Source organism: Panicum hallii, chromosome 4 (genome assembly GCF_002211085.1).
Source record: "Panicum hallii strain FIL2 chromosome 4, PHallii_v3.1, whole genome shotgun sequence".
NCBI lineage: Eukaryota > Viridiplantae > Streptophyta > Magnoliopsida > Poales > Poaceae > Panicum > Panicum hallii.
In genome coordinates this window covers 51350643-51419253 of record NC_038045.1, presented here as the reverse complement: position 1 = coordinate 51419253, position 68611 = coordinate 51350643, and the positions used below count along the sequence as shown (strand labels likewise).

Sequence of the window (68611 nt, the reverse complement as noted above, 5' to 3'; positions counted from 1 at the left end):
TGAAATTGTGGGTGCAGGAGCAGAAGAGGGAGTGCATTGGGAGCTCAAGACGTGCTTTAAGTCAATAGAGAGGGCACAGTGGGCGAGAGATAGTGTTGGGGGTCAACGGCGCGCATGGCGGCCACAGATGGAGTTCGGGCAGAGGCGGGGCGGGGAGGGGGGGTAGCGTGGCGCGTGTGGAAGAAGGCAGCGGGGAGACAAAGGCGGCGGCGGACCGGGGAGCGACGCGTGGCCTGGTGCAGAGCAGCGCGGGGGCGGTAGGAGCGCTGCACATGGCCGACAGGAGCGGCGCGGCGCGTCGGGCAGAGGAGCAGAGGAGGGAGAGGGAAGATAGACGAAGGAGGACCGGGTTGTAAATTTTAGAAAAGATAGGGACCCCACTGTAATGTCTTGGTAACTTCCAAACCAGAGCTCAAATGGAAATGGTCCCAAAAGCAAAAGTGTAGGGTTTATCTAAATCTACAACTTTGCTTTAAGGTTCATTAGCATGAGAGTTAAGGATTTGGAATTAATATCAAACTTAGCAAAGTTTCTAAACTTTATATAAATCCTATTTAAAAACTACACTACATTTACATCCTAGGTGTAGTTTTACCTATATTTACGGTTTAAATGCAAGTTTTTGACTTTTGCAAAACAACCCTCTTATATTTAAATTCTACCTTCCATACTTACCCATTTAACACTAAAAGACCTTTTTTAGTTTATAATTATATAAACAACCCTTTTTCCTTATTATTTAAATTTTTAAACACACTTTCACCACATTTTGCACACAATTTCATACTAAAATCTAGTATGTAACAATACTAAGTACCTGAGTGTCACAGGCGAAAGGGAATTTCTCGCACGAATGGAAGCAGCGGTGGAAGGGGTGGTTGGACCGAGCTCATATTTTTTTTATTTCAGGATGACCCCACGATCTTTACTGCGTCGATGCCTGTACATTGCAGCGCAAAGTGAAATCAAGCCTCGTCAGTGAAATGACATTCCAAACCCCACCAACACTGCGAGTGCCCTTAAGGGCTTCGCGCTGTCCGGCTGCACCGCCGCTCTCGCCCGTGCGGATCCCCGGTGAGGGCAGGCAGCCGCAGTCTCTCATTAGCCATCGTGCTTGCCAGGGGTAGGTGACGGCGGTCGTGCTATCGCGAGTGCAGATCAGCTGGGCACCGCCGCGCTTGCCAGGGGCAAGTACGACCGCCTTCATGGAGCCACTGCGCGACATCGGTCGCTCCGATCAGCTGAGCACCACTGCAACAAGAAATTATTTAATTTGTGATGTATTTTATTATTTAACTTGTGATATATTTTTATGATGTTTTTGGAGAATGTCGTGGATTCGCAGGTATGGATATCAAGCTTAAAAAATTATGATGTTTTATCAATTTCGTCACGATCCGGCCCAAAACACTGTGACATTTAAACAAATTTGTCACGAACAACAAACTAAAAATCGTCATGTCCCGTATGGAAAAAATAGAAGAATATGGAAAAATAAAAAAAATTTAAAAAGTTGCGGAGGCTAAGATTCATCCTTGGAATCTATTAACTTTCCATTGAGCTATGAGACTTGGTTTGCTCTTCTTCCCGGTATTTAGTCTTTTTATACGTTCTCTTCCCTGTTCCAGCGTCAAGTCACCGGCCAGGATGCCACGTCACAAAATGATAAAAAAAAATGAGAGATTTGTCCGTGGGACACTAGAAAACCGTGGTTTTGTCTGCAGGACACTGCAATCAAGCTGTATTCGTGCGGCACACTACAAAACTGCGGCACCTTGTCTGCAACACACCGCAACTCATTTTTGGCAAGGATGGTGAGTCGAAAGACAATTTTGCCCTTCCTTCGTTGCCTTTTTACCGTGGCCTGACCGCTCCGTTTGGCTCAGAACGGATCTCGCCGGCTGCCTCTTCTTCTCTCCGCGAATGCAAGATCTCGTTGGCTACCTCATCTCCTCCACCTCGACAACGGATCTCGCCGGCGGCCTCATCTCTTCCACGTCGAGAACCACCTGGCTGGCGGCCTGAATCGTCTCCTCTCCATTAGGAAGTACCCCACTGCGGGCTCCCTCGTCTCCATCGACAGCGCACGGCCTTGTCTCTTCCACGTCAAGAACCACTTGGCTGGTGGGCTGAATCGTCTCCTCTCCGTCAGGGAGTACCCCACTGCGGGCTCCCTCATCTCCATAGACGGTGCAAATGACGGAGGCCACTTGTTGGGCTACCTCGTCTCACTAGAGCAGGTCGGCTACGAGCGTTCAGATCCCCCACTTGCCATTGATTCAGTGCCCACACCACCCTAATCTGAGGGTAGTTGCGCGCACCTCAAACACAGCCAACAACCTAGGCCGAAGGTTCTACCGGTGCTCCAAGGATGCGAGGGTACGATGCTTGAGTACTCATGAAGTTTTGGTTCATGTTTTTAGATGTCGATCCTTATGTTCTAGTTTCTGTTCTAATACGAGTTTTGTTTCCTCCACTTTGTAGTTGCCAACAGAGTGTAAGTTCTTCATGTGGGAAGAGGAATACATGGAGTATTTGGGTGATAATGGTTTCCTGGCAGATTTCGACATTGGCCATCGTCACCATGATCCGGGTTGGCATAGAGACAGAGATGAAGGTTAATCAGCTGCAAGAAGAGGTTAATGATTTGAGACAACAGATTGCTGTAATGAACCAACAAGCTTTCAATGTACTTTTGTTTGTTTTAGCTGTGATAGTGGCACTGGTGTTGTGGAAGTGAAATGTATGTTATGTTGTCATTGCTGGTTGAATGGAATGAAATGGATGAGAAGATTGTTAAGTTATGTCTGTCTGAAAATAGGTTGAATGAACAATGTTCTGACCCATAGATAGCAAAGATAACATAGTCATGACACACAGTCATCACAATACATAGTCATCACACGCATAGATAGCATAGGTAAATTTTCTGACCCTCAGATAACAAAGTGTAACACGCTGTGATAGTTCTGAACCTAGAGAACGTTGTTCCGAACCATAGATAGCAAAGTACATAGAAATAACACAAGTCTTTAACCAAGATCACAGGATGGGTAAACTAATTGCTTCCATCTTTCTTTTGGTTCCCTCTCTTGCATTTCTTGTCCTTGTGCACTGCTATATTTTGGTGTCCACTGGAATTGGTTGGTGCAGGGCTGCCCTCCTCCATAAGTGCTCTTTTCTGACTATTACAATTGTTAAAGGACAAGAATATGTAGTATGTAATGAAGTATGTAATAAAGAACAGACTAGACAGAATATTACTTACCCTCTTGTTAGTGCACCAGGACTGTTGAAAGAAGGGGAGGGTGGTGGTGGTGCTTCTAGCATCAAAAGTTGACGAAATGGTTCTGCTGTCACTACCTCTTTTTTCTTGTTGCTGACCCTTTTAGGCTTTGGAGGAGCTGGTGGTGGTGCATCAGAGTCATACACTGGTTCATTACAAGTTCTCTGTTGGTGTCCAAATTGACCACACCTCTTGCATTTGTGCATCTTCTTTCCTGTACCACCTTCCTCAAACCCCTTGAACCTTCTTGTCCTTGGTCTACCAGCAGATCTGTTAAGCATTGGGGGGCACAACTTGTAACCAACATCAACCTATTCCCACTCGCTTTTATCTGTCATTGTAGGTATGTTCCCAGCATAAGCAGCTTTGAATTTTTCCACAGAATAAAATTTGTCCACAAAATCAGCAATCTCTAAATTCGTGTAACCACCTATAGCACAGAGTGCATGAGTGCAAGGCAAACCAGTTAATGACTATTTGTTGCAGCTGCACTCCTTCTTAGCTAAATCAACATTGTGTTTCCATGGAGTGAGGTTCTTGTGCACACCACTAATCTCTGCTGTGAGTTGTGTACCCTTGTGGACAACATAGCCAACAAGTCCCCTACTATCTGCATGTAGTTGTTTCATAATAGATTTAACTTGTCAGCAAGCTTCCTTTTGACATAAAACTTGTCAAAAATCTTCAGCCTGATGGCATCTAGTAACTCAATTGGTGGCAGAGACTTGAGATCTTTAATCCAATTATTAAAAACCTCTGCTATATTATTACTGACTGTTTATTAGTGACTGTCGGTACATACAGACAAGGGTACCTCCTACTAGTGTATCCAGCCTGAGGGGTGCGAGGTTATCCGTAACCTCGCACTAAGCTTCTGGGCGACAGTGCGTAAGGCCCGGGCCTGGCAATTGGGGGCACGGTCTCCGAACCTCCCCCCGCGTATTAGCAGGTCCGGTGCCTCCACGTGCCCGCAAGGACGAAGTGCTCAAGAACAGCTATCACGGGCCCGGACCATCGCGGGATGGTCTTGGGCCCCCACGTGTGGAAGCCGGATCCCCAGGGGGCCTGAGCGCCTGGGCCAGCCAGGGGGGCCCGGACCTCCCATCCCACCAGGGAGGAGGTCCGGTGCCGCCACGTGCCCCTGAGGAAGCGGCCGCTAAACCAACACTGCCACGTGTCCGAAGGTTTCCAGCCTTCTGCGAGAAGCCAGCCCAGCTACCGCATTAAATGCGGGTGGTTGGGGTGCGCGCACCCAGGACAGGGCATGGGCTGCCCTCTGACATGTTGGGCAGGTATGGGTGATATCACGGTAAGCCCGCCAGTTACCGAGGCGGCGCGTCACATCACAGCGCCGCGTGCGTGGGCGAGGGACGTATGGTCACATCACAGCGCCGCACGCGTGGGCGAAGAGTTATTATGACCTGCTGCAGGAAGGCCACAACATGCGCTGCTACAGTGCGCAAAGGCTACAGCACGGCAGGTCAGTATAGTCCCTTCGCCTATTAGCGGGAGCTGACTCTACATCGACAGCACGACTCCCTCTACGCATGTCAGCGGCAGCAAACCCTATGCTAACAAGACGGCACAAGACCATATCCAGACGGAGGATACGCGTGGAGGCTGATGAGGAAATCTCCGGATCTGAGGCATTTAAGGCTCCAATATGTACGTTATTTAATATATCGCTGGGTCCACCTGTCGGGGCCCCGCTCAGTGTACGCGCTCCCCTTGAGCCTATAAAAGGGAGAGCGCGCACGTTAGAACGGACGGACATAGAAGTTTTACAGACACACAAGAGTTCATACTCACGCAGGGTCAGGAGTTCCTCCCCCAAAACTTATAAGCAATACATCACACAGTGGACGTAGGGTATTACGCTCAGGCGGCCCGAACCACTCTAAACTTGTGTGTGCTACTCGTGTTCATACGCCTCTAGATCAAGCATTCCTTGACTACCCCCAAACTCATCCTAAGCTAGGATTAGGCGGGTGCACTCCGCCACCTGGCTGGAGAAATCCTCCGACAGTGACATAATCACACTTGCTTGTTGTTGAGAAATAGCATCTGGCCCACACATGCTTGTGAGTGTCTTCAATCCACTTTATTGCTACAGGACATGCTGCTTTCATTTCATTGTAATGCCTCAGATGAACTGTCTTTCTATATGCCCTTGAAGCGGGCCAAAGGTTTCTCTGAAACACTTCTCCGCGGAATCTGCACTGGAAATTCTTCCACAAATGCCTCATGCATTTCCGGTGCTCAACCCCATTGCTGAATACATTAGTAACTGCATGGTCGATACCTTTCCCAGCATCAATTGAGATGACTAAACCAGGAGGAGAGCCTATAGCCTTGTGCAGGTTTTCCATGAACCACTTCCAGCTGTGTTTGGTTTCAGACTCAAACAATCCATATGCTACAGGATACATCCAATTGTGTCCATCAATTGCCACTGCACAAGCTAGTTGAACCTTCTATGTGCCTGTCAGTACTGTTGAGTCAATCCTAAGATACGGTCTGCAACCTGTCAAGAATCCATCAATGCAAGCCTTGAAAGCAACAAAAAACTTTGAGAACCTCATCTTAGAACCAATCAACTCTGTCTGAATTTCAATTACACTCCCAGGAGATTTTTTCTCTAATTCAGCCTTATAAGCAAATGCATGAGCAAATGCATCATCCCATTTCCCATTCAACTCATCAAGTGCTAGTTTTCTTCCATTCCAAACTATATTGTAAGAAACCTTGATCAGATACTTCTTTTCTAGCTCCTTAAGGAGGGCGGCAGCACCTAGTGTGGGAGTCTCTACTAGCAACGGCAAAACCTGATCTCTAACCCAGAACTGATTTGCCATGCAATTTTTCTCCAATTTGCCTGTACTACTGCAGTAGTGCTTCCCCATGTTCTTTATCTGCATTCAAGTGTCAATATGAGTATGATTACAAGAATAGTACTAGAATAAAAAAAACATAACCACACACAAATAAAATACCTGCCAAGTTCTTCCATCTGGCAATTGTGATGCATGTATCTTCCAGAGGCACTTATTTGCCTTGCAAGACCCTCTGTACCTAGTTGATTCACTATAATGAGATTCAATTTGTACCTCATGTAAAATACCATACTGCCTAATAGCCTTCTTAAATATTGCTCCACTCTCAATTTTAACACCCACAGCAATTTTTGGATTATCTAAGTCAGTTACAATGACAAGAACATCACCCTCAGGTTTTTCATGAGCTCCAACACAATCATCATGGTCCTCCTCATCTGAATCAGGAATGAACTTAGAATCACTCTGCTCATCATCTGACAACATGGCCTTGTACATTTTCTGCTCATCATTTGCACCAACATACTCCACTTCATCGTCCTCTCCCCACATATTTTTTGGCTCTGAGTTAGCACTCGATGGTTCAGGTTCTTTGTGAGACTGTTCATCAGGTTGCTCTGGCAGATTGTTAGCGCTTTGGTCCACTTCAGTGTTAGCACTCAATGGTTCAGGTTGTTTGGCAGGTTCTACGACACTGCAACAGGGAGGTAGCCTCCTAATATCCCAATACATGTCAAATGCAGACATTAAAGTTGAATCTGACTCTATTTTCTTGTACACCCTTTCATTCTTGTCCCAATAAGTGATGGATACCTTCTGATCGGCACGAACCTTAACTTCCTCACACAAATCAGAATAGAAATCAATCCAACATACAACGTCAGTGTCCCGAATCCATAGAATATCTCTGGTTGCATTCCAATCGGCACCCTCTCCACCCCAAAAACCAGGAACCCGAATTAAAACTCTGCAAGCAGTGCTAGAATCCATTCTAATCCCAATGGAAAAGGGAATTCAAGTCAGATTATGCGAGAAAACGCCACATCTACTGTAACAGTGAATCATGCTTACCCGTCAGGAACCCATGACAGATCTAGCTTCGATGGGAAGCCCAGGCTTGTAAGACGACCACCGGAGTTGCCCCCTACCCGCAGCTTCGACAGGGACCCGAAGCTTGACAAGCGAGCACCGAAGTTGCCCCCTTCCTCCGCCATTGCCCACAGTGCAAGGAAAGAAGGGGGCGGGATGGGTGGAGTCGCTGGGTGCGGCGATGGAGAAGGGGAGGCGGAATAGATGGAGAAGGGTGGCGGCAGACGCGAGTTGACGATGGGTGGCACTGGAGTGAGCGGGCTAGGGCTGCCGCGTACCGGACCCCGTTCGTTGCAACGGACCAAGTGGGTCGACCAAGGCCATGACGGTGATTTACGAAAACTTCTCTCACCATCCTTGCCAAAAATGCCTTGCGGTGTGTTGCAGACAAGGTGCCGCAGTTTTGTAGTGTGCCGCACGAATACAGTTTGATTGCAGTGTCCTGCAGATAAAACCATAGTTTTCTAGTGTCCCACGGATAAATCTCTCTAAAAAAAATACGGCAGAGTCAGATTTCGAACCCGACCGGTGTGGCTTAGAGTTGAGCACGTCTATCACCAAACCACCTCCTCGTTTGTGGTAGACTTTATTATGTAATTTTACTTAAACATATCCACAAGCCTTTTGCTATCTTACTTTTCTTCCTAAGGAAGACGTAGCCCAGCTCGACTTAAAAAAAAGGGTAATTTTACTTAAACATATCCACAAGCCTTTTGCTATCTTACTTTTTTTCCTAAGGAAGCCTTTTGCTATCTTACTTTTCTTCCTAAGGAAGACGCAGCCCAGCTCGACTTAAAAAAAAGGGTAATTTTACTTAAACATATCCACAAGCCTTTTGCTATCTTACTTTTCCTCCTAAGAAAGCCTTTTGCTATCTTACTTTTCTTCCTAGGGAAGACGCAGCCCAGCTCGAGCTATCTTACTTTTCTTCCTAAGGAAGCCTTTTGCTATCTTACTTTTCTTCCTAAGTAAGACGCAGCCCAGCTCGAGCTATCTTACTTTTCTTCCTAAGGAAGCCTTTTGCTATCTTACTTTTCTTCCTAGGGAAGACGCAGCCCAGCTCGAGCTATCTTACTTTTCTTCCTAAAAAAGCTTTTTGCTATCTTACTTTTCTTCCTAAGGAAGACGCAGCCCAGCTCGACTTAAAAAAAAGGGATGTAGTTAGAGGGGTTCGAACTTGAGAACTTGGAGTGCACTCCAGTGTGCTTACCACTAGGATACGTTCATGGCTGTGTTTTAGTTTTCTTCCTAAGGAAAACGTAGCCCAGCTCGACTTAAAAAAAAGGGTAATTTTACTTAAACATATTCACAAGCCTTTTACTATCTTACTTTTCTTCCTAAGGAAGTCTTTTGCTATCTTACTTTTCTTCCTAAGGAAGACGCAGCCCAGCTCGACTTAAAAAAAAGGGTAATTTTACTTAAACATATCCACAAGCCTTTTGCTATCTTACTTTTCTTCCTAAGGAAGCCTTTTGCTATCTTACTTTTCTTCCTAGGGAAGACGCAGCCCAGCTCGAGCTATCTTACTTTTCTTCCTAAGGAAGCCTTTTGCTATCTTACTTTTCTTCCTAGGGAAGACGCAGCCCAGCTCGACTTACTTTTCTTCCTAGGGAAGACGCAGCCCAGCTCGAGCTATCTTACTTTTCTTCCTAAGGAAGCCTTTTGCTATCTTACTTTTCTTCCTAAGGAAGACGCAGCCCAGCTTTCCTAAGGAAGCCTTTTGCTATCTTACTTTTCTTCCTAGGGAAGACGCAGCCCAGCTCGACTTACTTTTCTTCCTAGGGAAGACGCAGCCCAGCTCGAGCTATCTTACTTTTCTTCCTAAGGAAGCCTTTTGCTATTTTACTTTTCTTCCTAAGGAAGACGCAGCCCAGCTCGACTTAAAAAAAAAAGACGCAGCCCAGTTAGAGGGGTTCGAACTTGAGAACTTGGAGTGCACTCCAGTGTGCTTACCACTAGGATACGTTCATGGCTGTGTTTTAGTCAGGCATTTTTGCTATTTGTATATTAAAAGTAGACTGTCTTACCTAGACCGATGCAGCCCAGCTTATCTCAATTGCACCCATAGCGCCACACCCCCTCTCCTCTCTCTCATTGATGCACGAGAGGTAAAATAAAAAAAAATTACACATCTGGTAAAGCAAGATTCAAACTTGAGACCTTCCACTCACCTAGGTTGGCACTAACCACTGAGTTACAGCCACATTTTCTATCTCTAAACGGAAGCATTATATATATATATATATACGATTGAAGCATTACTTAAAACATTCTACAAAATCAACAGGCCCATAAATTCTTCACTACCACACAGACAAAATGAGCACACAGCGCCGCGGGGCTGTGGCGTGAAAAAAGACCGTCACACTTTTGTGAAGGAAACTGTGGCGGGAGGAGCCCGTGGACGTGGCGAGCTAGAGTCAGAGCGTTTTGGTATAACTTCTTGAACAGTTTTGAAAAGAGCTTCATAGTTATTTTTCTAGTAGATTTATTCATGAAGCATCTAGTGAAATATTTCCGGTTTACACTGGGGATAAGAAGCTGGAAATAGTAGTTTCATCCAACTTCTCCCGCAGACCCATGTTTCGCCGAACGATTTTGAAAACACGTTTAACTTCACCAGAAAAGCTGCTTCAGAAGCTGTTTTAGAAAAAGTTGAAGCTATATTAAACAGAGCCTTAATCTTCAACCAAACCCCAGCCAAAATACATGTGGCACGCCTAACATTAGGTGTGGCAACATGTGGCTGGTATCCAAACATCCCATAATCTACATGGCAAGCTTCCGTGATGTTTATTTTCATCATTAATATTGGGCTTGGACTGGGCTGCGTGGGCATAAGAAAGTTTTGTGATGGTTAATAAACGTTATAGATTGTGCTGGTATGTAACGATTACGAAGAAACCATCGATCCGTTTAATTCGTGACGTTTAATACATAACGTTATCTGAAATTGTCACGGATGATGTTTTATCACTGTTTTTCAACAATTTATGATGAATTTTTTCCATGACAGATTAAATAGGTTCTGTTGTGCACGCACGCCGTCGTCCCATAGAAGCCGCCCTCCAAGCCGCCACCTTCGCTCTCGTCGCGCCGAGGCGCCGCCCTCCCGTCGAGCGCCATCCTCGTCCAGTCGGACCACTAGGAGACGGCCACGCTGTCGATCAATTACATTTCATGCATATGGATTAGTTGCATTTGAAAAACTTAAAAAGAATAGTTTCAAAATATTTCTAAATGGCTAACTGGTCGTGAAAGGCAAACTTTTATTTGACTTAGCCAAAAATAAAATCGTTCGAGGAGTTTTGGTTTGGATAGTCCGAAGTTATATTTTGAGATTTATTCACATACAATGTCATCTCTTAGTTGTGCTGGAAGTTACGAGCATTCGTCCTTTTCTCTTGGATGAAATTATAAAAAAGAAAGTGGGAGGACAAGATTACCGTGCTTGACATCCCGGAGGCGAGGTCGGGGGTGCTAGTCAATCCAAAGCTTAGTATTACTCTGTTGGCCTACTCCCTACTTGCGGAGGTCTAGATTACCGTGTCATGCTATTCTTAAAATTAAATGGTCGAAGTGGTTTTGCTACAACGTGACTTCAAAATCCATATATTATCTTTGAAAGTTTCAAGTGCTACTGGTTTGATTGTTTGAATGTTGAGATATGGTACGTTTAAAGGGAAATATAATTGAAGCCGAGTTGAAAGTCACTTCCAATCAAAAGTCAATTCTAATATAATATGTGCACAACGAAACAAGTGTGAACCGTGTTCAAATGCAGTATAAAAGATGTTCGCCAAGCACGAAAGGTATAAACACTTCACTCTTGAATTAGTCCATTCAATATTAAAAAAGAATTAATTCGTTCAATATTTTTTGTGTGAATGTCATTGATACCAAAGGGCAAGGGACTGTTTCGAGTTTATGATGATGCAACCAAATATTGTTATGTAAATGTCTCTAGAATTAGAAGATGAAGCACTTCATTATTTTGAAATCAATCAAAAACGGAAAATAGCTGGAGACATGAAATAATCAAATAAATAATGGTTTGGTTGTGGCCTTGTGGGGCTATAATATATTTCCATGTATTTTTACAGAGTAGTCCAATGGCACCGTTAATGAGACCTCGCTATATTGACTCAGATTAAAACGATACAACTGAGACAAAAAACCCGAATCCAACTAACTCGTTCAAGGATAAACACCATGTTACTATATTAGGGAGTTGTATGGCTGAGGCACAGGGATGCAACTCACATAATGATATTGGAAAGCAAGTGGCGATACTTTTTTTTCTCGAATATGTAGAAGAGCTGCGTATCTTTATATTAAAAAGAAAGAAATGGTCCAATAACAAAAAAAAAATCAATCCTCCACCTTGAACCAGAATGGGGATGGTGAAAAAACAAAACTGTAAAAGACTCTTAAAAAAGGTTGGGAACAGGAACCCGACCACTAACTGGCGCCCAACTGGTGCCTAAACCACCTGACCTAAGCCTAGGGCCCTAAGCCCCTTAGCACCTGCAGCTTGCCAGAGGTGCAGTTCATCATACAGGGCATACTGGAGTTTAGGAGCAGATTCTTCAAAGATACAAGACAAAGCATTCCGATGTTTCCATAGGATCCAAGCTCCAAGAATGACCAGCGAATTATAACCTTTTTTGTGCCGCTTAGGAATTTTCCTCCAGGACCTCTTCCACCAATCAGCAAAGGAGATTCCGATGTTTCCATAGGATCCAAGCTCCAAAAATGACCAGCGAATTATAACCTTTTTTGTGCCGCTTAGGAATTTTCCTCCAGGACCTCTTCCACCAATCAGCAAAGGAGATGGTTCTTCGGCTAGGAACCAGCGTGACCAGGTTCAGGGACTGCAGGATAGCAAACCAGAATTGTCTGGCAAACACACAAGAGGTGAGGATGTGTTGTACTGTTTCTTGTGCTTGGTCACAAAGGAGGCACCGGTCTGGGTGAGGAAGTCCTCTTTACTTGGCAGAGGACATGATGACACCTCTGGAAATGATCCAGAACTTAAGCACAAGTCTAGAATAGCATTCAGGGGAGCAACAACAATATTCAGATACAAGAGCTAAAGCCAGTTATATCCCTAAACAATACAGTTTCTTCTGGTCAAAATGTGACAACTTTGCATTCTGCGCTGAAGCTCGAACAATATATTGCTAATATTTCCGCAGATGCCACAACAAAAGCCAAACATTTTACAGGGCACAAACACATGCTGGCAGGTGAAATGCAAGAGGGTTATGCTATTTGTCACTAGTCAGTTCCTCCAGTAAGTTCGTCTGGCGATAAATCAGCCGATTCAGCTTTCCTGTAATCAAGCATTTCTGGGCAGTACCGCCTCGCAAGCACTTCCACTTGCTCGATAAAAGGCTTCTCTCTGTGGCCACCGATCATGCGGACCATCTGGTTCCACCGCTGACGGCAAAGCTCCCCAGATCTAAGTAAATGAAATAACCCATTATTGTAGCTGAAGTGGACAAATACCAGTTGTTTTAATAAATATGGACCATTTATGAAAACTACTAGATGATACCAACAGACTGTTGAAGCAAAGTCAGCAATCAGAAGTCACCTGTGATCAAGAAGTCTCTCCCAGTCAACATCTTCAACACAAACAGCATCCACCTTTCGAAGCCTGGTTTGTTGTTAAGAAAATTCAGTACAGGCTATATATATAATGTATCATGATAACATATATCTAAAAGAACAAAATTCTACCAGGAAAAATGGAGTAGGTGACAACAGGAGGAATTTGCATATAATCTGAACATACCATCCACACATTGTTTGAACAAGATAGCAGCATATTGTTCAGGTACACATATGGACCAAACCCCCTTCCCTCTAAAAAACCTTGTACTTCACTCTATTCATTAAGAGTTCATGAAATAAAAAGAGCAAGCTACATGGAAGGGTCATGAAATCACCCGTATGAAGTATTAGACTCATTTGGAATTGGTATGAAAGTAGAGAGGATTATTTGCCCGGTTCTAGAGTATATGAGCAAGTTGGACTAAATCAAAACAGAGAGAGCAAATACAGCCTTTTTCCTTACTCAAATAATATATTTATATTTCGTAGGCACTTTAGGTCAGATCATAATCATAATAAAAATGTCTTGCAGATGATATGTAACATTTAATTATGACATTGAATTCAATATATAACCTATATAACTTACGCTTCCATCAACAGATAATCATCAGTATCTGCCCAGATTCCTTCTTTAACCAGTGGCGATGCTAATTGCTGGTACCTGGTATGCATAAGTTTCATTTAGTGACTATGTGTGATGATAACTAATTCATATATAAGCTGAAAAATTAGGACAGACAAAACAAAATTAGCAGTACCAAGGATTGGGTTCCATTAGTAAACGTATGTCAAGCCGACACTATCAGAAAACCCCAAACATTTTGATTTAATAAGCATTTCACAAAAGTGTCAATACAAAGCATGCTAGCTGAAAAATGTGGAAGATAATTCATATGCAATTCTAATAATTCAATTCCTGGCAGAATCTGTACCGGTGCCAGGTTCCAGCCCTAGCCTCGCTGGAAAATGTCTAACAATCAAATACACCGAAGAGATACTCAACATCGCACTAAATAGTGTGTTCAAACTTGTACAAACAGAAGTGATGCAATGCATGGACATTCAGCTCTGAAGATGTCTCAATCAGTTTGAAGAAGACAAACACAGACCAATATAAAAGAAAATGCAGAAAACCTGAAATATACTCAGCCTCGTTTTAAATGTATGACATCAGGACAACTTAATCAGTTTCTTTAACATCATATATTTAAAACCAGAGGGGTTACAAAATTAGGCACAGATTCAAAGAGGAAATTATGTTATGCGTTAAATGGATAGCAAACTAACCACTTCAAGCAGCAGTCCTTGTTACTACGGGTGGTTAATTTTTCACTGATGGCCTCCCAGGAAATGTTATCTCTCAGCTGTCACAAAAGTAAATAAATCACTTGATTGTAGGAATGAAACAATATGAAAGAGCACTGGTGGAAGATTGTAAACATGAAATCTGGTGTCAAAGGCATATTATGGACAAAGATAAAGAATCACACACCTGGCGATGACTAGGAGCGATCTTTTGGTGAGCTTTCACACGCAAGTCCAAATTTACCAGATCAAACAAGTTTTGGTATTCATCCTGAGTCCAAGACCCTGAATATTTATCAGTTAAAGAGGGCACCATGATGGACAAGTTGGTAAACAAATTCTAACTCTCATATTATATAATGAAACTTCCTCCACAGTAGAAAAAACATAGAACCCATATTTTGCATTGTGAAGCCCTGTTTACTCAAAATCTAATTGTTAGATCCCTTGAAATTTATGACTTATCTTTCCATTTGATTAACAAAACACCTTTTAACTTAAGATACAAATCCACATGAAGTCTAACCATGTCATACAAAAGAACCTATGGTTTAACATTTTCTCCAAAAACATGCCTGCGATTTCAAAGTTACATGACCCAAAATCCAAAGTTACATGGCCATGCCTATACTTTTTAACAGTATACACTCCAATCAACCATATCCACCGGAAATAAGGGATATCTACTCCAAAGATGCAGGTGCAACTATGAGAACCCTTGTTCACACTATGTTTTAAATGATAAACTACAAACCATAAGCACATTCTATGAAATTATCTCTTCTAATGAAACATGAAATATAACAAAATAAACTGAAGTAAAAAAGTTGCTCTACAACAAAATCCCAGAATCTTGTTTTTTACTAAACCAATTTCCTGAGTGCCACAGAAATAATGCAAGTTCCAGTAGAGTGTACAGCAAATAGAATAATGAAGAGATTTATAGTTGTAATAATGAAAATAAACATTTATAAGTTAAAGAATCAAGTTTGGTGAAAACAGATGAATCAGCTAAATTATGATAAGCTTATAAGTCATAGCAGCGACAAACACCTTTTTTTAAATTTTTGGGTTTCATTCGTCTCCAAGTATCTTTTACATGGATTTCACTCTTTCCAAGGTCTGTTGCCAGTTCCTTCCAAGTTGTGCCATTCTTTTCAACGAACCTGTGTCATGCATGCCAATCTTAGTCATATGAAGCCAGTCAGAAACAAGATCTTAAGGCTACTCCAGGTCCCAATACAAGAATGACACGAAGTTTTGTTTCAGAAAGTCCCAATGCAATTAATCGTCGGATGATGTTGTCTATGACAATGGATCCAAAACAAGTATCGAGGAAATAACTCCACCCAGTGCTACCGTGCAGTTTCCAATAGTTGAATTTGAGGACTTCATGCTTAAGCTGTATCTCCACAAAGATGCAACTTTCCTCACTCTCATCAATTTACTACCAAGTCAGCAAAAATCCTACATGGCAGATAATTTAATGCGCATGATACTATACATTGGAGTAGCCTAGCATTATTTCTCAAGATAAATACCAAGAAAGTATACTGGGGTAAGGAGGTGTGCAACAGCTAGGATCTATATTACGCAGGATGTACATGACAATGGTACCAAGAGATAAAATAGCATATCCAAGTAAAAGCATCAGTTACAAAGAAAACTCAACTTCTCAAAGCAAATTACTAATGTTATACAGAAAGTACCAAAGTAATAACTCAAGGCTATAGATAGGGAAGTCACAGAGCTATGTAGTGTATTACCATACATGCCAATATGCCATTGTAGTTAATTTGACTTCAAAAATGCAGTGATGCTAGTAGTTATCTCATCATCTCTTAGCACAATTTTGAATAGTAAAGAATAAGGATAGAATTAAGGACTAACATTCATGCAGTCTGACACACAAAGATATAGAAACTCAGGCAAACCACATTGGAGAATAATATCAATCTTTCTCAACATCAAATAAATAATGCTAGCATGAAAATGGACAAAATAAAATCAAGTTTATCTGATCTCAGAAGGAGAATTTTTACGGTACCGTCGAACTATCTCGTACTCCTCTTGAGTCCATTTACGTTCGGCACTCCTATAAAGTAAAATTCGTGCTCGTTTGTATACGGCCATTTGTGGTCGATGAGGTAATGATGTTGCTGCAACATAAGTCATTAATAAGCCATCTGCTACCCAGATCAGGAAAACGTACACTTTGACTAACGAGATTCAAGCAATGTTACATTATTCACTAGCTGATTTCCCAAAGTATATGCAAATTACATATTTTGTGAGAACGAAGTTTGCAGTCAAAGAATATGAACCTAACCAGTTGCAGATTTACATGTGTAACTGATGTGATCATAAAAGGGAAGACAACATAAGAGGGAATGTAAAAGAGATAGCACTAGATGTTTTTGGCTTACCTATTTCAGCCCAACAACCCCTGAGCTCTGGATGTTTCATGCTAGCCCGAATCATCTCTAACCCTTTCTCTCCCAATTGCTTCATCTATACCAAGAAAGAAATTAACAGAATTGAAGTTTGGACCATGCTGAGCATGTGAAGTCACTCATTTATTTATTTGATAAATAGAAGAAAGTAGGAATAATGATATAACATCAAGATCCAAAATAATTAACACATGCAACAAAGGTTACTATCCAAATATGGAACACAAATTACCTAAAAGGTACAGGTCCCAAACTCCAGCATGGAAGGTAACACAAAAATTAAAGGAGATATATACGCATAACAAAAGCTCGATTACATGAATGTTGAATGGTGAGTTGAAGTTTCTTATACAAAATAGTACACACAAATATAAGTGCAACACGAAAAGTTCACTTCATGAATATGTTTAACATTTCAACAAATAATTGACAGTAGTCTCGTAGTAAATAAATTGACTTGGACAAAGAATTGTCAGAATCCATCTATGTAAGTTAAAGAACAACGTCACTGAGTAACAAACAATAGTAAGCGCTGTCTCCTACTTCCATGTCTACATCATAGTTTTCAGTCAATTAAGTATGCTAATAGCCTAATACATGATCATACACTGATTAGCAAGCAAAAGCACTATCCAGAAACACGCATGACCTATGAAACGAACAATGCAGACTATAAAGCAAGAGAAGATACCTCTGCATATTTTTCGATGGCTTCCATTAGTTTCGCATCTTCCTCAGGGGTAAACCGTTTGCCATGCACCAGTCCAGAATCACCACTCCCATCACCCTCTTCATCAGCACCACCACCATCTATATTAAACACCTCCACATCATCAGTGAAGCTCACTCGTTTACCTTTGTCCTTTCGACGTGCCATGTTAACTTTTCTGCTTTTGCCACCATCATTGTCATCCTTACTCGTTTTTTTCTCTTCATTGCAATTCTTGCCATCTCCAGCTGGTGTATTCTGACTTAGGTCTACAGCAATATTATCTCTCTCCTTTCTCCTCTTTTTCTTGCCCTCTGTGTTTTGCCCCATCTTTGACACGTCAACGTCATTGCCCTCTTCCAAGGTAACTGAAGGTTCCTTCCGTTTCCTCTTCTTATCACCCCCTGAAACAATTTGATCACAAGAACCATTTGAGGATGTTTCGCCATCCCGGTGCTTCCGTTTGCCCTTCTTTGACGTACTATCATGTTCTCCTTCTCCTTTGTTCATTTCTACATACTCTGACCCAACACTTCCATCATTAGCATCAGGTATCTGCTTCTGGCTGATAGTATCAACCTCCTTATTTCTCTTCTTTTTCTTCCTGTCTTTCTTCGCATCCCTTTTGCTCATAATGACCTCTGCATGCTCCGAGCACAGTTTTTCAGCCATCTTGGCTGACACTTCAGCATGCTCCATCTCAACACTATGATTCTTGTCATTAGATTCAATTGATCTATCGCCATCGCCTCCATGACCCTTGGCCTTGTCTTTCTTCCTCTTTCTCTGCCCCTTGTCTTTCTTGCTCCTCTGGCCTTTTTTCTCCTCGTTGCTGCCTATCACAGCCTTTACCTCACTGTACTCTGCAGCAGAACCCCTTTCCATGCCTATTGATGCTGGCCCAGAAATTCAAGAAATGAACCGATATTAGTATTCAGTGAGGTCATGCAAGTCCACTATCTACTATTATAATCTAAGTTACATGGATACGGAAACGCGTATCAGTATCGAGGCTGATACAGATACGCGGATAAGGCATTTTTTTCCCAAAAACCTCCGATATGTGGATACGTTTCAGAATTTTTTTAAAAATAAATAAAAACAATGCATAGCAAAGTTCACAACAATAAGAAATAGGTCAAAAGAATCTCGTCCCACATCCCACATTCTTGTCTCTCCTGTCTTGTATGCATCTGTTTTTTCTTGACATATGTCTCAGATTTCAGTGCACAAAGACCAAATCATCATGTTCAATGAGTTTATCCATTTGAATTTTATATCAATCGTGGCTGCAGATCCTACACTACCACTAGCACTTGCGCTAGCACCAGCAGTAGCAGTAGCAGTAGCAGTAGCACTAGCACTAGCACTACTCGATGTAGCCATCTACAGAAGAAAGCAAGAAGCCAAGAACAGGTCACTAGATCAGAAAGACAGATACGTGAATCGGGGAGGAAATTATAGAAGAAAAGAAACGGAAGGAAGAAAACAATCTAGAAGACGACAAGAACGGGAAACTCACCGGAGATTGCATCCAGCCCTCCTCCTTGCCAGCGGGTGGCGGCTCGTCGCCGGCGACGGCGAGCGGCGGCGCTCGTGCGGGCGGCGCCTGCGTGAGTGCATCCGCGTGCGAGCGTGCTGTGCGTGGGGGCTTGTCGATCCTTGGACCGGACCGTAATCTACTTATTCACACAAAAAGGACAAATCACAAGCAAGGAGGAGTAACTTAGGAAGACGAGCGGCATACCTCGAGTGGCCGCTCGCTGCCTGCTCTTAGCTCTGCAGCCGCAGCCGCCTGGACGGTCGCGGGCTGCCCTAGCCGAATCGGCGGATGTGACGCCGCCTGCACTCCCCCAACCCCCTCGCGAGCGCCTTCGTCCGGCCGCGGCGGAAGGGATATGCTGTGAATGAGGAGGTTGGAGGGGTCGAGGGCAGGAGGAGACGAGCGGCTTGATCGGAGGCGGCGCGGCCGGCGGTGTGAGGGATTGGGAGAGGAGGCGCGGTCGGCGGTGTGGGCGATTGGGAGAGGCAGCGTCGGAGTGAGCGGAGCGACTGGGGGAGGAGAGGACAGCGTCGCATCCGACGGAGTGGCGACGGAGAGGACGCGTATCAGTAACAGTGGCGACGGAGTGGCGACTGATAGCAATACAATAAGATTTGTATGCAGCAATCCTTTGATTAGATGAATTCAAGAAAGATATGGCAGTTCTGAATGCTTCAACATAAGGTTTCAAACGCTTCAAACCAGATTTAACAATCAAGTTTATAATATGACATGCACATCTTTGATGCAAGAAAACAGAACCAATATATCCAGAGAATTTAGGAGTCAAAGAAGTCATGGCATTAGCATTAGCAGATGCATTGTCAAGAGTAAAATAGAAGATCTTATCAGTCAACTTCCACTCATCAAGCACAAAACCAATTCGCTCAGCAATATTAGGCCCTGAATGAGAACAATCTATAAGACGCAAGCCAAGCAACATCTTCTCTAGTTCCCAATTAGAATTAACAAAATGAGCAACCACACTAAGATAATCCTCCTTAGCATTACCATTCCAAATATCAGATGTAATTGCAATAGAAGAACATGCATTTAAACAGTCCATAAGCAAAGTACGAGATTGATTGAAAAGCTTAGCAACATCTCTAGTGATTGTCTGCCTAGAAACAGGGGCAAACCTAGGATTATGAGCACGTTTGATATAATCAACGAAAGCATTATATGCACCAATGCCAAGAGGCAGATCTAACCTAGCAATCATACGACATAATTCAGTACGAGCAAACTCAGCATTGTACTCCCAATTTCCAAGAGAACCATCAGAACTAAACTGAAGCACAGATTGAGACCTTGCAAAACGATCAGCCTTCTTACTACATGAAGCAAGATGCCTAATTAAATGACCAGTACCATTAGTAGAAACACCAATAAGAACTTTCTTGCAGAGGGTGCATTTAGCACCAGAACATACCCTCTTACCATTCACTTCCTCAGAGATCTCCTCGAAGTTGTTCCAAACGTGCGAGGTGCGTGCCCTTCTCCTGCCCTTGTTCCCCCACCCCGCTGCACTGCCATGCCGGAGGTCACCGTAGCAGACGGTGCCGTCGGTGACGGCGTCGACGTGGACGACGGGGTCGATGTGGACAAGGGCACTAAGGTCGGCGAACTCGGAGGGGATCCATCGGCAAGGTCGTGGTCGATGTCGGACGGATCGTTGTCGGCATTGGCATCGACAAGCGTCATCCGCGGCGGCCGGAACCGGGGTACAGGAGGAGGTGGAGGATGACCCCCGGGCTCGGGTTGGCCCGCGACCTCGATGAAGAAGCCATCTAGGTCCAGGATAGGCTGCGGCCTACGGGCACCGGGTGGGGGAGAGATCAGAGACGGAGTGGCGGGAGTCGGGGGCGTGGGGCGACGAGACGCGGGCGACGGGGCGGGGCCGCCGGGGCCGGGGGCGCGGGGCGACGGGGCGGGGCCGCCGGTGCCGGGGGCGACGGGGCGGGGCCGCCGGTGCCGGGGGCGCGGGGCGACGGGGTGAGGCCGCCGGTGCCGGGGTCGGGGGACGGGGGTGCGGGAGCGGGACTGCGGGCGGCCGGGCGTGCGGCTACGCCAGCGCCGCTGCGGGGTGCGGGCTAGGGGGCGGGGTGCCGGGGTGAGGGCTGAGGGGGGGCGGGATTAGGTTAGGGTTAGGGTTCTGGGGGGGCGCCGGCTTATATACGCGACGTGGCCACTGGGTTGGGCCGCATGTTATGGGCCGTGCTTTTTAATGGGCCGTGCCGCCCATCGGGCTGTGACGGGCCGCAATTAACCGGGCCATGTCGTGCCGCCCATCGGGCTGTCTTCTCGGCCCATGGCACGGCCCAGCCTTTTCTCGGGCCTGGCCCGGCCCATCATCTATCGTGCCAGGCCTCTTTTGGGCAGGGCCAAAATCACCGGGCTACGTGCCGGCCCATTTAGCCCGGCCCAAATGTACAGCTATAGGTGGATGTCCTCCTCTGCGCGCTGTCGCGTGATGGTTTAATCGGGCCGTGGCGCAGTATTCTGATTTCTGACGGACTGTGTTGGGCCGTGCGACACTTGTGCTTGCGAGCGCACAGAGGATATATAGGACCTCCCACTGAATACTGATCCTTACATAGCTTTTTCCAAAAGAAAAGGTACCCGGAGATGTCATAAGGATTATTTAAGGAAAATTGAAAGAAAAATAATGCGTCTGATTATTTAATTTCATCCACTTGTTGGGCCAACTTTACAATGGGTGTGTTAGTAGGTCCCCAAACTTTCAAAATGCATTTGGATTTTTAAAATGTGTAAAGGGGTCCATCATAGTTCTTAGGTCCCAAACGTGCAACGTGAGCATCCAATGCTGACATGGAGTGCCATGTTGGCGAACATATACAAAATAAATGACCCCTCCCCAATTTCTATCGTCTTCTTTTTTTAGTCCACTTATCCTCTCCCGAAAGCCTCTCTCTCGCTCATCCTCTCCCTTTTGATGCCGACCTCTCCTCCTCCTCCGCCGCGCCTCTAATGCCCTTGTGCCAGCGCCCACTTCTGGCCCCTCCGCGCCGCCCCCAACCGCCACGCTCCTCTACCAGCAGCACTGCCACCACCAACGCCACCTTGTTGCGAAGGCCTCGACGGCGGCTCCCGCCATTGCCAGCCGGGGAGCTATGCCGGCCTCCATCCCCTATCTAGCTGAGGGCGGCAGGTTCACCGGGGCAAGGTCGGCAGGGGGCCTCCTCCCGAGATCCCCCTCCTGCCCCTCTCTGGAGTGGCGACCCCAGCCACGGACGAGAAGAAGCAGGCGGCCCAATTTGTAGAAGCTAGAAAGCAGCATCCTGATGTTATTTTATTCCTTCGCGCAGTTCCTCGAGCTCGAACTAGAACAGCTGCATATCAAAATCTAGCCAACTCCAGGCATCTCCCTCCAATCCCTCGCATCCATAGCACCTCCATCTTGTTAGCTTCCACCTTTACCGCACCAATCCCTGCGCCAGCCGCTCCCTCGCCGGGGATTTCAAATCTTGCTGCCACCATTACCCTTATTGCTCGGAGCTTCGTCCTCACCGCCGACCTCCACTTTCCCAGCCTCGTTCTCCCTAACAAACTAGCAAAATCGGTCGTTGGTGAGCTCCTAAAGCTCGTGCTCTTGCGTTTTCTCCGCGTTTGCCTCCGTATCGGCCGGAACGTGGACGTGCCGCAATGGTCAGGCTGCCCTGGCGTCACCGGTCATCACCGATGGTGCTCTGTCCAGGTCTCACTACATCACCTTGTCCTAAATGTGCACCTCGCGTTGCTGGTGCCCTTGGTCGTGTCCTCGTCGGCGTTCCTGAGCTCGTCGCCCTCCACAGCACGGGAGGAGCGACAGCTGTGGCGATCCTGCAAGCAATGGGGAGCAGTCGACGGCCACCTACTCATGGCCGCGGACCTGGCAGCCGAGAGCTAGGCCTCAGTGCGGGACGCCGTGGCGACGATGGCGCGTGACTCCAAGGGGCTTGGCAGCGGCGGCTTGGCCACGCGGGACACATTGGAGGGTGGAGGCGTGCGGGATCCTATATGGGGCCCACGCTGTGGCTAATGGGCGGGTATGCGGCGGCGCATTGTAGGCGCCGCGCGCATGCCGCTGTCGCGCCCAGGGCAGCCCGAGATCGGGTGGCTGTCGAAGAGGTTGGAGCAGTAGGTGCAGGGGCGCGCCAAGCAACTAGGAGAGGGAAGGAGGGGAGGAGTGGCCTGAAAAGTAAAATATGATAAAAATTGAGGATCTTTTTTTATAGGTTCGCCAATGTGGCATGCCACGTCAGTATCAAATGCTTGCGTGGCATGTCTGGAACCTGCGATAGATCTCTTTTACACAGTTTAGAGATCTAAATATGCATTAGGAGGGTTTGAGGACCTAAAGGCCTGTTTGGAGCTCTGCCTAAGCCGCCACCGCCTAACCTTAGGCGTGCCACGCAATGTTAGGCAGGTGTTTGGAGGGCATACTAACGTTAGCGCGCCACAGTTTTCTTAGGCACGCCAGAACCGCTCGCCACACAAAATCGCGCCACAGGTGCGGCGCTCGATTTGGCCGCCGCACCCAAAAATCACGCCACACCCTCTCCTCCTTCCTCCCGTCCGCGCCAGCGCAGGTACCCCGCCGCCCCTCCTCCCCGCCGCCCCCTCCTCCCGGCCCGCCGCCGGGCCGCCGCCCGCCGCGCCCCCTCCCCCCGGGATCCACCGGCGGGATCCGCCCGCCGAGCCTCGCGCTCCCCCCCACCCCCGCGGGATCCACCACCGGGGCAGATCCCGCCCCGCCGCCCCCTCCCCGGGGCGGATCCTGCCCCCGCCGCCCCCTCCCCCGCGGGAGCAGGGGCCGCCGCCCGCCGCCCCCCCACCCCATGGGAGCAGAGCCCCCCGCCGCCCACCCCGCGGGAGCAGCGCCGCCGGCCGCCGCCGCCTCCCCCGCGCGAGCACGGCTTGCCCCCTCCTGCTCATTGCACGCGACGGCACTCATCGCCCTCTCGCTAGCACGCGATTCCACGCCAGTGGCCCCCACCAACGCAGTTTCCTAAGCGAGCGGCAGAGAACCGAGTCAGAGCGCGGGCGAAGCCGAGCCGGTCTCGTGGCATCCGGCACGGGCGAGCTCACCGCTACGGTCTTCGGAGTGGCGCGCTTCGCCGGCACGCGCGGCCACCGCCGCGGGCGAGGTGCCGCGCGACGCCGAGCGTGGGCACTGACACGCGGGGCCGCTGCCACGAGCAAGGCTGCCGCTCGGCGGCGGGTGGAAGCGAGGCTGAGGGACGGAGCGGGCGGGCGGGGCGCCGCGCGGCGCTGAGCGTGGGTGCCGGCACTCAGGGTCACCGCCATTGGCGGAGGATGCGACAAAATCAAGGTATTGCCGAGACAACGAGCTAAGAAAATATCATTTCATTTTTACTGCCTTTTTGTCAAACACCACAATTCCTTTTGCTAATATGTAGCCAAATGCACTATTGGTCCTCGAAGTTCAGATCCAATGATTCAATTTGAAATTTGGATATAACCGGAAAAATCAAACTATCGTTTCATTCTTTGAAACAATGCCTGTATAAGTCTAAGTACCTTATTTAATAAACTTTATGATGTTGGGGAGATAAAAGCTTGAGAATAAATTATATCTTCTCAAGCAAAACTTAATTTTTAACTGATCCAAGAAAAAAGACTATATTCTCAGTTTTTGGGAGCACTTACGTATTGCATAGACAGGCAGATGCACTTTATAAACAAATGTAAAGATCTTAGTTGGAAGCACAATGCGGCATCACACACACCTGCAGCCACCGCCGCCTCTGCGAGTCTGCGTGCAGCCGCTCGCCCAGCAGCCCGTCAAGCGCCTCCCCTTGGCTGACCTTCCTCGCGGGTCGCGGCCACCAGCGGGAACTGGAAGTACCCCGACAGCGACGGCTCCTGCTCGGTGTCCGGCCAGCACCGCGCGTTCCGCCGGCCGGAAACAATCTCCAGAGTCCGGGTCGGCGGGTCCTCGAGGTCCACGGGCGCGGGCGTGCCACCGGGCACCGGCGGGCGGCGGCTTCGTAGGCCCGGCCTCCGCCGGCGGCGTTGCTCCGGAGCCTCCGCGCCTCCGCCGGTCCTTGATCGCCTTGTAGACAGCGCCGGCGGCGGCGTGCGAGCCTGCGAGGTCGGGACGGGAGCACGCGAGCAGGGAGCCACGGTGGGGATTGGGGAATTGGATAGGGTTACTTTTTTTTTTTTTAGTTGGGCTGGGCCGAGCCGCGGTATTGCCCGGGCAATACCGGGCCCTCCGCCACTGGTCACCGCCGAGCGACGGTGGATGTGAGGCGGAGGCGCAGATCGAGCGGCTCGGCGCTTGGGCGGGACGGAGCGCGACGCCGAGCATGGTCGCTGGACGCGAACTGCCGCCGCCAAGCTGGTGTGGAGGGGGTCGTGAGTGGCCATCGCATGTGGGGGCGGAGCCCGGCGGCCGTCTCACGTGGGGGCGGAGGCTAGTACCCAGGAGCCCAGGATGCGCGGGGAAGTGCTGGTGCCGGACCGCCGGGATGGGCGAGCGAACTGGTGACAAGAGAGGTCAGATTTTGGGGAAGAAAGAGAAAGCTGGGATTAAAAATTGTAACACGTGGGACCCATGATTACTGTCGTTATAGCAAATCTGTTGGACGAGTACGTTTACTGTAGCTGGGGTGAGATATTGTTGCGGGTGCCCTCAGTTCTCCTTCCTCGCATCGCATCCCACACCGCACCTCCATCGCGGGCAAGCAAGGCACCTCCGGCCAACCCTGCTTCATGAGTTTCTCCTCCGCTGCCGTCGGGGATGAGGCTGCGGAGGCCCACAAGCGGCGCGCGTCTCCTCCGTGGACGTCTAATTGGGGAACGGCGCCGGAGCCGCAACTTGTTGCAGGTGGCGCGCCTTTGTTGGGCGCGACCGTGTGGAGACCTGGCGCTTGGCCGGCCGGACGGCCGCTGCCATCCTCCCGTTCTTCGTTTGTCGCGGCCCACGAAGCCGCGATCACAGGAACACCTGGCCGCCTGCTGCCCGCAGCCGCTCCCGAGGCGCCTAGCGGCTCTTCGGGCACCGCTGGGGATTGGAATCGGGAGAAGAGCGGGGAGATCAGAGATGGAGCGCTCGGCTCGACCTGAGTTAAATGGGCCATGTGTGCTGTCGGGGTGGGGTACTGTATTTTTAGGCTGAATTAGAGATTGGAAGGCCTTTGTGTCGTGCTATTTTCAATTTTTTGAATTAAATGTACGTAGGATGCAGTTTATATATAACTTTTTTGCCAAAAAATAGGTATTCAACTGAATACCTTCAAAATTGAAGTGGGACCGTTCTTGCTCTCGGCCAATGACGTGAACTGGAGGAGCGCGACCTGTGCACCTCTATCCTTGAACCTCAGTCATTGGAGCCCCGGCATGGCCAGCAATAAGTACCGCCGCCGCCCTAGATTGTCCGCCATGGATTTGGAAATGTTTGCAAAATAGTCTCCGAGAAAAATCTAAAATAAAATCCTGTAGTATGTATCTCGGTTGTTTTACAAAACCTCCGGTAAAAATATACAACCTTGAGATCCAGCCTAACAAAGACCTTTTGCAACTAACCTAAATTTTTCCCAATTCGTGAGTGCTATTCAATTTGTCCTGCGAAAACCCCCTGCTAACCTCCATAGATATATTTAAACCTCTTAATTTAATTTCTTTTACTCCGTTGTAGTCCATTCGTGTTGATCAAAGCTTGGCATTTATCATAATACATGTTTTTGAAATTTAATTTAAAGATTAATTTAATTAATACTTAATTTAATGAATTTTCGAAGCAAAATTTAATTAGATTTTTTAATTATTACGTGTACATCTATGCTAGTATACTGATCGAAAATAATTAAAAATATTTCTCACCTATATTACGTGTCTGTCAAAAATATTTTTTTCCACCATCCCGCACATTGCCCGCCCGCGTACCCTGAACTGAACTGGACCAGCTCCAGCCTCGCGGCGCGGCTCCGCGTTCCCGCCCGTGTCGCTTCCCTGCAGCCGCCGACCTCGCGGGCGACCTCGCTGCGGAGGGGAAGCGGATACGGAGGCGGCGGCGGCGGCTTCCGCTGCAGCTCGCGTCTCCTCGCTCAGTTGCTCCGCAGCGCTCGACCGCATGGCCGACGATACGTGGGCGCTCGGCCTCGCGGCGTGGGAGGTGACCGCCATCTTCGCGGGTCCCCCTGGGCGCTGCTTGTTTCTCGACGGCCGACTGCGCCGGCGCGAGCGGCAGCTCCGAGGGCAGCGGGCCCTGCTGGGCGCGTGCGACGCCGGCAAGGAGGAGGAGGAAACCGACAAGCAGAAGCAGCACGGGGAGGCGCAGGGCGACGGACGAGAGTGCCTCCTCTCCGTGCGAATCTCAAGAACTAGCTGGGCGACCCAATGGGCAAGGGCTGGCAGGACGAAGGCAAGCGGCGGGACGGATCCGCCTCCTGCCAAATAAGTTTTAATAGTGCCTCCTCTCCGTGCGAATCTCAAGAGCACTTCCAATAAAATGTCCTATCAAATTGTATGTTTAATAATTTTAACTCTTATTGTTCCAACAATTATCTTTAGATAAGATAAAATGTATTACAAGACTGCAAATAAGTGATTTTTTGTTAGAAGATCATTTCTAAGATTTTTAGAAATGATTATAGTGTTGCTTAATGCAAGAATGACCGATATGATGGATCCACAAGTCTTGAAGGTTTTACAAAGCACGTACGTGCTCCACGTACATTTTCCTAGGCTTGGACGTGGCCGACACCTGGGGTAGCACATGCAGCGGGGGTCTTGGGAGGCTTATTCCAAATTGCAGGTGCGGCTGGGATCCTCATTTATCGCAGAAGGCCCACCACAAGGTCTTCCAGTCCCCGCCGCCCCATAACTCACCACCACCATCAAGCTGCTACGCCCCTATTCTGATCCTAGCCCACCGGTTGTCTCGCCGCCGCCTCCAGCCGGCGACGTCCCCGCCGCCGCCTGGCTTCCCTACAGCCCCCACCCCTTTTCTAAGCACCGCAGCGTTGGATTCCCCTCGGCAGCCCCGTTCCCCGAACCCCCGGCACCTCTGCAGTGAGGAAGAAGATAAACAGTAGCGACTGGGTCCACTTGCAGCGAGACAACAACCCTTCTTTGACAGCCCAGCTCCCACCAGCGCGCGCAACTAGGAACATTCTCGGGGTCTTAGGGCTCCATCCTTAAAGGCATTACAAGCACGTCTCCTCGGTGGCGAGGCGGGGAGACTATACATCACGCGCGCGGCAAGTGCGTGACATCTGAAGCGTACCGACAGTTCATTCCAACCTTTTATGGCTCAGGCCACGCACCCTCTTCCTCCTCCGCCTCGCCATTGCGGCGTCGCCGCCGCCGCTGCTTCTCCGCGTCGCCGCTGGAGCTTCGAGGTTCGGGTTCGGGGCTTCAAAGTTCTGGGTTGCCGGGGTAGGGTTGCTCCGGCGTGCCCGGCTATAGAGGGAGCTCGGCGGCGGCAAGGTAGCGGGCGGAGGTGACAGGTTGTGGATGGAGCGGCGGGACAGCGGGACGCCGGCGGCCGCTGGTTGTGGAGGACAACCGGTGAACCATGGAGGACCCTATACTTATCTTCTTGCTTGCACGAGAGCCCTTAAAATTATAGAGCCAGCCCTGGCTGCCCCCTTTCCGGCGGTGCGGTGCCGGATCCCTAATCCCTGAAAGCAAAGTCAATAGACGGGAGTGAATCAGCTGGCTACCTGAAGTGGTGGCTGCTTAGCTGCAGCATCCAGGCGCGACACACCGCGCAAGTCCCTCGCGCCGGCAGCGACCGGTACGGCGGTGCCTCACGGGGTCGGACCGTTGGAGAGATGCAAGAGGCCCGAAGGAGGGAGCACATGGACTCTTCTGTTGGGCGGGGCCGAGCCCGCTTCGTTAACTTGGAAAGGGAAAGGTCCGTCGGCGGCCGAGAGGTGAAAGAATATATGGGCCGGACAGTTATGGGCTTTCTATACCAACACCACCCAGGATGATGATGTAGCTTTCAGGTTTTCAGCCCATCACACTCATTTCTGTATAAATATTGTTTTTTTGGATTAAAGTGAGATTTTTTTTCTGAGGACAAGAGCTGTCGAGGTCACGTCGAGCGCGTCACCATGGACTTGCCAAGGACTAGCAGCCGCTGCCGTGCACGGCGAGAGGGGTCATGCGTCACTGCAGGTGACAAGATCCGAATTCATCACCTAGTGAGTGACCAGTTGGAAAGAGCAGTGGACCAAAACATAGTACACAGATATACGATGCAAATGACTGTCAGATAACCCCCACCGTGTGTGCATACGCATAACCAATGTTTAAAAAAGCGCTAGACAGTATCTAGACAGCGACCCACCGCCTAGAGCATAGGCGAGCCTAGTCGAGCCTAGACGTTTAAAGGCGATTTTCTAGGCGGTGCTGTATACGTAGACATTTCTTATCATACACATCAACTATCACTAAAAGAAAAGGAAAATCAGAGAATAGTGAGCTTAAAGTTAGATAGAAGACCCATCCAAACGGCCCAACCGAGTCTCAACAGTCAACCCCACCTTATCTCTAGCCTCAACCTTATCGGCTCCCCACCCTGCCTCCTCCTCCACCCATCTCCTTCGCTACCCAGGCCACCACCACCGCCGCCACCCTCCCACCCCTGCTTCCTCCTCCGTTGCCATGGACGACGTTGCCCGCCCGCCCGCCCATGCCTATGCCTCCTCCACCACCTGCTCTACCTCATCTGACTCTCACCTCCTCCGCCGCCGCTTCCGCTTGATGTCCCTTCCTCACCAGCACATGGCGTCCCCGCCTCCCCCACGTGTCCCTACCTGGCGGATCTGCGTGGCGACCACCAGGGATGGAATTCCGACCATCCTTCGCCCGCCGACGAGCTAGCGCCGCCTAAGGGACCGCCTACCCCCTAGGCCAGGAGGAACCCCTCACCTAGCGCTTAGTCGCGCCTAGGCAGCCGCCTAGAACCGCTTTTTGAACATCGCGCATAACTGATAATGATCTCTCGAGTTTTCGCAACAGCGTCATGGATTCACATAGAAATACCAGCTAGTAAAACAAAACAAACATGGAAACATTTCTGCAAAGGAAAGCATTCGCTATAATAAAGATGCACATTCACTTCTTATTAGACAGGTGGCCACCGGGCCAAGTCCCACGGAAGCCACAATCCATCCATCACAGCATGCCATACGAAAGTATCTTCAATTTCGCCCTTACGAGGCTGCACACAGAAAAGTGATCGTAAGGTATAATCAAAAATGGAAAATGGACAGCGTCATTGAAAAACTAAATAAAAAAACATGCTGCAATAGTATAACTATCAGAACTAGCATAGTAAGCACCAAAAAGAAATACTTAATAGATTCAAGTACCCACAACAATGTTTCATCACTTACAAAATCAGCATAAGGTAATTCTTCTAAAATCAATCATAATTCAGTGTTAATTATTTGACGAACATGGAGGATTGGCAATCAACACACAACTGGTGTTATCAACACAGCATACAGAGAAGCAACATGATACCCCCACAATTACCATGCTTACGCCCTGCAGATAGTAGCCAGTATCTAAGTGTGCCACGACATGAGTACATTTTGATATACTACTACACCAATTCTCCGATTTAAGTGATTTCAGTTCTGAATGGTGCAACGTAAAGCCAACGAGACAAGACCCACTGGGAGAAGATGAATGGTGTTGAGGTTAAACCACCAGTGCGTGAGAAGAAGGTTGATAGGTTTAAGAAATCTAGGAGACAGCAGCCACAAGAATTTCAGGGAGATACGAAGCTATCCAAGCATGGTGAGACATGGCCAGGGTGGAGAGGATGAGAAGGTCAATTCCCAATTTCTTAACATGTGCATCCAAACATGAATTGGTATTTGACACTTCATTGGATCCAACTAGCAACTTCATCTACATCCAAACAAAAGATTTGGTATTGTAACCCATTTCCAATACTAGTTTGCTTTGGTATTGGTACCCAATTCATTTCCAGCTGCTCAATATCTACATCCAAACGGAGGCATAGGTGATTTGTAAGCTCACTTTTACAAAATGGCTAAAATTATTTTTGAACCCCAAATTATAGGTCCTGCCTGATGTCGAAGTCAGCCCAATCAATTATAATGAGCAGAGCAACTCTGTCATCTCAATCTTCATGACAAGGCTTGTATTTATGAAGTTATTACTTATTATCCTTAAATGAAATCAAGCACAATTGGCTTCATAATATTTGGCAGCCTACATCATCAACCAGGTTCCTAGGGATCATGCAACACCATTGCCAGAGCCTTTCTTTTATATCAGGATGGATGTGTCGCAGTGTCCACTCACCAAAGAAACAATAGAGAGGTGAGCAACAGCCAGGAAGAGAAAAGCAGCGAAAAGTAAGAACAGAGACACCAAGAAAACAAAGAACTGAAGACTCTTCAGTAAGGACAGTGGAAGCTGCCCAATTGTCCACAACAGCATTGTTTCTTTCTTTTTTCTTCAGAGATTACAACAATATATTTACATTGTGAAGTAGTTGTTTCTATTTTTGTATTTCGACTATCAAAACTATGGCTTTCATCATTTTGTTCTGCATTGTAAGCAGGCTTTCTCATTTTGCAAGAACTACATATCACTGCTCTTTATTACGTGCAACGTCAATGCGCAGCACCTACACTGATCTTAATTTTGTCTTACGTGATTATTCGGATTATCATGTTCAGAAAAATAGAAAACACCTCAAAGCTAGTAAACCAAGTGCAGAATGAGCCTAAAACAATACACTTAAGCAAGATTGTGGACGTGCTTGCACCACCGTCAAGTTCTTGGACAGATCCACACCGACCTCACAAGTTGTTGGACCTCCCATGCAATTTACTCCCATTTTTCATCTAGTATATTGTTGCCTATTCTACTAGTAAAAAAAAATACCATAAACCAACAAATGGTAGTTGTACAAGGAGATACAATTCCTTGAAGATTCAAGTGTCGAAAGCATGAGTACCTCCAATGGTTGAACACGATCTCATGATGGCACATGAGTTATAAGGTTATGAGGAGAGCAGCGGTAATCGCTACGGGCATGGAAAATAAACATGGATAAAACATCATATGCCCTAGTTAGAATGGTATAAGCAATAAGTACCTTGGGATATCCAGAAATGTCTAATCATCGATGGAGGAGTCCTCCTGTATGGAAAAGAATGATTGTAATAATGTGCAAACAAAAGAGTCCACATGTAAAGGCGAAAAATGAAAGGCTTTTCTGTAGTGAGAACACATACCGTATCAGTGCTTGCTAGACCATCAGAGGTTTGGGCATTTAGCTCAATTTCTGAAGGAAAAAAAAAAGCAAACTTAAGTTTGTTCTTATTTAAAAGGTACAGTTACATATCAAATTAACAGGATAGAGAAAAAAACTTTATGGTCATTGTTCAACAGATAGTTGTCATTCCGCGTGGTACCAATTGAATACACCTTGCACATGATTCGAACTTAACATGATGAACATATTTATGGTAAATTTAACCCCACTCATATGATACATCCAAACTCCAAAAATGCGAAAGCAAGTGAACCATCATTATCATTCAAATTGGAAGCAATATATACCTGGGCCGCTGTTGTTGAGATACTTTGTAAACGAGCTTGGATAGTATGCTGTCGAGAACCAAGGCAAGGTCGCTCCACAAAAACTGGATACTGCTTGCAACTTGTTTGAGTTCATGTCAACAGCAACCACCCCCATGTAAATCTGCCAAATTGTTTGACACCCCCCCTAAAAAAACATGTACCATGCTATATATTATTTACAGCTATGCTATGATCTTGTTAAATTGAACACTTAGAAATAGCCAAATGTTGGATTGACAATGATATGTCTGTCAATGATACGTACCTAGTATGCTTATAAAGCTTTATATCAGGGGTTTCATAAAGCCTTAGCACTTTTGAACAGCAAAAACAATTCACGTTTTGTTTTATGTTGCGTCCAAAACTTGACTTTGTTGTTGTCTCTTAAGAGTTTGGTGTGGCTAATCATCTTATTCATTTCGTTTGTCATCACAAAAAGTGCCATTGTCAATGCATTCAAAAGGTATATTCCCGCTGACAGTTACCTTCATGGGACAGAAATTACTGTCAACTGCTACAATTTCCCTATTTTTGAAAGGTAAAATTACTTTACTCACAATGAAAATGTGTCTACTGTTCCCTTAATATGTGAGTATTTGACCATTAATAATAATTTCAGAAACGAGATGCTGTTTGAATTTTTGGTGAACCATGGACCTTGATGTACTAACATATTCGATGTAGGATCGATGGGGTGGTATATGGTAGATGAAAGCTTCAAACAGTCGAGTTTGATAGACGAAGTCGGAACAGTATGCTTATGCGTAAAGATCTATTTCTCCACTACCACTAGTGACCCGCCATTCTTTTCGAACCTTTCCAATGCGTTGCTTAATATCCCTACTGACGTCCCTACTAACTTCGAAATCCATGGAGAGATTCATCACATTTATATACAATCACATTGCTTTTCTTCCTGCACTCAGCCGCTCCAATCTCATTTACAACCTAATGAGAGTGTACATGGCGCTAAGTCCCAATGAACAAGCCAACTTGTGGCATGTATTGATCAATATACTCCTCCAATCCGACTGGAGATAAAAGGTGCCTATGCATACGGTTTTTTATGATGTATACCAGAATCGCCCAATGAAGGGGAGGTTGAGGAATTTTGGGACTTTTTATTCTTCTTCTGGAATGGACCTGCTGAGGTATCAAAGAAACTTCGTAGTACATGCTGTAGACCATCTGAAGGTATGCTGTTCAAGCTTCCTAGCTTAGGAAGCTTAAGAATTAAGACATGATATACAATGTCCACATTTATATTGTGCATCATTTTTTTATGCTCATATACATATAATTGATGTTTTGTCTCCTGCACCCTATCTATATTGTGCTTGCTCTGATAAGGGAGCTCATTGGTCATCACAAGTTGGGTGTGCTAACCTACAAGATTTTCTTTATGACATCTTTCGCTGCATTTTCAGAGCGAGATTATGACATCTAAGGCATCGTTCGATGAACCGAAGACACCCCCCCCCCCACACACACACCCACATGGTATTAAAGCACATTTTCTACATGTGTATCACCTTGATGAAGGATGGTATTAAACTGGACATGAGGTAATTATGCCATTGATTCACAAGAGAAAATACCCATAAAATCTCTCTCTGGAATCCAAGAGATATCCCCAGTCTCAACACCGAACTCTCCAATTGCTGCAGCCAACATGCAAGGTCATGGCAGACAAAGAGGAGAAAAATTGAAGCCTTCACCAGGCATCGTTCAATGAACACAAGACACCCCCCCCCCAACACACGCACACCCACCCACCCACCCCCACCACAAAAAAGAAAGGAAATGTATGATCTAAGGCAACAGCTCTAGCTAATCTCGCTCTGAAAATGCAGCGAAGGATGGTATAAAGAAAATCTTGTAGGTTAGCACACCCAACTTGTGATGACCAATGAGCTCCCTTATCAGAGCAAACACAGTATAGATAGGGTGCAGGAGACAAAACATCAACTATATGTATATGAGTATAAAAAAATGATGCACAATATAAATGTGGACATTGTATATCATATCTTAACTGTTAAGCTAGGAAACTTGAACAACATACCTTCAGATGATCTACAGCATGCACTACGAAGTTTCTTTGATACCTCAGCAGGTCCATTCCAGAAGAAGAATAAAAAGTCCCAAAATTTCTCGACCTCCCCTTCATTGGGCGATTCTGGTATACATCATAAAAAATCTTATGCATAGACAACTTTTATCTCCAGTCGGCCACTTTTTGAGTTAGAGGAGTATATTGATCAACACATGCCACAAATTGGCTTGTTCATTGGGACTTAGCGCCATGTACACTCTCATTAGGTTGTAAATGAGATTGGAGCGGCTGAGTGCAGAAAGAAAAGCAATGTGATTGTATATAAATGTGATGAATCTCTCCATGGATTTCAAGTTAGCAGGGACGTCAGTAGGGATATTAAGCAAGGCATTGGAAAGGTTCGAAAAGAATGGCGCGTCACTAGTGGTAGTGGAAAAATAGATCTTTACGTATAAGCATACTGTTCCGACTTCGCCTACTAAGGTCGACTGTTTGAAGCTTTCATCCACCATATACCACCCCATCGATTCTACATCGAATATGTTAGTACATCAAGGTCCATGGTTCACCAGAAATTCAAATAGCATTTCGTTTCTGAAATTATTATTAACGGTCAAATACTCACATATTGAGGGAACAGTAGACAAATTTTCATTGTAAGTAAAGTAATTTTACCTTTTAAAAATAGGAAAATTGTAGCAGTTGACAGTAATTTATATCCCATGAAAGTAACTGTCAGCGGGAATATACCTTTTGAATGCATTGACAATGGCACTTTTTATCATGACAAACGAAATGAATAAGATAATTAGCCACACCAAACTCTTAAGAGACAACAACAAAATCAAATTTTGGACCCAATATAAAACAAAACGTGAATTATTTTTGTTGTTCAAAAGTGCTAAGGTTTTATGAAACCCCAGATATAAAGCTTTATAACCATACTAGGTACGTATCATTGACAGACATATCATTGTCAATCCAGCATTTGACTATTTCTAGGTGTTCAATTTAACAAGATCGTAGCATAACTGTAAACAATATATAGCACAGTATTTTTTTTTTTTTGAGGGGTGTCAAACAATTTAGCAGATTTGCATGGTTTTTTAAAAACAAACATATGATAGGCTGGGGCTGTATTCCTTGATGCGCAGATAATCTATCCTCAGGACTGAAGACTGCTTCATGGTCATCGCCGCTAAGTCCGCCTTGTAAAACTCCACAGCATCATTCTCCTCCTTGAAACTAATCCAGCAGCATTACAGGTTAAGATTAGCAGAGTCCAAAGAATAAATGCGCGCGCGAGCTCAATTTTAATAACCATGAAGCAAAAGAAGGTTCTGAAGTGAATTTCGCCGAAAAAACGGACTATGCCCACCGATGGAACACATACCTACCAAAGAAGGCCTCTGCGCCGCCGCCTCCGCCGCCGCGAAGCCCCTTCCCTCGCCCTCGCCCCGGCCCTCCCCCCGGGTGGCGGCCGGCAGGATCTGCCCCCCCCCCCCCCCCCCCGCGCCGTTGGCCGGTGAGCACGCCGCACCCCAACACCGCCCCCCCCCAGCGGCGCGGATCTGCCCACCACGGCCCGCAGCCCCCGCCCGCCGGCGAGAGCCAGCCCCCCCGCCCCGGCCCGCCGCGGCGGCTGGTGAGCGCGCCGGCCCCCACCCCCCGGCAGCGGCGCGGATCTGCCCCCCCCCCCCCCCCCCCCCGTCAGCGGCGCGGATCTGCCCACCCCCCGCCCCGGCCCGCGGCGGCGGCTGGTGAGCGCGCGCCGGCCCCCACCCCCCGGCAGCGGCGCGGATCTGCGCCCCCCCCCCCCCCCCCGCCCCCGCCCGACCCCGCTCCCAGCGAGCCCGCCAGCCCCCGTCCCCCCGGGAATGCATAACTGACATGGTGCCCCCGGGACTCCCGGGGTAAGTTCACGATAACAAAACCGTATTCAGCTGCCTCTCCAACCAAATGGAAGGTTCTGCTCTACCGGACTCTCCAACCAAATAAAAAATAGAGCAGCTCTATTCTCCTTACCAAATGTACAGAGAAACGGCTCCATCCTCATAATTTGAAATAGAGCCATATTTCATTCAGGTTGGCTCCCTAACAAAGGCAGCCTAAGGATCCGTTTGGTTGGGGAGACAACTTGGATGGAACAGCTCCATTCCAATTTCTAAAGAATAGAGCCGCTCTGTTCTACGTTTGGCAAGTAGAATGGAGCCGCTCCATTTTTTGTTTGATTGGAGAGCGCAGTAGAGCAGAACCATTCCATCCCATATTTGGTTGGAGAACCATTCCGTTCAATCTCGATTCCGGCCGGCAGGGTTGGGGGGGCGCCTGGGCATCCTCCTGGGGTCGGCCTCCTGACGGGCGCCTCCATCCTCGGTCCACTGCCACCGAGCGTGGACGCTCACACTGCCCACACCGTCTAGCGCAAGCACCCCCTGCTCCCGCTCGCCTGCGACGGAGCCATGGGTCTCATCCCCTTCGGCTTGCTGCCTATGGACCCCGCCACCGCCACCACACTCACCGGCGCCATTTCTCCCCCGTTCCCTGCCGGCACAGCTGCCAACAGCGCCGCGTACTGCATCGACCCGGCCCTGTTCGCGTCCCTCCGGGGGCGGCGCCTGGGCATCCTCTGGGTCGGCGGGGGGGGGGGGGGGGGGAGGGTGGGGGGCGGCTGGAATCGCCGGCGGGCAGGCGCATCCGCGCGGGGGGGCCGGCTGGAATCGCCGACGGGCAGGCGCATCCGCGCGGGGGCGCGCGCCTGGGCATCCTGCCGCGGGGGGGGGGGGGCAGTCCTCCGAGGCGAGCGACGGAATCGCCGGTGGGCGGGCGCCTGGTGGGCCGGGGGGGGGGGCGTGCCCGGGGGCTCTGGCGGCGGCACCCCGGGGGGGGGGGCGGGGCAGGGCGGACGCAGGAACAGGAGCGCTCGCGTCCGGCCGATTTGGGCGAGCGGCCCATTCCGCATCTTACGGGAATATTGGCATCTTTGGACTCCCGGAGCCACTCCGCTCCTAGTCAGTTACAACCAAACATGTGGAAAAGGGGAGCGGAGCGGCTCCGTTCCGATTCGCTCCCCAACCAAATACACGCTAAGTGGTAATGTGACTCGGTGCGGCTGTGGCGCTGTACACTAGGGTTTTGGATGGCTGGGTACCAAGTGGCTGCTGGGCTGTGGGCTGGTGCACGGGGTTGCCAAACGGGCTTCTCGTCTCGTGCAGCCGTGCAGGCTACTCCGATTCCTATTTCATTAACCGCGCGGGCCGAAAGCTTATTGGACTGAATTCACGACATCGGCCCATGTGGGATTCGTTCTGCTGATTGATAATGCGACATGTTCAGTTGGTGTTAGAAACGAGTGCCGTGGAGGACCAGGTCCTGTTGGTGTTAGACTAGTTCATGCTTTGTTCAGTGTATCCAGTGAGCTCGAACCTTCGTGGTCACTGGTCTGAGCTAATCTGAACAGGAGAGCTCGGGCACACTCGTGCTGAGCGCCTCGGCGGATTTGCGTCGGTCTGCAGTTGCTGATAGTCGGCGACAGTGTTGGGATCCGACAAGGGTTTGGTGATTACTGCAACCTAGAAGTTGAGCAGTCCAGATGTTCAGAAAACCGTGAGGATTAGTAGGTGCTGAGAGTGGGAGATTGTCCTATTTCCTGAACCTGTAAAGGAGCAGAGAGGGAGTCCTTAAATGCCTGATGGTTTGTGATTGTCCATCATATCACCGAGTGCTACTGTCTTTTGGAAGCTTAAGTTTTGGGCATAGTCCCTAAGACTCAAAAATCTGAACAAGAGTGTCAAATTTGTATCAATTACAGGCTCATCTTCCTTCGCGTAGCTACAGGACATACACATGAATCATACACTGTGTCTGGACCCAAAAACAATGATGAATCAACCAATGGCGTGCCTCAGTTTAGCAGTTTTCATCTCTGCAGTATCTCCCCCAAGTCATGACCAAGAGAGCCTAGACGCCATGGCTACGACGGCAGCCACCAGCAAGCTCTCCACGCACCACCGCCGCCTCTTCACCTACGAAACAGGGGAGGGAGATAGTGAGGAATAGTATACATAATTCGAATTTCGAAAGGGGACGGAAGACAAAAGCATTGCTTGTAAAGGGGGGCTAAGTATAAATCACAGTGCACTCACGTATTCTGCAACACTCAAGCAGCTTTACTAGTGCCATGCATGATTGCTCACTTGATGACCAATCTACTCTTTTTCATTTTTTTTTTTGACTAAAGGGAGGACCATGATCTTAGAGCACGGCATATCTCGTTCCTTTTAGAGTCACAAAGAACACTAGGGCCAATTGCCATATCAAATTTGTGTTCCACTTCTAACTTCGCAAACTGATTATCTTCTTCTACCAAGCTCAATGCAACCACCATGGATATAATCAATTCTTAGTGCAGCAGTGACAAAGCTACCGAGCTACCAATCATGGACTGCAAATTGGAGTTACCTTGTTCGCCGCTGCCGACACGGTGTAGTACCCGGTGCCCGGCCCTACGCCGTCGGCGCCGCCGGGCCCTTGTGCCACCACCAGCCCGGTGCCGCCGCTCCTGCTTCCGTTCCCCTTCCAGCCGCTGATGGTCGGCGCCTTGACGCCGACGTCGTACGCGGGCGTGCCGTCGGGCTTGAACAGCCCGTAGTGCCGCTCCGACGCCGGCCCGGGCTTCTGGTCCTCGTTGAACAGCGCGAACACGTACACCTGCATCGGCTCGCTGGGCGCGGCGGGGGTGCCCTTCCCCTGCGCCACCAGCCGCATCAGGTTGCCGTTGTACCGCGCCGCGTTCTCGGGCGTCGCGCCGGCCTCGTCCTCGTCGCCCTGCGACGGCCACCCGGTCTCCGACACGCGGATCTCCACGGCCTTGCCGTAGTTGGCCCTGCAGATGGCCGCGCGCACGGCGTCCACCTGCGCGTGCAGCATGTTGTCGTAGCGCAGTCCAGTGGCGGCGTCGGAGACGCCGGCGTTGGGCTCGAACAGCACGTAGCTGAGGTCCACCCGGCCCGGGTCCGCCTTGTACGCGAAGTAGGGGTACGCGTTGATGAGGAACGGCGCGCCGGTCTTGGCGAGGAAGCCCAGGAGCGGGGACATGTACGGGAGCACGTCGCGCCGGAACGCGGCGGCCGACGGCGGGAACGAGGACGACAGCACGGCGAGGGAGTGCGCCGTGGTGACCGCCACGCGGGAGGTGAGGTTGCACGCGGCGAGCGCCGCGTGGAGGGCCTCCATGGCTGGGAGGAGGGACCGGAGCATCGCGGTGTCGGTGCCCGTGAGCACCTCGTTGCCGACGGTGACCGCGGTGATCGACGTCGCCGGGAGGTGGGGCAGGATGTTGGCCCGGACCCACGCGGAGGCCGCGGAGGGGTCGGCGGCCAGCCGCGGGACGAGGCGGTCGGGCAGGCCGACGGTGAAGTCGGCGCCGGAGCCCGCGAAGGCGCTGAGCACGCGCGAGTCCGCGTCGTAGAGCTTGACCCTGGTGGCGTTGAGCGCGCGGAGGAGCACGGCCGCCGCCTGCGGCGGCGGCAGGTTGTCCGCGACCTGGCCGTAGTTGATCCCCAGCGCCGGGGCGCCCGGCGCCGCCAGAGCCGGTGCGAGGACGGCGAGTGCGGCGGCGAGCACGAGCCGGAGCGCCATCGCAGCGGCGGCTTGCCGGAGCCCCGGAGGTGCGAGTGGAGTGGAGCGGGAGCAGAGGCCTTGGCATCGGTTGAAATGGCATCCATATAAAGCGCGTGCATGTGGACGCCGAAACCGAAAAGGCAACAAAGCCTTGCTGTGTTCGCCGTGCTTTGGGGCGGTGCTGTCGTGTCCACCGGTGGTAGGGTTATTAGGTTACGACTTTTTTTGACAATGATCGCACAGTGCTGCATGCTACAAGAAGAAGAATGCCTTTGATAATCACCATGGTCAGCTGCAGTTGGAGATGGACAGATCAAGTATGGAAGCAGTAAGAACAGGACACAGAACGGGATAAATTGCAGGATCTGTTTACCTTCGTTTTCGATGCCATTTCGTGGAAGCTATGAGCCTATAAGCCAATGATATTATTTCTTCTGCATTCAAGTAAACTTGAGTTCCCATGAACAGAACAACAGTAGTCATGGATTGAGGCGTCTTCGTCTAGATTCTAGTTTTAGGTGGAACAGAAAGAAGAATGTTTTCTCTTTAGTATATGTTCTTTTCTTCTGCCGATCATCGGACTATCTGAACAAAGAAACGGCTCAATAATGATGTTCAGATCGTTTTTAGTTACAGAAGGAGAGGAAAAGGAGGATAGTGTTCATGATCGTGCGTTCAGAGTATACTAGTCGTTCATCTGCCCTATCAATCATGGCAACATAAAAAATAAACCTGCCGGATCATCAATACAATAAGCTGAACGCATAGTATCAGATAGAGCAGGGAATAAAATAAAACCATGTCATGCTAATGCTAGCCAATCTCCCTGGGTACAAGCTTTTGATGAGAGCAACGATCTGCAGTACAGAATTCAGTTACATCTCTGAAGGAATCAAGCGCTTCACCCCATGTTGAGCTGAAGGGCCGCCGCCGCCGACGTGAGGAAATACCTTGCGACCCAAGTCGGCAGAACACAAAATATCGGTCCCAATTTGAGCCAGCGCTTCACCTCCTATCCTATCTTTCACCGCTTTTTCTGCCTGCCTGCTCGGCCTCTTCCTTTTCCAGCTGCTAACGCCCATACCCGAGAGAGAGAGAGAGAGAGAGAGAGAGAGAGAGAGAGCAGCCGAAAAGGCAAAGGAAGACGAAGGGAAGCAAGAGGCGGTCGATGGACGACGGATGGATGGCTCCAAAGAAGGTAAAGCATCTATCTCGAACAGTGGCCACCCCCACTTTAAAGTGACGGTGTGCGTTGCATTAGATGAATGCCGGTCGATCCAGTTCGTCTGCTTGGCCCGTTTGGAGGCCGTTGGATTTTCAGAATCCATAATCTAAAATCTGCTCCAGCTCCCGCTTCCAAACGGCCTAGTATGGGCTGATAACTTCGCAATTTTTGGGCCGGCCGTGACTGGTCTGGTCATCAATTCGGACGGACCCAGATTCTGGCCTTCTCCGGACAGGCCGAGATCATTCCCGGCCCATCCAACAAGGCCTGATTGCTTGTCGGATAAAGTAAGGGATCAAGCCGGGACGAATTGGGCCCGAATACTTGGTATCATCGAAACCCGGACCATATGACTACTTGTCCCAGCCTCATCAACAAATTGTTGCACCGATCATCACCGGATATTCGAAATTCGTAACGTGAACGTGTGCTCGTAGCTACTTTGGGGATGCACATGCACCTTACTTGCTTCAGTTGCTTTTGCGTCTCTTCCTGGAAGGAAAAAAAAAAGACAGCTGCATCCTCGCGTTCGTCCCCGGTGGTGCCCACAGAGGCCCCACAGGCACGCGAAACCCGTCACGGTACCTGCACACCACGGTGCATGCTCTCGGCTGTCACGTCCCGGGCCGGAAAGGACACGTGGCACCGCCCGTGTTCACGATCAGCACCGCAGCATGCGATAACCGGCACCCAACAACGCCGCCGCGTGGTGTGTTGCGGGGCTCACGCTGCCCCGCCGCCGCCCACACAGGGGTGACGACGCGGCTCCTCACGTTTCCCCTGCAAGCCAGCACCGCGACGACAAAGCGAGCGGGGGGCTACGTGCACCGTCGTCGTGTCGTCCTGCTGCTCCAATGCAAGCGTGCACTCGACACCGACCTAGGATCGGAGGGAGCTCCTGGCTACCGTGCGTGCGAGCGAGATCAGCAGGGCAGCGCGCGCTGGAAAGCTCGGCGCCCGTGCACGGCCGGCACACGGGGCGTGCAGCTGCATGCGGGCGAGGGGAGCGCGCGCACCGGCAAGGAAGCCCCCAAAGCGTTAGGCGCGCCCGCCTTTGTCCGGGCGGTGGCGTGCGCGTCAGCCAAGGCCAGACCAGGCCGGGCCGGGCGCGCGGTGCGGTGGGGTGTCGTTTCCCCGGCCCGCGCGCGCGGTGCACGGCACGGGGAGCGGATCCGGCGGGCGGGGGTGGCGGAGGGCGGGGAGAGCACCCCCGAGAGCAGCGCGCGGGGCACGCAACGGCGCTAGAAATACCCCCGACCCCATCCCCCACCGCCGCACACACCCATCTCTCTCTTCTTCCAACACCACAACACCGAGGTTTCCAGGAGAAGAAAGAAATAAACCACTGCCAGCCAGCCAGTGACGCCGCCCCTCCGATCCCCGGCCGGCTTCTACTCGGGACTCCGCCCCGATCCATCGACCGATCGGTGCGCCGGGCTCTCCCCCCCGATTTCGTCAGGTACTCCCTGCTGCTCGAATAATCCACCGCCTTTAATTCTCTACTACCTGTTCCTGAATTCTTCTGGCGTGCCCTTGAGATGCTCATGCATATGCCTCTGTCTGTGGTGATCGGATCATCAGCAGATCCTTAATTTGTGTGGCGTCTGTATCTGTATTGTTGCCTTTCTGTCTTTAGGAAGTGCATGCCTTTAGTTTACATCAAGTTTCTTGATCTACTAGTTTGTTTATGTGTTTCCGTACTCTGTCTGAATCTACGTCTCTGATGGATCAAGTTAGGTTTTTCTTTCATGCAAACTGTTAGAATTTCATATTCCTCACGCAACCAAACACTGGAAATGTCAATTCGTGTCAGTTCTTACTCACAATTAAGTCAGAAAGCGCCCGGTAATAATCCGGATTCTGACCTCCAGTAGTAACTGTAACATGACTCCACTTTTACATCCGTTCGGGGGATAAATCTAGAACTATTTTACGACTTCTGTTGTACACTATTTGTCCTCTTGTGCAGTCAAATTTCAAAATCCTCCCAACAATCCTTAATTTGCATGATGCCGTCGTCTCTTGCGTTCAGTCGGTAGGATGTGCGATTGCGCATGCCTCATGTCTAGATCGATCCAGTTTCTTCAATCCGGTCTATATGTTTAGTAATCTGTCTCTGTTGGATCAAGTTGGATTTTCTTTCATGAGAAATGCTAGAATTCATGTTTTTGATGCGACCACACACTGGCAATACAAATTCTTCAGTTCTTACTCACAAGTCAGAAGCACCAGTGGTAACTGTAACACAAGTCCACACTTATTTGTCCTTTTCATGTGTTTGAATTCATGTGTTTAGTAATCCCACATGTATTTGTCTTTTTTCGTGCAGTTTGTTACTTCAAATCCCTGAATTCCCACAATTCAAAACCACCGTTTGTTAGTGACTCAGAAGGTGCATCTACCTTTCCCTCCGCAGGTAGGTAGCTAGTCCTCCACGCTGACCACCGGCATGGCGGCTCTGGCCACGTCCCAGCTCGCCACCACCCACGCCGGCTTCGGCCTCGGCGGCGACACCTCCATGTTCCGCCGCGGCGTCCAGGGCCTGAGGGGGCCCCGGGCCTCGGCGCCGGGCACGCTCAGCGTGCGGACCAGCGCGCGCGCGGCGCCCCGGCAGCAGTCCCGCCGGGCGCAGCGCGGCGGCGGCAGGTTCCCCTCCCTCGTCGTCTGCGCCGCCGCGGGCATGAACATCGTCTTCGTCGGCGCCGAGATGGCGCCCTGGAGCAAGACAGGAGGCCTCGGCGACGTCCTCGGCGGCCTCCCGCCGGCCATGGCCGTGAGTACCACCGATCATCGCCATCTGTTCCGTCTCGTCGTGTCTTCTTGCTGCATGCATCTGTCAACTGACATGTGTGTGACGTGCCCGTGTGTTGGCTTGTGCAGGCGAACGGGCACCGCGTCATGGTCATTTCCCCCCGCTACGACCAGTACAAGGACGCCTGGGACACCAGCGTCGTGTCAGAGGTACTTGACGGCTGAGAACACACCACGCCATCAGATGAAGGTGAGAAGCTGTCGACATCGCTGGGATCTGAACTTTCTATTGTGCTGTGCATGCAGATCAAGATGGGGGACAGGTACGAGACGGTGAGGTTTTTCCACTGCTACAAGCGCGGAGTTGACCGTGTGTTCATCGACCACCCGTCCTTCCTGGAGAGGGTGAGATCTCATCACTTCTTACTTGCTGCTGGAGATGATAGGTAAATTTTTTTTACCATCTTCTATTAGCAGTTTCAGTGAGCCTTTTTTTGGGTGGTGATTTCAGGTTTGGGGAAAGACCGGTGAGAAGATCTACGGGCCAGACGCTGGAGTGGACTACAAGGACAACCAGCTGCGTTTCAGCCTGCTTTGCCAGGTCAGTCACTTGCAATCGTACTACTGAGTACTGAATTCTGATCGATCTGTACGCACTGCCATCTGTTGTGCTAACTCTTGGAAATGTTTGAATGAACGCTCCTGAATGCAGGCAGCACTTGAAGCTCCTAGGATCCTGAGCCTCAACAACAACCCCTACTTCTCAGGACCGTACGGTAAGAAAATAAGTTGCGCTCTATGATCCGATGAACTTGATAGTTTCAGACTGCAGTTTCACACCGATTGCTCTGCATTCATTCAGGGGAGGATGTCGTGTTCGTCTGCAACGACTGGCACACCGGGCCTCTGTCGAGCTACCTCAAGAGCAACTACCAGTCCAACGGCATCTACAGGAACGCAAAGGTTTTTTGTTCTTCTTCTTCTACCCATCGTTTGATGTTCGTATGCGCCATTTGGTCCTGGAACTGACCGTTTGCCCTTTCACGTCCTAGACCGCTTTCTGCATCCACAACATCTCCTACCAGGGCCGGTTCGCATTCTCGGACTACCCGGAGCTGAACCTCCCTGAGAGGTTCAGGTCATCCTTCGATTTCATCGACGGGTATGTGTGCAAGCTTCAATCCTTCTTCCAGCTGTTTTTCCTAGAGCCAGGACTTGGGCCGTGCTATTTTTGGACGGGCTACAGCATGATCCAAAGCACCGCACGGCACGTAAAATTTTGGACCGTGTTGGCACGACACGAATACGAGGGCGGTGTTGTGCCTAGGATCTCAGCACGATGGGCTATATAGCATAGTCCGTATTTTAGGCCGTGTTTGGGCCGGCACGGTACGAAAATGATCCGTCGGCCCACGTGTAGCCCACTGTTCTACTATGATAGTTAATGTGGCTTTCTAATTAACAGTCACCTAATTTTCTTACTTTATGTGCTTCCTAGTTAAGATATGATGCTTTCCATATGCAGTGTGCTAATGTAAAATAAAATTAATAAAGCATGTTTTGCTCAATTTTGTTCTTTTCGTTCTTTCCATAATTTACTTATTTTTCTTATATCAGTTTGAATATTTTTTTCTCATTGTTAGTAATAGTAGCAATCCATGCGCGTGATGGGTTAGTCGTGACCATCTCTTCCTGTAACGCTGCAATATCCGAAGTTGCTTGGACTAGCACGGCACGAAGGCGTGCCGTGGGCCGTGCTTAGGTCTGGTAAAAGAATTGCCGTGCCAACGCGGCACGGCACGATGTGCCGAACGTGCCTAGAAGTCTAGACCCGAGACGGCATGAGGCACGAAAGGGCCGGGCCGGACCAGCACGAAAGGGCCGGGCCGGACCAGCACGGTACGGCCCAAGTCCCACTCCACTCTAGTTTTTCCTCGACGCTGTTGGGTTAATATGTATAAGTTGACGTGACTAATATATAGCTCACGCTTCACGGTGTCCAACCTGGTTTGCAGGTACGAGAAGCCTGTGGAGGGCAGGAAGATCAACTGGATGAAGGGCGGGATCCTGGAGGCCGACAGGGTCCTCACCGTGAGCCCATACTACGCCGAGGAGCTCATCTCGGGCATCGCCAGGGGCTGCGAGCTCGACAACATCATGCGCCTCACCGGCATCACCGGGATCGTCAACGGCATGGACGTCAGCGAGTGGGACCCCAGCAAGGACAAGTACATCGCCACCAAGTACGACGTGTCGACGGTGAGCTCTCGCCGAATCGTCTGATCAAATTGTGCAAGTGTTGAGAGTTCGTCGTCGGATACTGACAAGGGAGCATCTGTTCGCGACACCGTTTCAGGCCATCGCCGCCAAGGCGCTCAACAAGGAGGCGCTGCAGGCCGCGGCCGGCCTCCCCGTGGACCGGAAGATCCCGCTGGTGGCGTTCGTCGGCAGGCTAGAGGAGCAGAAGGGCCCCGACGTCATGGCTGCCGCCATCCCGCAGCTCATGGAGGAGGACGTCCAGATCGTCCTTCTGGTACGTAGTACCTAGCACAGCCTTACAGTAGATTGTGGGCCATGGTGACAATTCGTTCGGAGCAGCGTGCCTGATTCGATTGCGGCGATCGATGGTGACCTGCAGGGCACCGGGAAGAAGAAGTTCGAGCGCATGCTGATGAGCGCGGAGGAGAAGTACCCCGACAAGGTGCGCGCCGTGGTGAAGTTTAACGCGGCGCTGGCGCACCACATCATGGCCGGCGCCGACCTGCTCGCCGTCACCAGCCGGTTCGAGCCCTGCGGCCTCATCCAGCTGCAGGGGATGCGATACGGCACGGTACTACAACTGCTGCTGCCCTTGAACCTTGCTGCATCTTTCAATGACATCCTGCTGCAATCCTGAAACGATGGGCAATGCCTTGACTGATCTCTCTCGCGATTGCTCTTGCAGCCCTGCGTGTGCGCGTCCACCGGTGGGCTCGTCGACACCGTCATCGAAGGCAAGACCGGATTCCACATGGGCCGCCTCAGCGTCGACGTAAGCCTTTTTTTTCTTCTTCTTTTCCTGTCTTTGGTTGCAACTGTAGATTCAGCATTCAGGTAACTTTCTACTTATATATCCAAATGGTGGTGAACCAAATCCATGCATATCTCGTCCCTCCCAGTGTAAGGTTGTGGAGCCGGCCGACGTGCAGAAGGTGGCGACCACCCTGAAGCGCGCCATCAGGGTCGTGGGCACGCCGGTGTACGAGGAGATGGTCAGGAACTGCATGATCCAGGACCTCTCCTGGAAGGTAGCACTGCAGCACCTAATAAGATCATAAGCTCAAAATAAACAAACAAGCCTCGCATTCGTCCGTCCCTGATTTTAATCTGCGAAAACGCATCCGCGCAGGGCCCTGCCAAGAACTGGGAGAACGTGCTGCTGAGCCTGGGGGTCGCCGGCAGCCAGCCGGGGATCGAGGGCGAGGAGATCGCGCCGCTCGCCAAGGAGAACGTGGCCGCGCCCTGAGGAGGCCCCCTCTCGCCGGCGCATCCGTGTAGAACCAAGATGGATGGAGTGAACACCTACATATATAGTATATATATATATATATATATATATAGTTGTTTGCGGCAGTGTATTGTAGTAGTGGCCAGCGGCACAGCCTAATAAGTATGAACCATATATAATATATATATATATATATTATATTGCGAATAAATAAAAAGGTTTTGTTATAGTAGTAGTAGTAGTATAATCTCTGCTGTTATCTGCGTGTGCGATGACTGATGAAGTGACGAGTGGCCGTCAGAATCCGGAAGTGGATCGGAGCAAATTTGGACGGTATGTGAATGGGATGGATGGACGGGTCTGTCTTGACCAGTCTAGATCTGTTCAGTGGCCACTACTATAGACGGCCGTCGTGGACCAGTCGGAGTCTATCCGAGTACGAAAGGACACACGCCCCGGCAACTGGCGGCGGAGCGTGATCCGGTTCGGTCTGACCACCGCGCCTATACATACATGTCAGACCGCGACGGCGTCGTTTCAGTTCCCCGGCCGTCCCGTCCCGTACGTGCAGGCGTGCAGCACACAGGAACCGCCGCGTCTTAGGCAGCGCCGGCGACATGGACAGGATCCTGGCGCTGTCCCTCGTCGGCGCGGGGCCCGGCAACGTCTTCGGCCCGGGGATGAGCGGCGGCGCGCTGGAGAGCTTCTTCGCCCGCGGCAAGGCGGAGCGCGGCAACGGCAGGGGCGCGGCGGGCGGCACAGGACCGGCGGCGGGGGGTGGCGGCGGGAGGAGCGCAGCCGAGAGGACGAGCGAGGCGGAGGGTGGCGGCGGGAAGAGCGCGGCCGAGCCCGAGAGGACGAACGAGGCGGAGGGGAAGGGCGTCGGTGGCCAGGAGCGCGGCGGCGCCGACGCGAACGCGTCGTTCCACCGGGCGCTCGACGGGATGTTCTTCTTCGAGGCCGTCGCTCCGCATTGACATGCTCACCGTGCCTGCTCCTCTGCTCTTGTCGAGATCATTTGGTTGAGCGCCCGGTGCTAGGGCACGTGACGTCATCTGTCTAAAATAAGTGCACTAGTATTTTTTCCCTTCTAATCTGACTAGAGAAAGACGAGGGGGAAAGATAAAGCCTTGTAATTAGCACAGATGGTCTATGAGGGGGGGTAAAAAAACTCGTAATTTTGCCCATTTATTTACGACTAGTAATATTTGATCGCTAAATTCTACTAGTATTTATACAGTTTCGTAGTGTCCAGTTTCATAACTTTTCACGTGCATGCGCTTCTACGTACGTGGACACCAGCATCTAGTAGAACTCTGGTAACCATAATGTTTGGCTACATACAGCAAGAGTTTTTTCGAGTCCATGACGTAACCAAACATACAAACGGGCGTACGTGAACGTTGATCGATCAAAATTAACAAAACCGAGCTAAGTTGATAAGTTCTGAAGAAGTGAAATCTCAGTTCAACTAACCAGCCTATTCAGAGGCTCAGCTTCTTAAGCAATTCGTACGTAGTTGCCCTAAAAAAAAGGAATTCGTACGTAGTTTTGGGCCATTGATTTTCCTTTTCTTTTAAAGGCAATAAAAGATTCCCCCTTTTAGACCGCGGGCCCGGCCCATGAAACTGGTCAACTGTGCGCGCCAGAAGGGCCACTGGGCCTCCATTAGAGGAAATTATCGCGCGGATGGCCCAAGCAGGTCACAACTATAAAACGTTGCACATGGAGGCCCTCCCGGTGTCCAAGCTGTTGGCGTATCCCTTCCGGTCTCTCACGAGCCGTCCTCCTCGGGCACGACACGAGCGGTGCCCTGCCCCTGCCCACCCATAAAACCCTCGCAGATTGAGCGTGCCAACTCCAACCGCACAGGACGATCGGCCGGCTCCGAGGTCTCCTCCGCTCCGACTCGGCCAACCACCCACCCGATCCCGGATTCTCTTTTCGAACGTCGGCGGCGGCGATGGAGAGGCTCCTGACGTCGCTGGTCTTCTGCGAGGCGCCGCTGGACTTCGCCTACGGCACGCCCGCAGGCACCGGCGCGAGGTTCGCCGCGGACTCCAGTGCCGGCGCCGGGTCATCGAGGCCGGCCGAGGGAGCCGCCGAGACGACGCGGCGCGTCGCCGTCAAGGCGGCGCTGCGGAAGCAGCAGCCCGAGCTCGCTCCGGCGTTCGACGGGCTCAACTGCTTCGAGACCGTCGTCATGCCGTCCCGGTCGAGCCATTGATCGATGCACCCAGCTTTCCATGGTTTCTTGCTCCAATTCCTTTATGCTGATCCGTAGTGTAGGAAGTAACTTTTGTTCGTGCAACCTGCCTCCGTTTTATTCGTTCGATTATTGTACTGCATAAGTATCGCTGATATAGCAAGTTACAAGCTACCTATAGCTTTACTGAATTCAAGTGAAAAATAATCTAAAAAAAAAAGAATTCAAGTGAAAAATCCACGGAAACGCACGCTGTCGTGTTCGTCGACGCTGCTCGCCTGAATTTTGTGCTTCGTCTTGCCGGGATGGGGGACATGCGCGGCGGGCCCGGAGTTGAATCTTCTCCTCCGCTTTGTCCGTTGTGCTCGCGTTCGTCAGTGAGCACGCAGGGAAGGAAAAGTACTCCGCCCCCCCACCCAACGTACGAAGAAGGCAGCAGCCGTTGAACCGAACCGGAAGCAGAGCGCTAGACCAGTAGACCCTGAACCTTGCTGACCTGCACTGCACACCATGCCGTCGTCCTCGCTTCCTTTCAGCGCGGCAGCGAGATCCGACCGGTGACCGCGCCTCTTCTGCCTTTGACGATGCGCGATCGCAGGGAGGAACTGCCGAGGCGACCCGGCCGTGTCAACGCACGCCGTCGGAAGTTACCGCTAAACCGTCGGAAGTTAAAACGCTACGCCGTCGGAAGTCTGTTGGACGGAACTAAGTCGTCGGAAATTTTAAACTTCCGACGGCTTAGAACAAAACCGTCGGAAGTTTCCCTACTTCCGACGGCCTGGTAAAACCGTCAGAACTTAGCCTGGCAAACGGCAGCTGACGGCCGTCTGTTAACTTCCGACGGTTTTCCGTGGCCGTCGGAAGTTTGAGGCGTTTAACTTCCGACGGCCGCTCAAAAACCGTCGGAAGTTAAGCTTATCCCAGCAAACAGGCCAATTTGAAACCCCAAAACCAACCCCAATTATTATATATAATCAAATTTCATCCACAAACCAACCACAAGCATTATATATAATCAGATTTCATCCACAATTATAATTCACAATCAGAAATTGCACGCAAGTACACAATTCATATATCCACATAAATAAACTTCAGAGGTTCATAATCAAAGTTCACAAACTTTATACAAGTATCATATGGAACAAATTCATAGAACAATAATGTTTCACTTAAGTTTGGCCGCCTCCATCACCTGGTTGAATTGATCCGCCACTTCCAATGAATTGATCCGCCCAATTCGATGTTGGATCAACGTGTGAGTCTCCCGGTGCCGCTAGGTTAGGTGGTGGGGTGTTAAAAGGCTATAAAAGATAAATGGACAAGATTAGTTTAAAAGATAACTAATTGGATAATATTTATTTAGAGTGACCATATTTTGCAATGACTATAAACTAACATTTGAATCGTTGACTATCATACCTGAGGTGAAGCTGATGGCCAACCGGCCTGTGCAAAAAGTGGAGGTACCAGTGGTGGTACTTGTATATTCTGTTGGGTCGCTAGTTGCTGAAAGATCAAATTTGTCAGCAAGAATGTAACTTAACCTAAGTTATAACAATTAAGATTTACCTGCAGTATTGCATTCTGTTGTGCAAGTTGAGCTTGGAACCACTGCTGCTGTAGCTTCTGTTGTCTTACTCTTTCACGCAGCCTTACAACCTCCGTGCTGTCGTCGCCACTACTTGTGCTCCGCCTTGCTGACCGCGACGATCCCGCTCTTTGACGCGATGGCACCTGACTCGAGTCAATGACTTTGTCGAATAATGGATACCTACAAATATTGACCAAATATAGCAAATTCAAAATATGTATTTTCACTTAAATTATAAAATTAGATTGAAATTTAAAGAAATCTAACCGGCCATGAGGTTTTCCACCACCACTACTGTAAACGGCATCAGGATCAATAGGCGCGTTTCTCCAATCATAACCCTCTCCATGGCGAGCAATTATTTGGTCACCATATGCCGCCTTCAAAGAACAAAATCACACAATTACATAAGATTGTTTCATGACAACTCGATAGTGCTAATTTTATAAATTTAGATATACCAGACGCTCTGTAGCCACCTGAGAGCATAACTGATCTGGATTTGTAGGATCACGTCCTCTATGACCTTCGAGGTACACCTGAATATCACTCGGCGCTACACCTGTGCGAACTTCCTATACATACAATAAAAAATTAAAGAAGCATGCATTGATAAATGAAATTAATAGAATTCATTTCAAAGAGTTCACTTACAATGCGTTTGGCCAATCGGAAGTGCCCATCACCTCCGTAGGTGTGATAGGACTCAGTTCCACGATTTCCTCTATTTTTCTGGGAAATGCTTTTGAACTCATCCGTGGTCCAATAGTGATATAAGGCATGATAAGACTCCTCACGTGTGGCCATCCACAGAATCATTTCCTGCACAACAATATTTCGTTGCAAGGTAACAAACAGAATCATACTAATTGCAACTTGCAACAGTTTACCTCACGGTATTGCTCCTCAGTCAAGTAATATTTCCCAGCATCCCGTTTCTTCTCAAATCGTATCCGTTGAGTCCATTCCAGATAAGAAGCAACAATATGAATTCTGGCATAAGAAATCATATCTCTAACTACAATGTGTGCGTTATGGTGGAACACACGTCTGGCATGATCATCATAAGCTCCGTCCTCAGGCAACTCCTCAGGCCACAACTTATCTAGATCATCGATTAAAGGTTGCATCATCACATGAAGTCGTGTTCCAGGATGTTCCGGACCAGGAATTACAAGACACAAGAACATATAATCATATTTCATGCAAAGATGTGGTGGAAGGTTGTACGGAATAGCAAATACCGACCAACAAGAATATGATGATGCAGTCATATTAAAAGGTGAGAAACCATCTGTCGCCAAACCAAGCCGAACATTTCTTGCATCACTAGCAAAATTTGGATCAAAATCATCTAAAGCTTTCCATGCATCAGTATCAGACGGGTGCACCATCAACTCTGGGTTTGCACGCACCCTCTCTTTGTGCCATCTCATGTGCTTAGCAGTATTCTTTGATAAAAACAACCGCTTCAACCGAGGCATAAGAGGCATGTAGCGAAGTTGCTTTTGTGCTATCTCTGTAGTCACCTTTTCACCATCTTTATTTACAACCTCCACGAACCTCGATTCTTGACACTTTCGACACTTCTTCAAATCTATATCATTTTTCCAAAACAGCATACAGTTATTTGGGCAAACATCAATCTTTTTGTAGTCCATACCAAGCCCAGACAACAATTTTCTTGACTGGTAGACATCTTTAGGCATCTTGTGATTTGCCGGAAGTATATCACCAATCAAATTCAATATCATATTGTAACAATTGTGAGATAATGTGAATTTGGACTTAATAGCCATGAGTCGAGTCATGAAAGCAAGGACAGTCACTTTTGTGTGCTCGTGCAACGGCTCTTCTCAAGCTTTAAGGAGCTCGAAAAAATTTTTAGCCTCCGACGTGGGTGGATCCTCAGTCTCGGATGGGAGCTCCATATCTTCCCCTAAATCACGAAGCATCTCATCCATTCTATCATACTATCTATTATCATTACTTAGAACTTGTGGTGATGTCGCCACTTCTAATGGTATTGGGACTTCTGGTGCATTCTGAGGAGGTAAAGCTTCACCGTGATACACCCACACCTCATAGTTAGGCATGAAACCATACTTTATTAGATGTGAGGATAAAACTTTCCTAGTCTGACAATGGCAAATACGACAACGGCTACATGGGCATCTCACATCATTTCTATTCTTTGACATAGCAAAAGTACGCTTAACAAATTCCTCCGTATTAGCTATCCATTTATCAGACAAATTAGGCCAACCTTCGTACATCCATCGTCGATCCTCACCCATACTTTAAGTTAAACAATTGCAAAGTTAGAATACAGTTATCTTGATTAACTATTTAATCTGATAAATTTAAGTATGACCCGGTGGCGGCGCTTACTCTGCTGCTTTCGATTTGTGAGCCAGGTATATTCTATTTGTATAAAAAAAAGGAACCAACACAAAAAAAATGTTCCAACCTCAGCTCGGGGTCTGTCTGGCGGGGGTCGGGCGGCGGCGCGGCGGGAGGCCGAACAGCGGCGCGGCGGGTGGCCGGGGGGCGGTGGGGGCGGCGGCGCGGCGGGGGCGCGGCGGGAGGCCGGGGCGGCGGCTGCGCGGCGGCAGGCCGGGGCCGGGCGGCGGCGGGGCGGGGGCCGGGGCTGCGCAGCACGCGGGGGGCCGGGGCGGCGCAGCGGGAGGCCGGGGCGGCGGCGGGGACGGCGCGGCGCAGCGGCGGGGACGGCGCGGCGGCGGGGACAGCGCGGCGGGGGGCCGGGGCGGCGCAGCGGGAGGCTGGGGAGGCGGCGGCGCGGCGGGGCGAGGGACCGAGGCGGCGGCGGCGCTGCGGTGGGGACGGCGCGGCGCAGCGGGGGGCCGGGGCGGCGCGGCGGCGGGCCGGGGCCGGGCGGCGGGGCGGAGACGGCAGCGCAGCCGGGGGCGGCGGCGCGGCGGGCGGGGCGGGCTGGGCCGGGCGGCGAGGCGGAAACGGAACGAAGTGAAAGCCGCTCGCGAGACGGGGAAAAGAAGAAAACGCGAGCAATAATGGCGTCCACTTAACTTCCGACGGCTACGTCTTTAGCCGTCGGAAGTTACTAAACTTCCGACGGCTTTATCTTTAGCCGTCGGAAGTTTATTTTCTTCCGACGGGACCGTCGAAAGTTTATTTCAGCCGTCGGAAGTTTGCTATTTTCCCGTGGTGTGCCTGCCTTCCAGGCAGGACACGCACATCGTCCGCCTGCCTAGCGTGCATTGACTTGGGTCGTCGTTGGCAAGAGAACATGTAGGGGCATGAGATCATCGAGTTTGCAGCTACACGATCGCTTTGCAAAGATGCTACGAGTATCATCCAGATTTTCGGCTTGCCTTTAACCTGTAACGTCGTTAGGTATGAGCAGTAGCCTGAACACATGGTTGGATATGAGCTGTAGGCCGGCTGTATCCTTTAGCGCACGAGGAGACAACGGGACACGGCGAGCGACGGGGCTCGAGTGCTCCACAAAGACAGGCACGTCCGCATTCCTTGCCGGGGGAGACACAAGAAGGTGCAGCAGCAATAATGCAGGAGAAGAGATAGACACGGGCGACTGCTGACTGCGTGAGGTGATCGGCGCGTCATTCTCCACCGGCGGCGAGGGCGGGGGACGGAGACGGGTGCGCGGCCTTTGCCGTCCCCGCCGTCGAGTCAAGGCTGCTGCGGTGCGGGTGCGGGTGCGGCGCCGCCCAGGTCAACACAACAGTCATACGCCGCCGCACCCGCACGCGTTGACCGGTCGTGCTGACCGCGCCCTACCCGCGGGCTAGCTACCCGGCTCGTCTGACCGTCCGACGGCCGGCGGCGGCGTACGGGAACGCTCCCCCCGCCGCTCTCTTTCCGCCCTCTCTAGACCATTCGGCGACGGCACCTGCCGCGCCTTGTCCCCTATGAGCGACTCTATGAGTAACGGCTGGTCGGCAGGCCGGCGAGGACACCTTATCTGGATAACGAACTGTCTCGTTACCCGCTCCTTTTCGGGGCGGTCGACGATCATCAACAGGCCTGCCATGGCATCTGATTGGCGCCCGGCACGCCACGAGGAATCCGCCGGCCGTCCCGCGCCGCGTTCGGTGCGGGCTGCCTAGCTGGGTCCCTGCTGCCTGTGCAGTGTCTACCGGCCGCACGGCACCGGGCGGCGGCCGGCCTGCCTGCCACGGCGCCAGCCGACGGGCTCGCCTCCGGAAACTTCGCCAAGTGTCGCGTCGCCCAGGGCCCAAACTGCCCGTCGCGCCAGCACCCGCCACGTCTCCGGCCTACCGGCGGCTTTAATTTTCTTTTTATCGGCCGGAATCGGAAGGAACGGGCTCCTTGACCGGCTCGCCGGGGCGCGGAGGCGGCAGGGGGTCAGCGCCTCAGCGCGCGCGCGGGGCGGGGACCGACCGCGTCGTGCCGAGTCAGGGCCGCCTCACCCAGGTTGCTTGCCGTGCGCCAGTCGCGCGGAGGGCTCGGACCGCGTCCGGGAACTTTCCCTGCCGCGCGCGCCACGGCTCCCCACCCCAGTCCAGTCCACCGCCTCCTCCCCCTCCCTTTCCTCTCCCCTTCTCCGACGCGGGCACGGCGCCTATATAAACCCGGCCGCCGGGCGGAGCAGCAAGCACACAACCAAACTGAACACCTGCAAGAGCACAGAGAGAGAGAGAGAGAGAGGTCAAGGAGGGAGTCAGAATTCTCGAGAAGCAAAGGGGCTCGGTCGACGTCTGCGAGAGCTGGTTCGAGTTACCGCTAGCTGCCTGCGACCATGGACAAGATCCTGGCCTTCTCGATCCTGAGCTCCTCCCCGGCCGACATCTCCGCGAGCGGGTTCTCCACCCAGCTGTCGTGGAGGACCCCCTCCGCCGGGAGCCAGAAGCAGCAGCAGCTGCAGCGGCAGGCGGAGCAGGCGCCGAAGCAGCAGGAGGGGAAGGCCGCGGAGCAGCGGGGCCCGCGGCCGGCGGCGGCGGAGAGGAAGGCGCGGTTCGCGCCGGAGTTCGACGGGATCAACTGCTTCGAGTCCATAGTCTCCTCCTGATCCCGGGGGGCTCCGCGGTTTTCCCTTCCTGGTTCAATTTTTCTTGGTTGCTGCTGGGTGAAGCGACGAGTGAGTAATCTGTACAGAGCTGTGTACACCACGCAAGTGAATGGATGACCATACGTTCGTTTGATTCGTTACAAATTCTGATGCGTCCTCGGCTCGCAACCGTGGTTTCATTTCAAGCAAGCAAAGCTTGGAGCCTGAATTTGGGGGCTCCCATGACGTTGACGGCGACACCATGCCTGCTCAAACTTCCTCACGGTCCGGGCTATCCATTTCAACACGGCGGAAACCAGTTACTTAATCGTAGTACTCGCTTGGTCGTAAACAAACCTGTGCCGGCGCGTACACGTTACCTCCCAGCTTTCGAACTCGACGCATCATGTGCCGTCCGATTCCGAACCAGACACCTGGCGAGGTGTCCCGAACAGTTTGGCTTGGGCTCGTCCACCGTTGATATTCCCCCCAACCATGCCAATCCTTTTCTGGATCGTAGTTCTGTGGTTACGAAGCTCATTACACAGAGCAATTCGCATGCTGTTCAGCTTGCGTAGAAATGCCCACTGCAAGTTCAGCGACCCAACGAAAGTAGTCTGGGATCGCTGGCTGCTCCGGAAGGGGACGAACCGTGGCGCACACGATGACACGGGAAGGAAGAACCGACCCGGACACAGGAAACAATCCATCCTTTTTTTTTGAGATTAACAATCCATCTTCTTGCTTGCAAAAAAAAAGGAAAGGAGTGTGGAGATTACGATAAAATAAAATCGTCTCTGTTAATGCATGTACACGTAATACACGTCTGCCTGTACAACCCGTGGTCTCGATCAGCAGCGGATCGCCGAGACAAATAGCAACAATTCAACACACGCACGCACACACACGCGCCGATCGATGGATGATCGATCGGCGAATCACCGTCGCCGCCGTAGGCTGTGCAGCAGCCTCGCAGGACGGCGAAAAGAATGGTCACGCGGCTAATTACCGGCGGCACCTCAACTCCGCGCGCGGGGAGGGAGAGAGCTAGTGCGACACGATGGTCTCGAAGCAGTCGATCCCGTCGAACTCTGGCGCGAACCGCGGGAGCGAGGCCTTGCCGCCGCCGCTGCTGCCGTGGGGGCGCGGCGGCGACCCCGCGGGCTTCTCCTCCCTGTCCCGCTGCTGCTGCTGCTGCGCCTGACCCTGCCCCTGCTCGTCCGCGCCGCCCCGCCACGACAGCCGCGTCCAGCGCCCCCCGGCCCTGGCGGAGATGTCGGCCGGCGACGCGCTGAGGATCGAGAAGGCCAGCAACTTGTCCATGGCGACCGACGAACGGAGGAACCTCGTTTAGCGGTTGCGCTGCTGCCGCTCGGTTCGACGCGCTGGTCGCCTCGGATCTCGCTTTGCTTGCTCAGGTGGGTGGATGGTCGGTTGGTCGACGGAGGGAGGCGAGCGGGGGGCGGGGTTTATATACACCGGCGGAAAGGCATGGCGGGAAGAAAGGCATGGCGGAATTGGGTGGCGGGGTTGCTCCGCCGGATGGGTCCGGAAGATTCGCGCGCCGAGCGGAAGCCGACGGGGCCGGACGAGAGCCTCCGCGACGCCTCCCCCTCTCTCTGGCGCGCTCGAGACGCACGCGGTCGCGCATGTTTTTTCTTTTTCCCTACCTCTCCCCCGCCTTCGCTCCCGCCGCGCCGCCCGCGGCTCCGGCAAGTCCGGCGACCAAAATTAGGCGGGCGAGGGTATCAATCACATGGCCTGGCTGCCAGGCTGGTGCGCGTCTCGCGTCTGAACTGCCTCGACCGGCGCGGGAACGGTGCTTGGTCCGAGTCGGCGGCAGGCGGCTTCGTAGCGTGTCGTGGTCAATACGGGCGTGGGTATTTTATTCGTCACGTTGACTGGGCTGTCAGTGAAACGATCCTGCTGATGTCTGCTTGGTCTACCACCTTCCTCGGCCCAGCTGGGCTGTAAATGTGGGCCCAGTTGGGCTGTTCCTTTCTTTTTTCGGGCTGCTGTGTGGTGTGAGAACGGCCCCCCTCGTGTATCCGGGCTACTGGGCTAGCACCTTGCTCGGCCCAGCTTGGCTCTTCGTTCGCGATTGGAGAGAAGGGCCGAACCGAATTGAACCACGTGCCCCCATCGGTCAGATTGGTCAATCCATCGATCTTTCCCATGTCGTAGAGTTGTCGCTGTGGCAGCCTGCCACAAGTCAGGTGCTCAGGGCGTGCAGCCACAAGTTGGTCAAACGTGTTGAGAAGAGGCAGCGCTGCTGCTGCAGGAGCAGTACCCCTGCAGATGCTCAGAGGAGTTCACTCGACTGAAAATAGCGAGAGACGGAGAGAGAGGGAGCCAGGGAGGGAGGCACAGCTCTGCAAGCTGAAAATAGCAGTCACACGTCACGCCATCAGCAATAGCACCGTGGCACCGAGATTTCTCATTCTTTTGGTTAGATATCTACCGTGCGAACTGTGAAGATAGGATTTGAAGCGGCATCTTTGGGTCTTTTGGTTAGAGACTTCCAAGTATAGGAATCAAGACATGAGAACTTTGGGTATTGCTGAATGAGCGCTCGACAGCGAGATCAGTACTCGGCCATCTGGACTCCGGAATGCAGAGATGAACAAAGCACACAAAAGCGCAAGATTTTTGCATTTTGGTGTCTCGAAAAGCTTGCACATCCGCGCTTGAACTTGCTTGAAATTTGCCCAGGTTGCGAGGAAGATCTAAAGACCTGCTAGGGCTGTCAGTAGACGTCGCCATTTTTGACATCTGAGGCTCATCCACCTTTCACGGTTTCACGAGAGGCCCCAGCCCATTCAAGTCTACACTTGCCAAGACGATGAGAAAACCATGAACCAGTTCATCGCCGACCCGATTTACTGAAGGTGGCTGCCTTACCTTTACATGAACAAGTCGCTGCACCCTGCAGCAGTATTATTCTACTGTCTCAAGTTACTGTTGCCTGAACCGCAGTGCCCATACAGATAGAACAGGCTCTCTCCGTTCCTGCTGCGGGAGGGAACATTTTTGCAGCGGCGTGGGTGCCCACGAGCCTACGATTTTCCTCGTCTGCAAACCCCGGCGTCCTCTCTTCAATCAATGCGCTGCGCTGCTCGTCCTCGGCGTCCATCGCTCCCATCCATTTCTCCCTCCGCGCCTTTCCCTGCTTTCGCCCGGCACCGCGGCCCCACCCTCCCTCGTCCGCTTCGCATACTCTCCTCCTCAGCAACTCGAATCGCTGGCTCGCGGGGCCCGCAGTAACCCGGGCCCAGGCACCAGTCACGCGGCTAGGCTCAGCCGGCGTCTCCCCGCCCCGGAGCGAACGAGACAACTACCTGCAACGCAGGCGATCTCGGCCGTCGATGAACAAGCGTTGAGATCCGAGCGCGCCCGCGCTCTACCCCGGGGCATGGGCCCGCTCCAAAATATCTACGTCGGTGGGCCCGCGTGCCAGACACCCCTCAACAGCGACGCGTGTACGGCCGCGGGCGGGCGCTGGTGGCTTGGCTGCCATTTGAGAGCGGACGGAGGGAGACACGCGGGATCTGGCAGCCGGGCCCCGCCGACAGCGGGGCAATAACGATGCCTCGCGTACTGCTCCCTGCTCCGTCCACGACTAGCCGGGGGGCGCGCGCGCTTTTTACCCGCCGCTTCCGTGGCGGGAGCGGAGTAAAAAAAGAAAAGCTTGGCGTCACCGCTAAACGCAGCGGTTGCCGCTGTTCTGCATGTGCGTGGAGCACTGTGCTCGCTGTTAGAAAATTTGAATCCTTGTTTGGATTGGATGTACCCGGTGTTCAAACTCTTTCTTCTCAAAGCGAGTTGGGTATGATTTTTTTTTAAAGTAGGAGTATCAAAATTGGTGGTGGACTCTGCACATGAAATTTGAATGAGGATTTGATTTTGACCCGACCACAGTTGCAAAAGTGAGCGGAAGCAACAACCCACATTCCAATATTCGACGCAGCCCCACAAGAAACAAGGCAGCACGAATCGCCAGGAAAAAGCTGGGAGCTCCAAGTCCAAAGAGCGAGAGCCCCCCAAGCCGAGAACAGTGCCTCTCTGCCTCCTCTCCACTCACTCTCACTCCCTCTGTCACTCCATGCCTCCATTTCCCCCTTCCTTCCTATAAAGCGTCCCGGTCCCCGGGCCACGAAACCCGCCATAAACCGCCGCTGCCGCCGCCACCAGGCCACCTCGCCCCGCAATGCAGATGCGGCACCTCGGCGTGCTCCTCGTCGCGGCCCTCCTCGCCGCGTCGCCCGCCGTCGCGGCGTGGCGCCCGTGGCCGCCACGCAACGGCACGGCGGCCACGGCGGGGCTGGGCGCGTCCAAGAAGTTCGAGGGGTCGTCGGAGTTCGTGAAGCTGCAGTACCACATGGGCCCCGTCCTGGCGGCGTCCATCACGGTGCACCCGATCTGGTACGGCCCCTGGCCGGCGCCGCAGAAGCGCACCATCCGCGCCTTCCTCCGCTCCCTGGCTCCGCCGCCGGCGGAGGAGGCCCGGATCCCGCGCCCCTCCGTGGCGGCGTGGTGGCGGACCGTGCGGCTGTACGCGGACCAGACCGGCGCCAACGTGTCGGCGGCGGTGTCGCTGGGCGCCGAGAAGTCGGACGCGCGCATGTCCCGCGGCGCGCGGCTGTCGCGGATGGACATCCAGGCGGTGGTCCGCGACGCCGTGGCCGCGCGCACCCGGCCCCTCCCCGTGGACGCCGGCGGCGTGTATCTCGTGCTCACCTCGCCGGAGGTGCTGGTGGAGGACTTCTGCGGGCAGGTCTGCGGCTTCCACTACTTCACCTTCCCGTCCGTGGTGGGGTACACGCTCCCGTACGCGTGGGTGGGCAACTCGGCGCGGCGGTGCCCGGAGGTGTGCGCGTACCCGTTCGCCATCCCGGCGTACGTGCCGGGGCGGAGGCCCGAGTCGCCGCCCAACGCCGACGTCGGCGTGGACGGGATGGTGAGCGTCATCGCGCACGAGCTGGCGGAGCTGGCGTCCAACCCGCTGGCCAACGCGTGGTACGCGGGCACGGACCCGTCGTTCCCGACGGAGATCGCCGACCTCTGCGAGGGCATCTACGGCACAGGCGGCGGCGGCGCGTACACGGGGCAGCTGCTGACGGACGCGCGGTCCGGCGCGGCGTACAACGTGAACGGCGCCGGCGGGCGCAGGTTCCTGGTGCAGTGGGTGTGGAACCCCGTGCTCAGCTACTGCTCCGGCCCCAACGCGCTCGACCAGTAGCTGGAGTCGCTTCCAAGGATCGATGGTCTGCTTGCCGATGCATCCATCGTCGTCTAGTACGTAGTAGTGTTCTGTCTCCATGGATTCGGTTTCCTCTCTCGGGAGAATCCATGGAATGCTTTTGTATAGAGTTCGTCAGTGGAGTGTGAGCTGAAGGAAGGTGGCGAGCCGCGAGCAGGAAGGCGTGTTCGAGGAAACTTTTGAAACTTGGGATTTTATTTAACTTTTGCGCTTTTCATTTGGCCTTGGTTCGTTTGAATTTGGGTTGGTTTTCAACTTTTCATGGAGAGCTGGGGGCATAACTATCAGAGTTACAACATACAACAAGCATTTCTGTACTGGAAGATAATTGCGCACAGTAGCAGCACCATAGGCTCATGGCTTTTGCATCAGAGACTCTTCAGAGTGGTTGGCTAACTGCATGCAGGACACCGCAAACAATGCCCCTGTACTGCAGAAAGGCCGTGCGGTTAACACTTGCACACAGCACACAGGCCATTGCCACCAATCACGGAATCATGTTGAGATGCTCGGGTACTGACTACTGAGCGAGGCAATGGCCCGTGAGCAGAGAAAGAGCAGGTTGGCCATGGCGTGCGATGCATCAGTAACAGTGGTCGTGGTACTCTCCGGCGCAATGATTCCCGGTAAAGAGCCAGGGGTGATTTGTTGGGTAGTGACGGCACTAGGCTTTCAGCTAGGCGTCCTTGTGCTTGTGGCTGTGTGCAGGGCAGGGCGGTGATCAGGCAGGGCAAGACGAAGACTATTGCGGCCGCGTCCATTCATGGCCGCCCGTGCCCGTGTCACCCGGCGTCGGATTGCTCCTGCTCGCGCACACCGTTCACCGGGGTACTACACGCCAGGACCAGTGTAACGCAGGCAGCAATGCTGTGCTCGCAGGACTCTTCAGAAGCTGGCTGGCTTCAGTGGTTTGGATGAATTTTCACCCTGCATGTCTGCTTGGATTGGAATCTTCAGAAGTTTGGCCATACGAAGGAAAAAGGATGCTAAGCAAGAAAGCTCCTGTCGGGCAAACTTGCTCAAAAAATGTAGGTTCTTTTTTTTAATGGAAAAAATGCAGGTTCTTGTACATGTGCCATCCAGCAGCCATGATGCAATCGCAATCCCGATCCCGTTCGGTGCTCGGTTCGGCGTGCCCGGCGATAGCGACGGCGGACGAAAGCGAGCATTGATTCGACTAGCTAATAACCGAACCAAACATTGTAGCTAGCTTTGATTACACGAAGCGCATCTGAAAGAGTTTCGTTAAGACTTGTGATTGGTTTGGTTTATTGTGGTTCGAGTGAACTCATACTACATGCATGGCGAGCAAAGTTGAATCCTGCTGGTTTTGGTCATGCGAGCCTGGCAAATTCAGCGCATCAGGATTCGTTTGGTTCTGACGATAAAAGTTGTGGAGACAAGTTCGCATGAAATTTGCGAGACGCGCTGGCCTGTATGCCCCAGGACACGAACCAAACACACACCCCTTTGCCCTGCCCAGTTGGTTTTTTTTAGACCCTTGCCCAGCTGGGTTGTTGGCTTGTTGCAGTGATTATTGAACTGAGTAGTGAGGAGTAGAGTTCACTGACAATTTCACCACGTGATGGTGATGACGTGAAAGCTTAACGGGGGAGACGCACAGCGTCGCATGTAACGCTGCAGGCTGTGAGCTTGTGATTGTTCAAGCACACAAGGGGGCATTTTTATATAGCGGCCGGCACTGTATGCTCCACACGGTTGCCTCCTGGTGTCACACCAACATACGTATGCTCTATATGCATCCCCAGGCAGCCATCTGATCTACAAGTCCTCCTACTCCCCACATTGCTCTCTCGGTTTCCATGGTTTGGCTTCCTAGTCGCATTGCTTCAGTGAGCGGAAAGATTTCTCACATTCCATTCTGTTTCTACGGAGCAAAAGATTTCTGCATGTTTTTCAAGAGTTGAGATGCTTCGTGTGTAAACCGTGAGCAGAATGCTTCAGCACATCAGTGTGCGATTTACTAGGAGAAATATACAACGCACTTCAGATAATCCGTATATGAATGGATATGAACGTATATAATCAAAAGAGGCTGCAGGCGCGACACATCATCTTCCAAATTAAAGATGCTGCCTACCCGTGCCACCCTGAAAAAGGAATTGATTGGTTTCTGACGGGCCTGTGCGCGATCGGGAAGCCTGGCAGTGAAATTCACGAAGCGCACTGACTTGCGCGCCCCGGACCACGAACCAAATAAACACGCCCCGTGCCCGGGGTTGTTGCGGTGATTATTGAACGGAGTAAAGTGACAGTACTTCTAGGATCACTAGGAGTAGATCAGTCGATTCTAGTCATTAACTTGAATAAATAGTAAATGATTTACATCTGAGGTAGGTCATGGTGGTGACGGTGAAGTCGGTGAGTCAGCGATGCGGTGGCCGGCAAGTCGGAGTAAATGTAGCAGTGGAGACGTCAGCAAAGTTGAGGGCGACGCTATGGGCGGGTTTCCCTCGCTTAAGCGTTTCTCTAGATCGGTGGAGCTAGAATTCTAGGGGCACAGCAGAGCGATGGACTTAGGATGACGTGCCCAGTGTGCCCTCTTTAGTTTTATAGCATAGCGCTGCACGAAAGGAGCTCACAGCCAATCCACGGCTAGCACGCCCCCGATCAGGGCACCTGAAAAGCGGAGGACCGACCCGGAGAACACTTCCAATGTAAACATAAAGTTCATTGCCAATTGCACCCCTACGTTCGATCGGTGTACCACCACGAGACGTGGCAGCTAGCAGGGGCGGCAGTGTCGCGTGCAACTTTGCAGGTTGTGATCGGTCGGCCACGAGCCAAGGGGCGGCCAGCCATACATATACAGAGCAGGACTGCATGCTTCGCAGTTCGCACCATCGCCTGGATAGACGAAATGGTCACACTAACATACATATATACACCCCCTGCATCGCATCCTCTGTTCTCGATTAGTGAAGAAGCGAAGCCATGGAAACCGAGAGCCAGCAATGAATGTATCGCTCGCTGCACGCCCACAACGCAACCTTGGGATTAGGAGGTTTCGGGAACCGGCCGCGATCTGAGGTAGACTACATGGTTTTGCCGGTGCCATCCAACTATGGCCATTTCCAACACTGAAAATTTTGCGCGTTTTACGCGCCCTATCATAACCGTGATGATCTCAACAATTAAAGTTAGAATAGAAAGAGTAGAACTGAATAATATCAAATGACTCACCAATGTATTTACAAGTACTTCGTAGCATAGTGTAGGTGTTGGCATATCTTATATCTCGTGATATCAAGTACACGTATATAAATATTGTCTACTGATAATCTGAATGAAAAATTATAGAATGACAACACCAGCTACATCTTGTGCTGCTTGTGCTTGCTACCATCATGAAGTGACCTTGCTGGTTCCAAAGATCCAAACATAAGCTTAGAGCTAAATCAATAAATCTCGCATCACATTTTCTTAACCAATCATATTCAGATTCAATAGACAGCTAGAGACGTAGATGGTTGGGCAGAAAACATAACCGAGTAAATTAATTGCATCTTAATATCGCTTTGTATATTGGAATGTTGGAGTCTCTGCAAAAATGAAAAGTATGGCCACTGCTGAAGGTAAGTGCGCACACGTGGTGGGGCAGAGCCAGGAAGGGAAATTAAAAAAATTATGATAGCCCAAGGATAAGAGGAAATAGTGTTATTGTAAATCATAGAAAGCTAATGCTTCTGCGATTTGTCTATCGGAGAAAGGGATGTTGAAAGTGATTAGATGATGACAATTTAAAGTTTGAGCAAATCTTTGCTTTTGTATGGTTACTGATTTTGGAAGAGGCAATAAGAACCGTGGTCACTGACAGCTCGATAACAATTAATGGGAATATGAGGTAAATGTGAGCTTTTTTTAACTCCTAGAAATCCTATAAAGTGGTTGATTACTCATCTATAAAGTTAAGTGGAAGAGTATATATAACACTAACATAAGGACCAAGACTAAAGATGTGATGTGAAACCGTAACCTGTATCATACAACCTTTATGATTGGACGGTTTACCGAAGGCAAGGGGCATCTAAGTCTGACCCATGAAACTCATGCAGTCATGCTGCCATCATCAATTAGAAATCCGCCAGCCATGGCATCAGCTAACTGACTTATGTAGCTGCTCCAATCCCTGGGAGAGAGCTTCCTTTGCCTACCGAGAGTCTGTGATCACTGTTGAAGGTTGCATATCCCTACCACAAAAAATGGCAATTTTTCCTTTTTTTAGACAGAGGATGATACCGTTTATTCTTACATCCTATTTCTTTTCATCTTCTAGAAGTATGTGAATATAAGCAAATGATTCTTATAGAGAAATTAATTGTGTTTGATGAGGAGAAAAATAGTTCAGCATCTTTTTTTTTTTTTTTGAAGCGGATGGCATTAGCTCCTGCTGCTTGAGCCATAGCATCTGACAATGAATCAATAGCGCTGCATGGTCTACCGGCCATTAACCAGCAGCTCGTTTCAGCCTTTCAGACTTTCAGCTCCCACATAAGTCTAGCCCATTTGGCAGGGCTTCTCGAGGGGCTTCAAAACAGACTTCACAAGAGCACTCCTAAACGGTGTATTCTCGACTAGCTCCAACTTTGAAGCCCCTAAAATCCCGCTTACTGTACTAGATTGGGCGAGACGGAGCCAGAAATCGTGGCTCCGTCCGGCTCTAGGCGCATGCCCGCATCCCGCTGCCATCTTTGTCCCTGCGGCCTCTTCGCGTGTTCCGCTCCTCGCGCTGTGGTGGGCGCGGCCGGCTGCGCGAGAGCCGTGCGTTGGAGGCTGAGCGGCGGGTGGCGCGGCCGGCTACGAGAGGCCGAGCAGCGGCGGGCAGGGCTGCCGTGTGGCAGTGGGCAGGGCCGGCGGCGAGTGGCGTGGGAGGCTGGACGGTGCAGCGGCGGGCGGTGTGGCTGCGCGGGAGGCTGAGGCAGGAAGGCCGGCGGGGGGAGCGCGAGGTGAGGGCAGCAGCCGGCGGCGGGAGCGCGAGGCGGAGAGCGCCGCGGAGGTGGGGACGGAAGTCGTGCGGGAACAACAAAGGAAGAAGAGAATAAGAAGGAAAGAGAAGAGGGAAAGAAAAGAAAATATAGAGAGAGGATACAAAAATAAGAAGAAAAATAAATAAGAAGAAAATAAAAATAGAAAAAATATATAAGAGTATTATGGATATTTCCTTCTTCAATCCATAGGATGAAACCGTTATACCGAACGTTTTTCAAAATAGTTTCAGCTCGTCGGAGAAGCTGCTCAGCAAAAGAGAAACCGGAGCTATTTTTTAGGAGCTGAAGACCTTACAACGCCCGCCGGCTCCTTGATTTGACCGGATGAATCTTGCTTTTCCCTGCTGCCTAGCGTTTTTGAGGTGCAGAGCCCATAGTACAGCCAGACTATGGCTCCCACTCCGACGCCAGCAGCACACAACATCCTCTCTGGTGCGCTGGGAGACACCTCTCTCTCTTTAAGAAACTCGATTCCGAGCGGTCATGTGATGCTACCGTGGTAGGAATAGGATAGCACTAGTCACTAGCGCTGGAGTAGCACGGCGGCTGGCTCATCATGGTAGCGGAGAGCACTCATGCATTGTGAGGCGTACCCAGGCCGGTGACTCGCCATCATCATCACCATCGATCCCAAATTCCCAATCCAGGCCATCCTGCGCCGCCCGGCCGTCCCGCCGGCGTGGCTGATGGCTGCATCCGTCGCCGTCTCCGCTAGCGAGCACCAGCGGGATCGACAGCAATAGCAGCCTGCCGGTGTCCGTGCGGCGTGTGTGGTGTACAGCTAGCTAGCTTAGCTCCCTGAACGATTGGGTTTGGGGATGCTGCATTGTTGCGTTGCGTCCTCTGAACGTGCTGGTCCAGGGTTTCAGGAATAGCAGCTAGCCTAGGATCGATCAATCAGCACGCGCCCGTCGCTGAATGGCATTAACAACAAGCGATTAGTGCTGACAGCTGAATGCAGCATCTCGAATCTGAACGGAACTGGTATGTCCGGCAAATCTGCCGGGCAATTTCAGGTGGCGTAGAGGTAGAAGCCTCGCCGTTGCACGCACGATCGATCCAGCGGCATCTTGATCGATCGCCTGAAGCTGCAAATGCAGAGCGCGCTACGGAAGCGTAGTAGCCCTGCGCAGCTGCGCCGGATCAAATGGCGAGGCGAAAGGCAAAGCTGCTGCCCCGCGGTGCGATTCCTTTGCCGTTTCCTCCTCTCCTCTCTCGATCACAACTCTATCTACAAATACCACTCCGCAGGGACTTGTTCGCTTGAATGAATAGGCAACGCAACCAGGAGACAATGAGAACCAAGTGAACCAAAAAACAAAGATCGAGATGCGGAAAAAACATGGGAGGGAATGGGTGGTATGAGGAAACTGGGGGTTTCGATCGGGCTGCTATGTGATACTTGAATCCTAGTCATAAGTAGAACATCCATAAAGTTCGACTTCGACCGTTAGTTTAGGCCTAAAATCATACAGCCCAATCCTTCCCTGCTCTTTCTCCTCACTTTGTACCACCGCTGGTATGCCGGGGCGTACTTGTTTTGGCGACGCTTTACCTCTTCGATTAATTAATTAGTTTAGGCCTAAAAGCAGATCGTCATAGATATCAACGGGACCAGGTGAAATAAGTTCTCATCGCTATGCTAAAGAAAGCCATCCCATAATCTCCTATCACGTGCTAATGGCACAGCTGCTCCGTATCATTAGGCGGGTACTTATCTTGAGCGAGTCTGATCATAACTGAAAAAGGTGCCTGCACCTTTCCCCGTTTTGCCTGCCTTATCACTAGACACCCTGGTTTTCAGAAAAAGATCAATCAAGACCTGGTCCTATATATACTGCTCCAGCTTCTTCATTTCAGGAGGCAACAAGCCCCGTAGACCCGGGAGAGACTGAAAGAGAAGTGAACCAAAGATTGAGATGGGAACGGGTGGCATGG

At 50.8% G+C, this 68611-nt stretch overlaps 8 protein-coding genes and 1 long non-coding RNA gene across 17 annotated transcripts; 5 read left to right on the top strand and 4 right to left on the bottom strand.

Annotated features, from left to right (window-relative positions):
• Positions 1-12232: 12232 nt before the first annotated feature.
• On the bottom strand, positions 12233-25987 carry LOC112888736 (translation initiation factor IF-2-like). 7 transcript variants are annotated; one of them, XM_025955043.1, is made up of 12 exons: positions 20282-20597; positions 19046-19434; positions 18821-18959; positions 17281-18194; positions 16563-16647; positions 16184-16295; positions 15190-15302; positions 14324-14421; positions 14119-14195; positions 13418-13492; positions 12809-12871; positions 12233-12673 (listed from the first exon to the last, which is right to left on the bottom strand). In XM_025955043.1, the coding sequence occupies exons 4-12, from the start codon at positions 18181-18183 to the stop codon at positions 12490-12492; spliced, it is 1710 nt and encodes a 569-aa protein (XP_025810828.1). In that variant the 5' UTR covers positions 18184-18194; positions 18821-18959; positions 19046-19434; positions 20282-20597; the 3' UTR covers positions 12233-12489. The 7 variants fall into 7 exon arrangements, with proteins under 7 accessions (XP_025810828.1, XP_025810829.1, XP_025810833.1 ...); XM_025955044.1 differs by having other exon boundaries at positions 19046-19350; XM_025955048.1 differs by lacking the exon at positions 20282-20597 and adding an exon at positions 24595-25635 and having other exon boundaries at positions 18821-19434.
• Positions 25988-29808: 3821 nt separating this feature from the next.
• On the bottom strand, positions 29809-35971 carry LOC112890098. 2 transcript variants are annotated; one of them, XR_003228253.1, is made up of 5 exons: positions 35902-35971; positions 32432-35753; positions 32104-32153; positions 31965-32008; positions 29809-30044 (listed from the first exon to the last, which is right to left on the bottom strand). It is a non-coding gene; the product is annotated as an uncharacterized LOC112890098 (long non-coding RNA). The 2 variants fall into 2 exon arrangements; XR_003228254.1 differs by having other exon boundaries at positions 35906-35966.
• Positions 35972-38239: 2268 nt separating this feature from the next.
• On the bottom strand, positions 38240-40631 carry LOC112889882 (glucan endo-1,3-beta-glucosidase 14-like). Of its 2 annotated transcripts, XM_025956667.1 has the most exons (3): positions 40504-40631; positions 38970-40422; positions 38240-38533 (listed from the first exon to the last, which is right to left on the bottom strand). In XM_025956667.1, exons 2-3 carry the CDS (start codon positions 40146-40148, stop codon positions 38453-38455), a joined length of 1260 nt encoding a protein of 419 aa, XP_025812452.1. In that variant the 5' UTR covers positions 40149-40422; positions 40504-40631; the 3' UTR covers positions 38240-38452. The 2 variants fall into 2 exon arrangements, with proteins under 2 accessions (XP_025812452.1, XP_025812451.1); XM_025956666.1 differs by having other exon boundaries at positions 38970-40624.
• Positions 40632-42655: 2024 nt separating this feature from the next.
• On the top strand, positions 42656-47665 carry LOC112889565 (granule-bound starch synthase 1, chloroplastic/amyloplastic). The gene is made up of 14 exons (XM_025956275.1): positions 42656-42814; positions 43772-44128; positions 44236-44316; positions 44413-44511; positions 44618-44707; positions 44819-44882; positions 44969-45069; positions 45159-45268; positions 46122-46365; positions 46463-46639; positions 46745-46936; positions 47051-47137; positions 47265-47393; positions 47495-47665. The coding sequence occupies exons 2-14, from the start codon at positions 43805-43807 to the stop codon at positions 47609-47611; spliced, it is 1815 nt and encodes a 604-aa protein (XP_025812060.1). The 5' UTR covers positions 42656-42814; positions 43772-43804; the 3' UTR covers positions 47612-47665.
• Positions 47666-48068: 403 nt separating this feature from the next.
• Positions 48069-48785, top strand: LOC112890800 (glycine-rich cell wall structural protein 1-like). Its single transcript, XM_025957662.1, has one exon. The coding sequence runs from the start codon at positions 48211-48213 to the stop codon at positions 48568-48570; it is 360 nt and encodes a 119-aa protein (XP_025813447.1). The 5' UTR covers positions 48069-48210; the 3' UTR covers positions 48571-48785.
• Positions 48786-49355: 570 nt separating this feature from the next.
• LOC112890862 lies at positions 49356-49990 on the top strand. The gene has a single exon (XM_025957730.1). The coding sequence runs from the start codon at positions 49557-49559 to the stop codon at positions 49818-49820; it is 264 nt and encodes an 87-aa protein (XP_025813515.1). The 5' UTR covers positions 49356-49556; the 3' UTR covers positions 49821-49990.
• Positions 49991-55800: 5810 nt separating this feature from the next.
• LOC112891003 lies at positions 55801-56569 on the top strand. Its single transcript, XM_025957895.1, has one exon. The coding sequence runs from the start codon at positions 56156-56158 to the stop codon at positions 56423-56425; it is 270 nt and encodes an 89-aa protein (XP_025813680.1). The 5' UTR covers positions 55801-56155; the 3' UTR covers positions 56426-56569.
• A 610-nt stretch (positions 56570-57179) lies between these two features.
• Positions 57180-58305, bottom strand: LOC112891002. The gene has a single exon (XM_025957893.1). It carries the CDS (start codon positions 57725-57727, stop codon positions 57452-57454), a length of 276 nt encoding a protein of 91 aa, XP_025813678.1. The 5' UTR covers positions 57728-58305; the 3' UTR covers positions 57180-57451.
• A 2178-nt stretch (positions 58306-60483) lies between these two features.
• Positions 60484-62032, top strand: LOC112889779 (protein EXORDIUM-like 3). Its single transcript, XM_025956548.1, has one exon. The coding sequence runs from the start codon at positions 60612-60614 to the stop codon at positions 61641-61643; it is 1032 nt and encodes a 343-aa protein (XP_025812333.1). The 5' UTR covers positions 60484-60611; the 3' UTR covers positions 61644-62032.
• Positions 62033-68611: the final 6579 nt, after the last annotated feature.

Coding starts and splice junctions, on each gene's coding strand:
- LOC112889565 (XM_025956275.1), top strand. CDS start 43,805: ATGGCGGCTCTGGCCACGTCCCAGCTCGCCACCACCCACGCCGGCTTC. Junction 44,708..44,818: donor GTTTCAGCCTGCTTTGCCAG/GTCAGTCACTTG, acceptor TCCTGAATGCAG/GCAGCACTTGAAGCTCCTAG. Junction 47,138..47,264: donor TGGGCCGCCTCAGCGTCGAC/GTAAGCCTTTTT, acceptor CGTCCCTCCCAG/TGTAAGGTTGTGGAGCCGGC.
- LOC112888736 (XM_025955045.1), bottom strand. CDS start 25,950: ATGGCCCATTTAACTCAGGTCGAGCCGAGCGCTCCATCTCTGATCTCC. Junction 25,352..25,463: donor TCACCCCAGCTACAGTAAAC/GTACTCGTCCAA, acceptor TCTTGTCACCAG/TTCGCTCGCCCATCCCGGCG. Junction 18,195..18,820: donor AGGGCTGGATGCAATCTCCG/GTGAGTTTCCCG, acceptor TTTCTGGGCCAG/CATCAATAGGCATGGAAAGG.
- LOC112891003 (XM_025957895.1), top strand. CDS start 56,156: ATGGACAAGATCCTGGCCTTCTCGATCCTGAGCTCCTCCCCGGCCGAC.
- LOC112889882 (XM_025956667.1), bottom strand. CDS start 40,148: ATGGCGCTCCGGCTCGTGCTCGCCGCCGCACTCGCCGTCCTCGCACCG. Junction 38,534..38,969: donor TGTCGGCAGCGGCGAACAAG/GTAACTCCAATT, acceptor CCTGTTTCGTAG/GTGAAGAGGCGGCGGTGGTG.
- LOC112890862 (XM_025957730.1), top strand. CDS start 49,557: ATGGAGAGGCTCCTGACGTCGCTGGTCTTCTGCGAGGCGCCGCTGGAC.
- LOC112889779 (XM_025956548.1), top strand. CDS start 60,612: ATGCAGATGCGGCACCTCGGCGTGCTCCTCGTCGCGGCCCTCCTCGCC.
- LOC112891002 (XM_025957893.1), bottom strand. CDS start 57,727: ATGGACAAGTTGCTGGCCTTCTCGATCCTCAGCGCGTCGCCGGCCGAC.
- LOC112890800 (XM_025957662.1), top strand. CDS start 48,211: ATGGACAGGATCCTGGCGCTGTCCCTCGTCGGCGCGGGGCCCGGCAAC.